The 60,948-nt window shown below is 40.4% G+C and overlaps 1 protein-coding gene and 1 long non-coding RNA gene across 2 annotated transcripts; both read left to right on the forward strand.

The window, feature by feature from the left end:
- Positions 1–14,251: 14,251 nt before the first annotated feature.
- On the forward strand, positions 14,252–16,195 carry LOC101165440 (deleted in malignant brain tumors 1 protein-like). Its single transcript, XM_023950430.1, has 5 exons — positions 14,252–14,276; positions 14,871–15,182; positions 15,329–15,640; positions 15,788–16,099; positions 16,170–16,195. Exons 1-5 carry the CDS (start codon positions 14,252–14,254, stop codon positions 16,193–16,195), a joined length of 987 nt encoding a protein of 328 aa, XP_023806198.1.
- A 488-nt stretch (positions 16,196–16,683) lies between these two features.
- On the forward strand, positions 16,684–40,393 carry LOC110017257. The gene is made up of 4 exons (XR_002872419.1): positions 16,684–17,016; positions 38,200–38,523; positions 38,985–39,113; positions 39,199–40,393. It is a non-coding gene; the product is annotated as an uncharacterized LOC110017257 (long non-coding RNA).
- The last annotated feature ends 20,555 nt before the right edge of the window (positions 40,394–60,948 follow it).

Genomic DNA, 60,948 nt, shown 5'->3' on the forward strand with positions numbered 1-60,948 from the left:
TTACAATAATTGTCAGCAAACCTTTAGCCATAGTTTACATCAGAACCTCCCTCTAAAGTACACAGTTATACTGACAACATGACTAAGTAATTTGACTGTCTTCTTCGTAGACAATGACACAAGGACTTGACATTCTGATGGCACTGACATGTTCAATGACATAAAGAGTTTTGAGAGATGAACTAAAGATTTTGAGCAAGTTACAGGCTTTTGCAAGAAATCCATAGTGTTTTGCTGTTTGTACAAATTGTTCTGAGAAATGCACACACGTATTTGCAATCTTCGATTCTGATCTGAGAATTGTACTAAAGTGACTGAGAAAACTGTAAAAAGGATGAAAACAGTTGCTAAGTTGAGTTTCTGACAAATTTTAAAGTCAAACAATATTGCAACAACACCATGGGTAAGGGTTGTGATAACCCTGGAAAGTCACTTCTAAGTATAGATGGCACCTTCAAGATTTTGGGAAGATGCGATCGAAACAGATCCTGTACCTTTTTCTTGACACTGCAACTCTGTCCCGTCACCACAACTTTGCCGCAACATTGGTTAATTCCTCTCTGGATTTAAACAAACTCCACCATCAAACGGTTTCTTCTTTTACAGTTTAGATGCTCAAGCTTACAGTTAATCACTAAACCAATCTAACATGCTTAAAAACCTCTGGTTCTTTTGCCTAACAAAAATCACTGCGAAAGATTGAGTTCAACAATACAGTTTGCCACTCGTAGGTTCAATTGTCCTGCAGTGTTAAAGGTGCATAAGATAACACATCAAAGACTTAAGTCTGGTTGGCAGTGCTGTTTTTTATTACAATCAATTAATAAATCTAGCTTGCTGAGTGGATGGATGGATGGATGGATGGATAAATGGATGGATGGATATGCCTTTATTGTTGTCTACATCAGTGTTTTTCAACCAGTGTGCCGCGGCACACTAGTGTGCCGTGGGAGATGGTCAAGTGTGCCTTGGGAAATTCCCCTCATTAACTGATTTAAAAACATTTCCCATGTCCAGGATTTCAGCTCTCTGTTCATCCAAACAGGCCCTGATAAAACACTGAGGAGTTAGGAATATAAAAGATCGTAAAATACTTTTTCTTTGCGTTTATTTTATTTTAGTAACCCTTGTGCTATCCTAGGCACTTTAACATTGGGAGTTGGGTCATCTAGACCCACTAGACAGTGCTCTGAACCTTTTTTCTTCAATGATTTGTGATCTTCACTGGTGTCCATGGATTACATGAAACCTTTCCACCTTTATCCACCTTTGTCATGGTAGGGAGAACACGTCAATGTAAGGGAGGGGTAATCTAAGATAGCACAAGGTTAAACACATTTTGATAAGAATGACTGTACCGGGATTCAGCTGCAGCTTTGGCTGTATTTTGGAAAAGTCCCACCCCTTTAACTGTCTCCACCAATCATTCTTGGGGGGCTTAATCACATGTCATCAGTCTGACCAATCAGAAGTGGTTAAAGTCTTCACTTCCTTGTCCCAATTTAGCTCGTAAAGTCGCTCAGTTCTAACAAAAATACCAGCTAAAGCTCGTCTTTAGCGGTGTAGCTTTCCACAGAATCCGGCATCAGACCGTGGAACAAGTGAACAAAACAATGAAGCTCAGAGACGCGCTCTCCGCCCGTTTTATGCACTACATCTCCCATGATGCATTGGGTTGTGAGAGTGACAGCGCACAAAGAGATCTGTTGTTAAACGTCTTGAAACCAACGTACACACATCAAACTGTTTTTAAATCTTCTAACTTAACTTTTATTGCATCTTTTAGAAAAAAACAGCTGCAGTTTCCAGCTTTTTCTGCAACAATTATCTCAAAAATGCATGTGAGATTGTGGAGGGGCTGTAGATGAATACAGACTATGAGTTTCTCCTTGTTTTTTTTTTAAATTTTTGGATGCTGGTGTGCCGCGGGATTTTTTTTAAGGTTAAAGTGTGCCGTGGCTCAGAAAAGGTTGAAAAACACTGGTCTACATGAACAATCAAGTTGGAGCTGTCACTACCTCAGTGCAAAAAAAAGAAAATATAACAAGTTAAAAAAATACAATATAGGCATGTATGTGATATAAAATAAGATGTGCAAATATATACCAGTCTGTAGAAATGTGTGAAGCGATCTATGCAATATATAAACATGTCTGTGTCCAAAAATGTATGTACAAATAAAGGCCTGTTTGAAATAGGCATGTACCATTTGACAGCAGGGAGGTAGGAAGTTTTGACATTACAAGATCTTTTTGGCTCTGCTGAGGCAGCATGAGAAAAATATGTCAGTCGGGGTGGTGTCCAATGATCTGAGCTGTCTCATCAAACTCTCTGCAGCCTTTCCCGTCTGTGGTTGTGCAGCTGCCAAACCAAACCAAACTGTCATGCTGTATGTCTGCTGGCTCTCGATGGATGAGCGGTAGAAGGTCAGCAGCCGATTGGTTTTAAAATTGTTCTTCCTGAAGACCCTCAGGAAATGTGGATGCTGCTGAGCCTTTTTGGGGATTGCTATGGTGTTTGCTGTCCAAGAGATGTGGGCAGAGATGAGGACGCAGAGAAACCTGATGGTGTTGACCCTCTCCACACGTTCGTTATTGATATGGAGGGAGGCTGTGTCATTGCAATGTTTCCTGAAGTCATTGATGATCTCCCTGGTCTTTTTTGTGTTTAGAATGAGCTTTTCATCTAAAGACCAGGTTGTCAGCTTCAGGACCTCCTCCCTGTAGGCTGACTCATCACCTTTGGAAATGAGTCCAACCACTGGAGTATCATTGTCCAACTTGAGAATGTGGTTATTGTTGTGGCCTGGACTACAGTTGCGAGTGTAGAGGTTGTACAGCAGAGACCTTAGCACACAGCCCTGTGGCGAGCTGATGCTAAGTGTGTGAGCAGAGGAGAAGTGGGGGCCAAGTATCAGTTATATTTGCATTTCATTCATTTCATTACTTATGGACTACAACAAAAGTTAAGTTGGAACAAATCAAATCAAACTTCAAATCAAATCAAAATTCAAATTAAATCAAACTTTATTTACAACTTATGCTACTCAAAGGGCTTTACACTAAAAACATAATCAAATTTAACAACAAATCAACTATTTTCTTTAAAACCAACATAATGACACCCCCCTCCCCCCACACACCACACATACACACAAAACATGATAAGAAGATTGATACAATGATGCAATGTAGAAATCTGGCTTTGTGCTGAAGTAGGGAAATGATATTTTGTGGATATGTCCACATCAGTGACCCCCCACTCAAGTTCATAGAATGCACTGCCATGGGACTCCCCAGATCTAAATTAAAATAAAGACTTTGGAGACCTCATTGCAGTTACCCCGTTCACTGAGAATGGTCAGTCACTGATGTGGAGGATCCCTCTGAGGAAAAAAAGTAAAAAAAGTAAAAGCAATAAAATAAAAATTAAAATAGATAAATACTCAAATAAGTACATAAATAAACCTTAATAAACCGATATAAAATGGTAAATGTAAATAAAAAAAATAAAAAAAACAACAAATAAATGTTTTAATAAAATAAATAAAATAAAAACAAAAATGTATAAATATATATACGTATCATAATTGGCCTCTGTCGGTCAGTGTTGACATGAATGATGTATCTTGGCTCTCGTCTTGGTGTTGGATTGTCTGGGACAGTGTCGTTGGTGGCTGTAAAGGCCAATCCGGGACAGGCATTCTTTGTCGCAGAAGTCGCAGCTGTTAGTGGTTCCCTGGCTATATTTTATCATTTCTCTTTACAAACAGAAGACCTAAACCCTTTCTACTCTTCCTCTTTTATCAATGCGGCAACTTCTTTTCCTTTCTATACATCTAATAAAATAAAAAATAATGCATTTTATCTAAAGAGCCTTTCTTGCCACTCAAGAAATTACAGTGGCAAATTACAGAAAATACAATAAGTAAAATAAAATAAGTCCAATAAATAAAATCAACACTAAAAGCACAATAAATTCAGCCAATGGATGGAAGGGCAACTCAGAGAAGAAAGGCAGATTTAAAGAGGTAAGTTATGAGTGTGGATTCAAAGATAGGCAGTCAGTCAATGATACAGAGGTCCAGGGGGAGGGAGTTCCATTGTTGAGGGGCCGAGTGGCTGAAGGCTCTGCTCCCCATGGTGATCAGTCGGATGGGGGTACAGAGAGCTGCAGGGATGAAGAAGACCGGAGAGAGCGTGGGGGGTGTATAAATATGGAGAAAATCTGATAAATAAGGTGGGGCTGATGTGGGGGTGATGTGATGAAATGGTGGAGTTCTGGAAATGATGCGAGCAGCTGAATTTTGGACCAGTTGGAGTTTTTTGAGAGTTTTTTTAGGTAAACCAAAGAGAAAAGCATTACAGTAATCAAGACAAGAAGTGACTAAACCATGAACCAAAATGGAAGCAGAGTGGATAGTAAGGGAGGGGGAAAAAAGATTTAGATTGCGCAGTTGAAAGAAGACGGACCGAGTAATGTTATCAATGTGGGGTTCAAAGGTGAGTGAAAAATCAAGAATGACACCCAGACTCTTTACCTGAGGGGAGGGGTAAACTGAAGAAGAGTCAATGGAGAGCGTGAATTTTGGAACTTTCGAAAGGGTGAATTTAGAGGCAGCAAGTATTAGTTCTGTTTTTATCACTATTAAAATTTAGAAATTTTTGAGTGAACCAGTTTTTAATTTCAAGTAAACGGGAGGTGAGGGAGGAGGGTGGGAGAGAGGAATTGGGTTTGCTGGAGAGATAGAGCTGGGTGTCATCCGCATAACAATGGAAGTTGATATTGAATTTATGGAAGATGTTACCAAGTGGAAGGAAGTAAGTGATAAATAAGAGAGGACCAAGAACAGAGCCTTGGGGAACACCGGAAGAGAGAGATGAGGAATGAGAATTGAAGGACTTTAGCTGAATGAACTGAGTGCAGCCTGAGAAATAAGAATGGAACCAATGGACAGGGGTTGAAGTGATGCCAGGAGAGGAGAATCTATGGAGGACAATTGAGTGGGATGTAGTGTCAAAGGCCGCACTCAGATCAAGGAGGAGGAGAATGGTGATAAGTCAAGAGTCAGCAGCGTGAAGAATGTCGTTGGTTATTTTCAGAAGAGCAATTTCAGTGCTGTGGGTGGGACAGAAACCAGATTGAAAGATTTAAAAAAGACGGTTTTGTTTCAGATGCTGATGGAGTTGAGAGGCTACTACTTTATTGAGTACCTTTAAAATGATTGGCAGATTGGAGATAGGTCGACACTTGCCAAGAATGGTGGGATCTGAACCAGGTTTTTTAAAAACTGGTTTCACTGCTGCAGTTTTGAGAAGTGAAGGGACAATACCAGACGTTGCTGAAGAATAAATAATGGCTGAAATAAGGGGGAGTTGTGGGAGACAGGATTTGAAAAGGAAATGTTGGAAGAGGATCAAGCTAGCAAATAGAGGGTTTGGATTCTTTGATGAGGGAAGAAATGTCGACTACGATTAGGCAACTGAAAATAAGAAAATACATGGGACACAGAGAAAGAGTCAGAAGGGATGAAGAGCGGGTCAGGGTAATGAAGGTCATCTTGTATGGTTTGAATTTTCTTGTCAAAATATGACAGAAAGGATTGGCAGGTGTTAGTGGAGTACATATGAGGGGGAAGGTTATCAGGGGCCTGAAAGATATTATTCATAATTGAAAAAACAGTTTTAAGATTCCCTTTGTTGACACAGAAGAGCTTAGAGTAATAATCTCTTTTCGTGAGTGATACCAGATCTTTGTACATTATGAGATCAGTTTTAAACATTTCCCTGTGCACAGAAAGTGCAGTTCTTCTGAAGAGCAGCTCAAGCTGGTGACTTCTAGCTTTTATTTTACAGAGTTCAGGAGTGAACCATGGGGCAGATTTGATGAAGGAAACACTGCAAGTTTTGAGAGGAGCAAGGAGGTTCAGAATATCAACAAGACTACTATTGTAAAAAGAAACAAGTGCATCAGGATCATGAGAATCTGGGAGTAAAATGTCACCTATATGGGAGGAGAGCATTTCTAGATTAATATTTTTGACATTGCGAAAAGTGACGAGGCGTTAAGGTTTAGTGACGGTTAGACAGACAGAAATACTAAATGAAACTAGAAAATGCTCAGTTACAGGGATCTCGCCTGCAGAACAGTTAATGGGAGTTATGCCGGAGCAGCATATTAAGTCCAGAGTACATCCTTTTATGTGGGTAGGAAGTTGAACTGATTGGTTAAAATTAAAACTGTCCAAGCAGGAACAGAAGTCTCTGGTGAGGGAAAGGCTGGTATTGTCAATAACAATCAAACTTTATTTATAAAGCACTTTGCATATAAAAGTATAACACAAAGTGCTTTACATTAAAACAAAACAAAACAAAACAAATAAAATAAAAACGAGCATGAAAATGAAAAAAATAAATAAATAAATAAAAATACAAAATTTAAAAATAGGGCCCCCTTCCGTGTACCTACGCACAACACCCCTCTGATGGGTGAAAAGATAATGAGAAATAGGCTGAGCACGAAAACAGGATAGTGGAAGCGCTAATAATTGGAACCTTCCTGTCTCTGACCAGCCGCACAACCAGCCAAATGCAGCATCGCAGTCGGGGACCGGCCCACCACAGCTAAGCAGTGATGCAGGTTCCCACATAGAGTAGTTGGTGCTTTTAGGGAATTTAACTGACCAACATTGATTTAATAAGAGACTTTCAGAGCATGATTTAATTGGCTACAGCCATATTTTACCAACTTAATATGAATATTAAAATCATGACATTGGGTGGGAGGGATTAAAGGTGGGTGAGCAGGGATCCAAACTGATCTATAAAGTCACTGTTGCCCTTAGGGGGCGGTAAACCACTGCTATGACAGTAGGAGTAGGTCCAGGAAGCATAAAGGCGGTGCACTCCATGCAACTGAGTGGGGGGAGCAGGACCGGAAGAACTTTCCACTGGAGTGTTTCCGTCCCTCAAAAACATTCTTATAAGTCAACTGGCAGATGATACCACATTATTCTTAAAAAACTCCTCACAGGTTCCCATGGTTCTTCAAGTTATAGATACATTTTCAAAAGCATCTGGACTTTATCTAAACCTAAACAATGTGAGTTATTTCCTCTTAAACAATGTGCTCTAACATCCATAAATAATATAGTAGTCAAATAAAATTTCACATATTTGGGATTGCAGATAACTAAAGATCAAATACAAAGAACTGAATAACTATAATTCTATGTTTGCAGATCAAAAACAAAGAACTGAATAACTATAATCCTATCTTTGCAGATCAAAAACAAAGAACTGAATAACTATAATCCTATCTTTGCAGATCAAAAACAAAGAACTGAATAACTATAATCCTATGTTTGCAGAAGCACAAAATAAGTTTAATCACTGGCTACAAAGAGATCTTGCACTAAAAGGTTGTGCCCTCTTAGCTAAAACAGAGGGAATTTCCAGACTGGTTTACAGTGCTTCCTCACTATCTCTGGACTGTTAAAATGCAAAAAGGATTGATCAGATAGTTTTTCATTTCCTTTAGAGAAATAGAATCCACTATGTCCGAAAATCAGTAGTAAATAATTCATCAAAAGACGGAGGACTTGCCTTCCTTGACTTTTCCACTCTAAATGATGTCCTCAAAATTAAATGGTTAAAAAAACTCTTAAAAAGTGAAACCTCATGTTGAAATTTCATACCAAAATATATATTTGATAAGCTTGGAGGTCTGCCATTTCTTCTATTATGTAATTTCAAAATAGGGAAAATTCCTTTAAAACTGTCTAATTTTCATAAGCAGGTTATATTGGCATGGACTTTGATGTACAAACATAATTTTTCTCCTCATCGCTACTACAATTGGAATAGTGCAGATATTTTATACAAAAACAAGAGTATTTTTCTTGAAAATTGGTTAGAAAAGAATATTTCTCTTGTGACACAGCTGATTAATCCACAAGGTAACCTGATATATGTTGAGTTTCTGTCCATGCTATAGTCTGCATGTCCCACTAGCAGAGTTTGCATTGGTTACTGGAGCCATCCCAGGTGGTGTTAGACTTCTATGTGGCAGTTTTCCTTCAAATACTCCATGTTCTCCTCCCAAATTAACGGAATTGTGGTGTGGAAAGATCTGTTTTTCAGCTGGCAGGAATAATCAAAGTATCCGTTCTCTGTGAGATTGCCACAAAACCGCATGTTATCTCATATTGGAATAGGTTTGCCTGTAGAACTTAGTGAAAAAATGTTTGGTCCCTGCCACAAACGTATTTCATCACCAATAAAATCAGAGACATTTCTTTCAAAACTCTTCATGAATTTTATTCAGTGAAACACTTCTTTACCAAGTTTAAAAAAGATCTGGACATAAACTGGTCATTTTGTCATTCCTCACCAGAAACTGTGCCTCATCTTTTTTGGTATTGCTCCTTCACTCAAGTATTTTGGAAAGATTTGATATATTTTATAAGGACTCATCTAGGTGAAGATTATAGATTATTTTATGAGCATATTATTGTTGGATATTTTACACTGTGGAGACATAATCCAGAGAAAATATATGTTGTTAATTTACTTATAATTATGGCTAAATATTTTACACACAAGTGTAAATATGCTAACAAAAAACAGTATTTTATGTTTTCCAGAAAGATATGGTACTGTATGTAAACAGTATAAAATCCTCCACTAACAAAAAAGCTCTCAGAACAGTTGAAACATGGTCTCTTTTGAAACTCTAACAGATTCCTTCGCCTTTAATATTTTTGTTTTATTTTTGCTTAACCTGTTTTACATTACAATTAACGTGAAAATTGAATTTTGCACACAGTGTGGAGTTTTGTGTTTGGTATTTTGTATGTGCAATATTTGTTAATAAAGTTAAAAGAAAAAATAAAGTATATAAAAACAGGTTCCAGCCCTCACGATAGAGCACAGCGAGACCTCCTCCGCGGCCCGAGCAACAAGTTTGTGAGATTTATTATTTTTATTTTATGAGGTTGAGAGATGTGAACAAAGCCAGGCGGAGTGGAGTTGTTAAGTTGTAAATGGTCATTTGGATGCTGCCAAGTTTCTGTCACTCTAAGAAAGTCAAGTTTACGGTCAGATATAATGTCCTGGATCAGCTGACTCTTGTTCGACAGTGAGCGGATGTTGATGAGGCTGAAATGACTGTTGTGGAGTTTTGGTACACAGCACCACCGGCAACCAAGGAAGACTGGAGAGCGCTCTGTTGTCCACAATGCGTCTGCTGTTGCGGGGAGGGCGCTGGGTGGCGGAGGAGAAGTAACGGACTGAGTTGGTTCAGTCGTCCTCGAATTGCCGCCGAGTGCTGCGGTGAACGTACCTCCTGGGTTTTAAGGTCAAGTGAGCCGACATGTGTGGAAGTGCGGTTCCTGCTAGCCGCCACTGACTTTTTGCATGCGCGTTTACATCATTGTTTACGGTACACAAGCCCAGCAAGCTGGAAAGACGATATAAAGCGCGAATATCACCCATGACACAGTTACCCCTAATCAAATAACGTGTCTTGTACTCAGAAATCAATGAGAGCTATTGCAACCCCTATATTGTCATTTGATGTACAAATGTATTCATTGAGATTGCATGTCTGTCCATTCCATGATAAACTACCAGAAATAACATGTTTTGTTTGAAATATAATCAATCAGACAGATTCTGAAAGTGACATTTAACACTGACAAGAGTGTTTTGTGTGTTATTGAGCATCTCATGGAATGGAATCAAACAGAAATGAAGATATTACACATAAAAGGGCAGATCTGGTCATGTCATGTCAAATCTTTCTAAAGTTGCTTCATTTAAGGAAGGTGACACAAAACTTTCACTGGATTATTTTTGATGATGATGTTCACTAACATCACAGCAAGTTTGAAGACAAAAACTGCAGAAAAATACAGATATTGACATTATAGTCCTCCTAAGCATCCTGCCTGTATGGTCAAAGTATTACTTATTCTTCTTTCACTTTCGGTGTGGGTACCGGATGTTCTCGGGGTCCTTCGGGGTCCTTCAAATGAGTTATACAGAGGAGACATCACGTGGTTCCTCATGGGAGGAGAGCACCGCCATCTTGGTGAGGTCAAGTTTTGAAGACCAAACCACTTTTTATAACATTTAATAAAGAGCTCTGTTTTTGCTTTCAATCACTTCATTATATGAAAAAGAAGAATGGTTTGAAATTGCTTAGTTTTGTTCAGAAATACAAACTTCACGAGTACCCCTAACTTAACTTGTATTAGACTAGTTAGATTTTTTCTATGTTCCTTTATTTTATTTTACTTATGTTTTTATTTATTTGTGTGTTATGTTCATTGTTTCTTTTTTTCCCCTCTTTTGTTTATTTTCTATGTCAATATGTTATATTTGGCAATGGTGACTGATCCTCGAGGCAATATTGATTACATCGTTATTGTTCGTTGTTAACGTTAATGTCATTGTTAATGACACCGCAATTGTCAAGCAAGTTTTTTTTTAAAACTTAGCGACGTTAACTCATTGGTCGTGGCAACTTACAGCCAATCAAATAGTCTGACGTCATCATTGGTCGAAGGACCCTGAAGGACCCCGAGAACATCCGGCAACCCGAGAACATCCGGTACCCACATCGGCTTATCCCATCAGGGGTCGCCACAGCGAACCAGCCACTTCACTGCGGAAGATCCGCATGGTAATCTTGGCAATGTTTTACGCCGGATGCCCTTCCTGACGCAACCCTCTCAAAGTGACCGGGCTTGAGACCGGCACAGAAGCAGAGAAGGGACCAAAGTATTACGTATTAACCACCCAAAATGCCACTTTATCATAAAGTGAGGTTAAACTTTCACTGGATTATTGTTGGTAATGATGTTCATGATCATCACAGCAAGCTTGAAGAAAAATGACTGGAGAAAATTACAGATATTGACATTATAATCTAATTCTGGCCTCCTCATTCATAATCAGAGTATAACATGAGTATTAACCTCCATATTATTTATATTAGTTAGGTGAATACATGGTTAGAGTATTTTCTGCAGTTATTTGTCTTCAAAATTGCTGTGATGTTAGTGAACATCATCATCAACAATAATCCAGTGAAAGTTTTGTGTCACCTTAAATGAAGTGAAATAATAATTAATTTCTGTTTGATTCATTTCCATGAGATGCTCAACAAAACACTCTTGTCAGTGTTAAATCTCACTTTTAGAATCTGTCTGATTGATTATATTTCAAGCAAAACACGTAATTTCTGGTAGTTTATTATGGAATTAACAGACATTCAATCTAAACGAATACATTTGTAGATCAAATGACAATAAAGGGCTTGCAATAGCTCTCATCGATTTCTGAGCACAATACATGTTATTTGATAATAGGTAACTGTGACAAGGTTGATATTAGCGCTTAGTTTATACCGTCTTTTCAGCTCGCTGGGCGTGTGTACCGTAAACAATAATGTAAACGCGCATGCAAAAAGTCAGTGGCGGCTAGCGAGACCGCACTTCCACAGATGTCGGCTCACCTGACCGCGAGGGCATAGCGGAAATAGAGAATGTTTGCGGAAGTAGAGCAGGGGGGGGGGTATTCCAGAAAGCAGGTTTTGCTAGTTACTACTGTAAGTTTGAGGCTAAGGAGTCAGATAACCTCAGCTTTCGGTTCCAAAAACAGAGGTATGTTTCAGGGTATGTCAAGTTGCCATAGCAACTCATGGTTGGATTCCAATCCGACCATTGATCCGATCAAGATATTTTGCACATGTAACTGCGGCTTATAGTGTCTACTTGCAGCGTGGCGGGGGCATGGCATCACGATGGCGTCTCTCCATCGGGATGTCAGTCACCCAACACGATGGACGATACCATCGTCCATCGGCACAACCCTATTTAACACCGCTAGTGCTGTGTAATTTTATAAGAACTGAAGTTAAAGTCAGAATCATGATGAATAACTGTATACAGTGATCCCTTGCTATAACGCGGTTTACTTTTCACGGTTTCGCTACTTCACGGATTTGCATCGTGGATTGTGTTCTGCATTCTGATTGGCTAAAAAGTCACTCTGCTTCTTCTCTACCTGTGCCACAATAACGTTGCAGTTTAATATGTACACGTACATAAAACAGCTCGGCAAATTTACAACATGTACGTGCAAATCATCTTGGAATTTCGAGTTTCTCTAAAACCCATAGAAAAAAGAGCGAGAACAACTGCCTATCACTATGTTCTTCTCCCGAACAAAAACACCTGCACCGCGGGCTTCAAAAGAAGAAAACACTGCAGAGCGGAGTCAGAATGCAAAGGATCAGTCTGAAGAGCAGTGAAAAACAGCTGAGTCACTATTTGTCCCACTGTACTTTGCATTTCTTTCATAATCATTTAAAATTTTCTCCCGTTTAATCCAAAACTCGGGTCGCGGTGGGCGGGGCTAATCTCCGCGATTTGAAGCCTTCTGTTCACATTGATGATTAAAATTATTATTTGACAGTACAGTACAGACGTTATTTGTTGAAAAAAAGTTTCTAAAGTACTTTTATTTGTAAAACAAATACTTGAGCCTGTAAAATGGTTTGTTCTTTCTTTTCAATGTATAATAGAGTATTTAATTGTATAGTAATTGTAAAAAAAAATAGAGGTTTCTACTTCACGGATTTTGCCTATCACGGGTTCTTTTTGGAATGTAACCCCGCGAAAAACAAGGGTTTACTGTACTTTATATTGCAAATCCACACTGTATCATTGGCGGCCTCAAACTTAGACATATGAGAGTTCAAGAAGTACAGTAAATTAAAATGGAAAAAGATTTAATTCAATTGGAGTAATATGACATTTAGTTGGATGAAGATGTAAGTTTGAGTTTTATAAACAATTATTAACGTAAGAAATTAGGTTGAATAAATTTAACTCAATTACTTGTTACCAATTGAAATAATTCATTCAAGTTGGAGAATATATATATATATATATATATATATATATATATATATATATATATATATATATATATATATATATGTATATATATATATATATATATACATACATATATATATATATGAAGAAGGAACATGAGAAACTGGAGAAATACCAGGGACTCAGAGAAGAACTGGAGAAAGCATGGAAAGTGAAGGTGACAGTGGTGCCTGTGGTAATTGGAGCACTCGGGGCAGTAACCCCCAAGCTGGAGGAGTGGCTACAACAGATACCTGGAAAGACCTCAGACCTCTCAGTCCAGAAAAGCGCAGTGCTAGGAACAGCTAAGATACTGCCCAGGACCCTCAAGCTCCCAGGCCTCTGGTAGAGGACCCGAGCTTGGAGGAAAAAAAGCCACCCGCGGAGGGTGAGAGGGGCGTTTTTTTTTTTGCATGCATGCATGCATGCATGCATACATACATACATACATACATACATACAGTACAGACCAAAAGTTTGGACACACCTTCCCATTCATTTGAATGAGAAGGTCTGTCCAAACTTTTGGTCTGTAATATATACATATATATATATATATATATATATATATATATATATATATATATATATATATATATATATATATATATATATATATATATATTTATATATATATATTTTTTTTTTTTCCCAAAAGCATTTTGCATCACAATGAAAATAGAAATCAAATCAGAAACTCATGCGTCTTTGTCCGTTATTTTTCTACAAGCAGAAACTCTTTGTCTGATGCAGCTGTATTACTTTTTTGATGGGCGTATTATCTTCATATGCCGTCATTCAAATCTCAGACTCACTCAAATCTGAGACTCGGTCTCAATGAAGTATAGCGCTCTCTTTTTTTCGCCACGTTTCCATGGTGACTCCGGAAATCGGCGATCCATTGAGAATGCCTTTATGTTCTTGCCATGCACACGCGTTAACCCAGGGATACCACGTCGAGCGTAATTGTGCCAACTCATATACAGTCTTTTGGAACCGACATACCCAGAGTTAGCAAGTTCAGGCGGACTTCAGCCAGAGTTCAGGATTAAATTCACGGTAGTTTAAAGGTGCCTTCTGGAACACCTGGAATACCCCCTCGGGCTGGCAGCAAAGTCGGAGAAGCTCTGATGCTGTGTACTGGATTAGCCCTGCTGTGGGCCGGTGAATAAGACGTAGGAGTGTCCAGGTAAAGGCTGACCAGACATTAACCTTACACGGGATCATCGCTGAGGGTTGTTCAAAGTGGCCTTAGTCCTTAACCTCAAGAGCAGAACTCAACTTTTTGTTCATTTACTAACCAAAATGGAGGAACTTCTAGCCTACAAAAGTTTGATGACATTTTTTTATGAAGGCAAAAATGCAAATGAGAAACTTCCCTTAGACCCTCCATAAGACAATCTTTGCACCCTGGTGTACAGCACACAGAAACATAGACAAGAACAAGTTGAACTTTTTTTTGAGAAAAGGCTTGAAATTCAACACGTTGTTCCATTCTATTGAATAGATCATTTTTCTGAGAAACAGAAGCTCTAAGATGTATTCTTAGAAAGAGGAACTTTTCTGTAAAGGCAGCAGGAAATATTTCTTCTCTCTCTTATGTGCTTCAGTTTCTCTTGTTTCTTCAAATTGGTCACACAGCAGATTAATCTCAGCCATGCTCAACAAAAAGCAAGGAAAGTTTCTTCTTCTGATTTTAAGTAAGTATTAGTTTTCACTACATATTATTCTGATCAACTTAAAAACTTTATTTTTAATGATCTGAATGTTAATTTTTCCTTTAACAAACATTCTATTTCTTCCAGTATCAGTGTTTTGTGTCTGGAGCTCATTTGCCTCAGGTCAGGTCTTTCTCCTATCTTTTCCTCTTCATAAATTTCTGTTAATGTAGGAAAAAACATACACTTTTGTGATGTGCTTTAAGGTCAGATCAGACTGGTTGGGTCTGGGGCAACTCGCTGCTCTGGAAGAGTTGAAGTCTACCACAATGGATCCTGGGGAACAGTGTGTGACGATGAATGGGATATAAATGATGCAATTGTGGTCTGCAGACAGTTGTCCTGTGGGACAGTTCTTCAAGCTCCTGGATCAGCTCATTTTGGTCAAGGATCAGGCCCAATCTGGTTGGATGATGTAGCATGTTCAGGAAATGAAAGCTCATTAACTCAGTGTGGTCACGGAGGTTATGGAACACATAACTGTGATCATAGCGAAGATGCTGGTGTCATCTGTTCAGGTGAGGAAATGTCTTATATTGTTATGAATTTTATGAAAATACTTTACTGTTCTTGACATGTTGCTCAGAGTTTGTGATGCTGTCATCTTCTGCTAAGTCTCTGAACCACTCCCAAGAAAACATACATTTTTGTGATGTGTTTTAAGATCAGATCAGGCTGGTTGGGTCTGGATCGACTCGCTGCTCTGGAAGAGTTGAAGTCCAACACAAAGGATCCTGGGGAACAGTCTGTGATAATGACTGGGATCTAAATGATGCAAAAGTGGTCTGCAGACAGTTGTCCTGTGGGACAGCTCTTCAAGCTCCTGGATCAGCTCATTTTGGTCAAGGATCAGACCCCATCTGGCTGGATGATGTAGCGTGTTCAGGCAGTGAAAGCTCATTAACTCAGTGTGGTCACAGAGGTTATGGAACACATAACTGTAATCACGGTGAAGATGCTGGTGTCATCTGTTCAGGTGAGGAGACTTCCTAGATTATTGTGAGTTTTATGAAAATCCTTTGCTTTTCCTGACATGCTGCTCAGAGTTTGTGATACTGTCATCTTCTACTGAGGCTTTGAACCATTTCCCAAGAAAACATACACTTTTGTGATGTGTTTTAAGGTCAGATCAGGCTGGTTGGGTCTGGATTGCCCCGCTGCTCTGGAATAGTTGAAGTTTACGACAATGGAGTCTGGGGAACAGTCTGTGATGATGACTGGGATCTAAATGATGCAATTGTGGTCTGCAGACAGTTGTCCTGTGGGACAGCTCTTCAAGCTCCTAGATCAGCTCATTTTGGTCAAGGATCAGACCCAATCTGGCTGGATGATGTAGCATGTTCAGGCAATGAAAGCTCATTAACTCAGTGTGGTCACAGAGGTTATGGAACACATAACTGTAATCACGGTGAAGATGCTGGTGTCATCTGTTCAGGTGAGGAAATATCCTACATTATTGTGAGTTTTATGAAAATCCTTTGCTTTTCCTGACATGCTGCTCAGAGTTTGTGATGCTGTCATCTTCTACTGAGGCTCTGAACCATTTCCAAGGAAAAAATACACTTTTGTGATGTGTTTTAAGATCAGATCAGGCTGGTTGGGTTTGGATCGACTCGCTGCTCTGGAAGAGTTGAAGTCTACCACAATGGAGTCTGGGGAACAGTCTGTGATAATGACTGGGATCTAAAGGATGCAAATGTAGTCTGCAGACAGTTGTCCTGTGGGACAGCTCTTCAAGCTCCTGGATCAGCTCATTTTGGTCATGGATCAGACCCAATCTGGTTGGATAATGTAGCATGTTCAGGCAATGAAAGCTCATTAACAGAATGTGGTCATAGAGGTTATGGATCACATGACTGTAATCACGGTGAAGATGCTGCTGTTATCTGTTCAGGTGAGGAGATTTCCTACATTATTGTGAGTTTTATGAAAATCCTTTGCTTTTCCTGAAATGCTATCTAGAGTTTGTGATGCAGTCATCTTCTGCTGAGTTCTGAACCATTTCCAGGGAAAACATACATTTTTGTGATGTGTTTTAAGGTCCGATCAGACTGGTTGGGTCTGGATCAACTCGCTGCTCTGGAAGAGTTGAAGTTTACCACAATGGATCCTGGGGAACAGTCTGTGATGATGACTGGGATCTAAATGATGCAAATGTGGTCTGTAGACAGTTGTCCTGTGGACCAGCTCTTCAAACTCCTGGATCATCTCATTTTGGTCAAGGATCAGACAAAATCTGGCTGGATGATGTAGCATGTTCAGGCAATGAAAGCTCATTAATACAGTGTGGTCACAGAGGTTATGGAACACATAACTGTGATCATAGAGAAGATGCTGGTGTCATCTGTTCAGGTGAGGAGATTTCCTACATTATTGTGAGTTTTATCAAATCAAACTTTATTTATAAAATAGCGCTTCTCAATAGCGCTAATGCTCAGAGTTTGTGATGCGGGACTGTAAAGATCAGGGAAGACTGAAAGATACTTATTTAAAAACAGCTGATAAATTGGTTTCTTTTTATAATGTTGGAAGACACAACTTCAGTTAATATTTTTATTTACCTCAACTTGAGCCTTGAGAAGCCCAGCATCTCCATGGATCCTGCTGAAGAGATCTGGTGTGGTTGGGAATTCAGAATCACTAGTTCCATTGCAGCTGAACTTTTGGAAAAAAGATTTATTCTCCAGAAGATGTCAGGTTCCTTCAGAGAGAAACAAATTTCTTCAAGCCGCGCTGCAACCTTCACCATCTCTAAAGTTACTTTGATCATGGTGGATCGTACCAGTCTCAATACTGGTCAAATTTTCTTTTTTTTCTTTTTTTTTTTTTTTTTTAAACTTGTCCTGTCCAACAGCTAGGCAAACAGATGAGAGCTGAGGGCCTCTTGTGTTGGACATATTTTATTTTAACAAGAGGGGTTATTCATCTTCAGACAAACCAAAGGTATGTCTGAATAAACCCCTTTTGTAATTGAGGCCAAACTTTATTAATTTCAATCATGTTTGAAAATCTTTGGTGTTGGACCGGACGGAAAAGGAAAGAGGGGAAGAAGAGAGAGGGACGTTAGAGAGAGGGGGGGGGGGGTAGGAGGGTGATAATAGGAGGGGAAGGGGGGTAAGACCATGAAGCAGCATAGAGCAGACAGGTTTACTGGTTGTTTATCAATACGGTACGGTTCAAATGTAGTACAAAAAGGGCGGGGCCTTTTCACACACACTCAAATATTATCAACACACCTGCTAGCTGCAAAAATGTCCACATGTCAACATGTACACAAAACAGATAGTGTTCACGAACGCATACCTATGCCTTTAAACCAACTAGTGTGAAATCTTTCATTCATTCAATCATGCAAACTATTAGTGCAAAGGTGAGCTAACACCAGTGCTCAAGTGAGTGTTTATGTTCTTCTAAAATGGATGGTGGAATGTGAAAAGAAGGAGGAGGAACGCCCAGCCACCCCCACACCCAGACCCCCGCCGCAGCAGCAGCGGCAGCCGGAATTCCCCCAACGCCATACGGGAACAGGCAGGGAACAACCGCCCCCCGGGCGACCAAGACCGCCACCCAGGCCAGGGCCAGTAGGACCGCCGCGAGGCCCCCAGAGCCAGAGAGCAGGGAGGCGCGGAGGGAAAGAGAGCCCCGCCCCAGCCCAGCCAGGAAAGCAGCCCCCCCGCCGCGCCGGAAGAGCCCAACGCAGGGCCCCACCGGAGAGGGACGCCCACAGCCCCAGACGAGCACCCCACCACCACCCAGGAGTTCCGGGCATCCCCCTGCCCCGACCCCAGGTACGAGCCAGGACCCCCCAAGGGAGACCCGCTCCGCACTCCAGGCAGCCATCCACCCGGCCCACGGTTGGTCCAGGTAGGAGCAAGGCAGGGGTCCGCCGCCCCTGCCCAGGAGGGGGGAACCCCGGGGAAAAAAGGGCGGCCCACAAGGGGTGTTATAAATATGGCCCGACCAGGCTCGGCCATGTTGGAAGTTTGGCGGGGCCCAGCGCCCAGGGGCAAGGACCAGGACCCACCCCCCAGGGACACGAACACCCCCGGCTCAGGTGTAAAATGAACCCCCCCACCGTGCGGAGAGAGCACCGCCGGGCCCAGGGAGCCGGCACCCAAGGGACACGGCCGCCATCGCCAAGGGGCCCGCACCCCCCACCAGGGAAGGGGTAGGGGACAGATGGACCCAGAGAAGGTCCCACCTTCCTTGTAAAATGTGTGTGCGTGTATGTGTGTTTGAGAGGGTGTTTGTGTGCATGTGTGTGTGTTTATGTTTGAATGTATATATTGAAGGGGGAGGGGTGTGTGTACCAAGGGGGGTGCAGTTAAAATTGGCGAGTAGGGCACTAAGGTGTGAGGTGCCGTGTAGGACATTATTCAGAATTAGCATTCATAAACACATATGAAATCCCTCACACACACTAGTGAAATGCTTGTATACATACAACTGAAAATATATTCATTCACATACACATGTGTAATCTCTCACATACACATGTGAAATGCTCTCACACACACTATCGAAAATGCTCTCACACTATCGAAAATGCTCTCACACACACTACTGAAAATGCTCTCAAACACACATGTGAAAATGCTCTCACACACACATGTGAAAATGCTCTCACATACACATGTGAAAATGCTCTCACACACACACATGTGAAAATGCTCTCACACACACATGTGAAAATGCTCTCACACACACAACTGAAAATGCTCTCACACACACATGTGAAAATGCTCTCACACACACTACTGAAAATGCTCTCACACACACAAGTGAAAATGCTCTCACACACACATGTGAAAATGCTCTCACACACACATGTGAAAATGCTCTCACACACACATGTGAAAATGCTCTCACACACACTACTGAAAATGCTCTCACACACACTACTGAAAATGCTCTCACACACACTACCAAAATACTCACACACATACTACTGAAATTTTCAATAGAAACGACGGAAGGCATTTCAGTAGAGACAGTTTTTTTTAAACTTTGTTAGAAACGAAGTTGGTCGACGGAAGGCATTTCAGTGGAAACGAACCTGTGTCCGAATTCCTGGCCTAATCCCTAATTACAAAAACCCTATATAGTGCAGCACTATATAGTTCTCTATATAGTTCTCTGAATTTTAAAAGCAATTTGGACACCCATGCTCACTACTTTTTTCTTTCGGGTGTTGTTCATAAGGAGCTTGACACGAAAACAAATTGGCGCATTACCGCCACCACCTGGTCTGGAGGCGAACTACTCCTATTTAACGCAGAGAATGACACCTATTTGTCAGAGTAAAAACACAATAAATATGGACATTTTACAAAGACTGCTCTGTTCTGATCATGGAAAACGTGGCTGATTTATAAATAATTAAATTACAAACACTTTGGTGTTGATTTAATGTATTTGTTCATAAATAAACCCCCAAGTTATTTATTCATGGCAATATTTATTTTTGTGCCGCTGAACGATTAACCGGCTCTTGCGAGGAGGCATTTTTCTTCTGTAGTTTTCTCACACCTTACTAAAAATGGCTTTGAATATGAATCTGTCCGTGTTCATGGCAATAATTCAACCATTTTTCGTGAGATCATTTTGTATCGTCCCCCGCCCCGCAGGAAAAAAAACAGGTATTGGTATTGATATTATTAAAGAGATTCATGTCCCTCCTCCAGCCTCATCTTTTCATGCATTCCTCCTTTGTGTAATGTGCAACTTAATTATTAGATATATTTTCACAAATCCTGTTCGGTTAAAAGTGTGCGTGTCCGCGCGCAGACAGACGGCCTGAAGCGCGCTAAACCAGCTGGTAAAGATGCAGGTCAAAGTAAAAAAAAACATTGTAATGGTTCAACAGAGCTGAAAATCTATGAATTAATTTTTTCCTGATGGAAAAATACTTTTTTTTTTAGCTTCAGCTATTTCCCGTTTTTGCTGTTCTGGCCTCAGTTGGGCATCGGCTCGCAGATCTGAACACCATGCGTGTCTCACGATGAAGCTCGTTTGAGGTTCTTTTCTGCTTTATCAATTGACATCATGTCCTTGCCAGGAAACCTGCTCCTTCCTTCCTCATCCAGCGCAGTGTTGCCAGATAGAGTCACAGCTCTTTCATCCTTCTGCTGTCCCAACTATCATGCGTGCTCTCTGTGGAATACACTGGGAGCGCGGGGAAAAATAACTCTCAGCTGCAGAGGATGAGAACAGGTGAACAGGTAGAGAGGAGAAGCAGGTAAAGAGGCGGGGGAGGGGCTTTGGCTTCAAACCCTGTCAGAGAGATGACAACGCGGGCGTCAGATTCAGACGCAGCTTTCCCTGCGGGAGTTGAAGCAGAGACTTTCCCTGGTATGATTTTATGAACTCAAACATGGAAACATGATTACCAAGTAGAACTCTTCAAGATAATAAACCTGATCTCTCCACATTCTCAGTGTCTACCATGCATTGATGCACACATCGCTCCATGCAGCGATCAGACCATAACCTCTAGCTGGTAGCTCCGCCCACACGCGACCGCGGTATCAGGCTTTAAAGAACACAATTTCTAAGAGGCGGGGCGGGGCGTTGCACACCCCTAACAACAGGTTAGATGACAGTGGCCATTAGGCGTCTCTACCTGGTGCTTTCACGGAGCTTCAGTACATAAGACTCCAAAAGCCGCACAGCCTAACGTGGTCCGCTAATATATATTCATGATTCATGATGATTCCCGCGGGGTTTTATTTCTGCCGCCCGCAGCACAATTTAAACCACCCAATCACGCAAGATTTTGGCAATCCCAATGCAGCCCTCTACATCGATCCACACTGGTTTTTTGTAGAGACTTCTGGGAATTTACTAGTGCAGGCTGCCAATACACATCACCATAGCAACGCTTTTGACTGCCGTTAAATCTCGCGATAATCAGCCAACTTCCGTTTCTACTGAAATGCCTTCCGTTTCTATCGAAATTTTCAGTAGTATGTGTGAGAGGATTTTCACATGTGTATGTGAGAGCATTTTCAGTAGTGTGTGTGAGAGGATTTTCACATGTGTATGTGAGAGCATTTTCAGTTGTGTATGTGAGAGCATTTTCAGTAGTGTGTGTGAGAGGATTTTCACATGTGTATGTGAGAGCATTTTCAGTTGTGTGTGTGAGAGCATTTTCAGTAGTGTGTGTGAGAGGATTTTCACATGTGTATGTGAGAGCATTTTCAGTTGTGTGTGTGAGAGCATTTTCAGTAGTGTGTGTGAGAGCATTTTCAGTAGTGTGTGTGAGAGCATTTTCAGTAGTGTGTGTGAGAGCATTTTCAGTTGTGTATGTGAGAGCATTTTCACATGTGTGTGTGAGAGCATTTTCAGTTGTGTGTGTGAGAGCATTTTCAGTAGTCTGTGTGAGAGCATTTTCAGTAGTGTGTGTGAGAGCATTTTCAGTAGTGTGTGTGAGAGCATTTTCAGTAGTGTGTGTGAGAGCATTTTCAGTAGTCTGTGTGAGAGCATTTTCAGTAGTGTGTGTGAGAGCATTTTCAGTTGTGTATGTGAGAGCATTTTCACATGTGTGTGTGAGAGCATTTTCACATGTGTGTGTGAGAGCATTTTCACATGTGTATGTGAGAGATTTCACATGTGAATGAATATATTTTCAGTTGTATGTATACAAGCATTTCACTAGTGTGTGTGAGAGATTTCATATGTGTTTATGAATGCTAATTCTGAGTAATGTCCTACACGGCACCTCATACTAAGGGGACATCTCCTGATTACTCACAGTGATGTCCCCTCACCCTCCACACCAAGGGGCCCTAAATGTCTAAGGTGCGGTTAAAATTGGCGGGTAGGGTGCCAGGAGGACATCTGCTGCTTGCTTACAGTGATGTCCAAGCACCCCCCCTACCAAGGACCCTACATGTCTAAGGTGCAAATAAAACCGAAAGAGGGGGGGCCCACTCCATACGGCAACCATAGGAGGGGGGCCACTCCCAAGTAGCCCCCCCCCCCAAGGCGCATCGCAGGCTTGACCCCCCACCCCCTCACCCTAATATGAGGTTACATGAGGAAGGGGGTAAGTTGGGGACAGCTGGTAGACTGTCCCCCGGTGGTCAAACAGCCGTCCCCCAGCCCACCCCCAGCAAAGGGGCCAGGGCCACCCAGCCCAGGGGCCCCACCCCCGGAGGCGCCGACACCCCAGGCCCGGCACCACCCACCCCACACAGAGAGAGAGGAGCCAGAAAGCGTCGCCCCCCCCGGAGCAAGCCCAGGACCCCAACCCCAGACGCCGGCCCTAGAGGAGCTCTGGTCAGGCCTCGACGGGACTGAGGAGGCCAACCGGCCGAGGCAACCACTGATTGCCTCAGCGGAGACCCCGACCCGCTAGCCCCCCCGACCCGTACCAATAATGCCCCCCCCTCCCCCCCAGAACGCCCCCCCACAGGACAGGGCCGACAAGCCCCCCACCCCACCCCAGACCCCGCAGCCGAAGCGGGTGACACCCAGAGCGACCGGGGGCCCCGAGAGGGTTGTCCCGTCCCGTCCCAGAGCCAGGGAAGGGCCGATCCCAGCCCCAGGTGCAGATGGGCAGCCCATCTGGCGCCGCTGGGCCCCGCCCCCCCGAGCAGGGCCCCCCGCCAACCCCCCCCCAGCACAGGCAAAGGGACCACCCCCCCAAGCCAAGCCAACCACCACCCCACCCCCCCACCACGCACCCCCACACCCAAGCCCAGAGGACCACGCAGCGCCCCAGCCCGCCCCACCCAGGCACCGGAAGCCCCGACCCCCACCCCAAACCACGGCAGAAGGGCAAAGAGCAGCGACGACCAATCCCCCCACCCCCTAAGTCATGGAGTCAACCACAGGAGACCAGAGAGACTGAATTCTTTCAAAGTTACTTGAGCTTTGGGCTGACATTTTTTCCAAGCTGATATGATCAAACAGCAGATTTCGGTGTTGACTTATGTTTATATTTTTCTTGTTTTTCCAATTTATTAAAATAGTTTTTTTGGCAATACAAAGAGTTATGAAAATGATAGATGCTAATCCTTCTTCTATATCGATGGCACTCATGTCACCAAGCACACAAAGTGACGGTGAGGCAGTGATTGAAACCTTAAGCCAGACTGATAAATCGGCACATACCTGCTGCCAGAGAGCCTGGACAGGAGTGCAGAACCACAGTGCGTGCATGTAGCTGTCGGGTAGATTATTATCACAGTGCTCGCAAATGTCTGAGTTACTGAGACCCATCTTGAACAGCCTCTGTCCAGTGTAGTAAATTCTGTGAAGAGTTTTGAGATGGATTAGCTGCAGATTTGGACTTTTTGTCAGTTTAAAGGTATTTAGACAGAGTTCTGACCAGAAGCTTTCATCTGTGCTGATGCTCAAATCTGCATCCCATTTTTTTGTTGGAAGGGCAATATTGTTATCTAAATTACATAAAAGTTTGTATATTTTGGAGAGAGTTCTATTCATTGAAAAATTAATCAGAGTGGTAACTACATCTGGTAGCTTTAAATCGTCGTCTTTAATTTTATACTTTTTAGTAATACTTGATTTAAGTTGCTGATATTCCAAGAAGTTATTTATTCCATGTTTGTCTTGAAGTTCCTGGGGAGTTATGAATCTTCTATCAATAATTACGTGCTCTAGTTGTTTTATGCCCCCTGCTTGCCAAGCTGGGAAGTGAATCATTTTTTTGTTAATAAGGATGTCCGGGTTGTTCCAGATGGGTGTCATTTTGCACGGTTGAATTGATGATTTTGATATTTTGAGAAATTCCCACCAGGCTGTTAAAGTGGCATTTATATTAATGCTTTTGAAACAATCCTGTTTTTTAACTGTTTGGCTAATAAATGGTAGCTGTGACAGGTTGATCTTTCCACATAACGCCTGTTCCAAGTCTAACCATGAGTTGGTTTCTGGATTATTTTTTAACCATTTTAAGATATATTGTAATCTATTTGCAAGAAAGTATTTGTGGAAGTTAGGTAATTCTAATCCTCCACAGCTTTTTGCAGATTTTAAAGTTTTTAGACTAATTCTTGCAGGTTTGTTGTTCCATAGAAAGCTTGATATGGATGAGTCTAATGTTTTGAACCATTTTAATGGCGGTTGTGTGGGAATCATTGAGAAGAGATAATTAACCTTGGGTAAGATTTTCATTTTAACCGTGGCTACCTTGCCCATAAGGGACAGAGGCAGGTTGGTCCAGCGTGTTAGATCGTCCTGTATGCTTTTCAGTAATGGGGTGTGGTTTAGCTGCACCAGTTCTGATAGTTTAGGGGAAAAGTAGATACCCAGATATTTGATATTTCCTGTTTTAACTGGAATTGTGAGTCTTTGTTCCATATTCCTGTTGAGTGGTAATAAAACAGACTTATTCCAATTAATGGAATAGTCTGATATGGAGGAGAATTCATTTATGATCATTGCTGTTTCATTTACAGAATGTAAATTCCTTAAAAACAGTAATATGTCATCCGCATAAAGACTAATTTTATGATGGCTGTGTTTGGTTTTTATTCCTATAATGCTCTCATTCTGTCTTATTGCTGCAGCTAAAGGCTCAATGAATATAGCAAAAAGAGAAGGAGAGAGTGGGCAGCCCTGTCTGGTTCCTCTTCCAAGAAAAAACCTGTTTGAAGTCTGTTTATTAGTTCTAACTGATGCATTGGGGTTGTGATATAATATTTTGATCCAATTGATGAATGCTTCTCCAAAACCAAACTTATGGAGGGCAGCAATAAGGAACTTCCAATTTACTCTGTCAAAGGCTTTTTCAGCATCCAGCGATAGTACCGTCATTTCCTGGTTTTCAATGGTGGTAAAGTCTATTATATTAACTAGTCTACGGACATTATCATCCGAGTGTCTGCCTTTGATGAATCCAGTCTGGTCGAAGTAAATTATGTGAGGAGTGATTATTTCTATTCTCTGTGCTAGTGCTTTGCAGATAATTTTTACATCCGCATTAATTAAAGAAATGGGGCGATAGCTTAAAGGACTAGTGGGATCTTTGTCTGGTTTTAGAAGAAGAATTATGTTGGCTGAGTTCATGTTAGGTGGCATTGATTGGCTCTCATTAATAGATGTGACCGTTTTATAAAATGTTGGTGCCAGTTGTTCCCAGAATTCTTTATAAAACTCAGCAGGAAAGCCGTCAGGCCCTGATGCTTTACCATTAGGCATAAGTAACAGAGCTTCATGAAGTTCAGACAGCGAGAGCGGAGAATCTAAGTTTGTGATTTGATCCTCATTTAGCCTGGGTAGGTTTACATTATTAAGAAATGAGTCAATACTTTGCTCTGACGGATTGATCTGCGGTGTGTACAGGTTTTTATAAAATTTTTCAAATGCGTTATTAATTTTGACCGGGTCATGAGTGACATTTCCTGTTTGGTCCATAATAGAGGTGATTGATGATTTTTCTCTATTAATTTTAAGCTGATTAGCCAGAAATTTGCCAGATTTATTAGAGTTTTCAAATCTTTCAAGTCGTAGCCTTTGTATTTGAAATTGTGTTCGTTTATTAATGATGTCATTTAACTGCAGCTTTAAATTTTTCAGATCTCCCAGAATGCGTTCCTGTGCTGAAGCAGCATTAGCAGTCTCCAGGGTTTTGATTTTATTTTCTAATTCTAATAAATCTGCTTCCTCTTTGCGTTTTTTGTGCGTTGAATAAGAAATGATTTTCCCTCTCATGACTGCCTTTGCTGTTTCCCAAAGAACGCACGGTGGGATGTCTGGAGTATTGTTGAAGTCTAAGAAGGTTGCCCACTCTTTTTTAAAGAATTCAAGAAATTCCTGGTCCTTTAACAGAGACGTATTAAACCTCCAAGTTGTACCAGAGGGTGTGGATTTTTCCCTAGAAATGTTTACAGAGACTGGTGCATGATCACTGATAATAATTGGATGGATATTGGAGCTTTGAATATTTTTTAAAAGAGAGTTACTGATTAATAAATAGTCCAAACGGGAGTGTGAATGGTGGACTGGAGAAAAAAAGGTGAACCCTTTAGTGCTTGGGTGACATGAGCGCCACGCGTCGCAGAGACCCAAATCATTCATGTACTGCTTTAGAATACTTGCAGACCGCCATGTACGCTGATTTGCTGCTGTGCTGAGTCTGTCAAGTTCAGGGTCCAAAACAAGGTTGAAGTCTCCTCCTATAATGATTGTGGAGTCAGAGTGAACTGAGAGTGAAGTGAAGAATCTGTGAAAGAAGGAAGAGTCGTCAACATTAGGGCCATAAACACTCGCTATACAAAAGTCCTTATTCTGAATGGATATATTAATGATTACAAATCTGCCTTCTGGGTCAGTAACTCCATCCTTATGAGTAAAATTAAGATTTTTATTAATTAAAACAGCAACTCCTCGTTGTTTGGAGTTGTAACTGGCAGAGTATATAACTGGAAATTGTAAGCAGCACATAAGGTGATTCAAAGAATTCGATAAATGGGTCTCCTGCAGTAGAGCTATATCTGCTTTTAGACCATCCAGGTGCTTTAACACTTTCAGTCTCTTTGGCTCAGAGCCAAGTCCACGCACATTCCAGCTAACGATGTTAAGACTGTTCATAACTGCTCTGACTGAAAAGGTGTAAAGCTAAGTAGTGCTTGTGTACCAGTCCGTGTGCGCGTGCCCGCATTGAGAAGCGTTGTGCGCGTGAACGTTTTCTGGCTATGTGAGCTGCTTGTCGTGTGCGTCCTATGAGAGCCTGTGTGAGGTGATTGCAGTATGTCGGCGTGTGTGTGCGGGATCGCATGTGCACGCCCCTGTGTGCGCTTGTGTGCGCGTGCGCCCGTTCCGTGCATAAATAAATACTTACTGAGGATGAGTTGCTTCCAGGTGATTTACATATAATGAGGGGGGAGAGGGGGGGGGGAGAGTAAAGGAAAGAAAAAAAGAGATAGAAGGGAAAACGAAAACAACAACAAAACAACAATAGAAACATCAGTGGGACTGAGGTGACGAAGAAAAAAAAAAGACTGTTTTCCTGCGATCGAGGTGTGGATTATTGATGATCCGGTTTTCCATTCATTGAAGTAAGTTTAGCGGGTTTCTTCTGGGCAGCGCAGATGTTCTCAGCGCGGATTTGAAAGCCTTCAGCACAGCCAGGGAGTGATCTCCGGGTCCCGGAACAGCCGGCCGTCCACGTAAAGTTTGTCAACGGCCACAATCGCTCTCGAACCAGCAGCAAGATGCTTCCTCCTCAGCGGGAACAGGATCTTTCTTCTACGGAGGATTTCTGCCGGGAACTGGTCATTAACGCTGTAATGCGTGCCTCTCAGTTCCCGTCCGCGGCCCTTCACCAGCTCCTTCTGTTTGAAATGTTCGAATTTAGCCACAATAGGACGCGGGCGCTGGTGGTCGGACCTTCTTCCTCCGAGGCGGTGAACCCTGTGGAAGGAGATCTTCTGCACCTCCTCCTTGGGGAGCTTCAGGTGGACCTCTAAAAAGGATCTCACGGTGGCCTCGGGGTCTTCTCCTGCCTCCTCTGGAACCCCCGCGACCACTAGATTGTCCCTCATGCTCCTCGACTGAAGATCCAGGAGGGTTTCCTTGATGGATCGGTTCTCCTCGGAGAGACGAGTGGTGTCACTGTTCAGGATCTTGATGGTCTCTCTGAGGGCCTGGTTCTCCGCTGCGAGCTCCCGCACCTGCTGCTGGCTGAATTCCAGAGACTCCCGCAGACCTTGAAATTCTCTATGGAGGATCTCCAGCAAATTGAGGCGGCAATCAAAGCTGGAGAGCTTTTTATCAATCGAATCCAGGATATCGCTCATTCCGCTGCCTGGAGAGGACACAGCCCCAGGAGAGTCCTCAGGCCGTTCACGCTTGGCGGAGGGGGTGGTGGTGGCGGTTTTGGGCTTCACCATGTTGCAGGTATTAAAACACTCGTCAATGAAATTCTCCAGGTCCTCCAGGCTGACAGAAGCTTAATACTCTTAACAGGTTATGTTAGTTAGCAGGAAATATTTTAATATGGCGGAAAAATGAAACAAGATCGAAAATGTTTGTTCAAATGCTTACGCGCCGCCAAGTCTACTCACCACACTCGTCTCGCTGGGTCTCGCGATACTACAGCATCACCGGTCAAATTTTCACCTCACCTTTAAGTTCCCCTCTGAATTTGAGAGTTACGGAAGAGAATAGCATTATTTTACTTTTTGGAGAATATAAATTATTGCAAAGCAAAAAGACAAATTTTGATAAAGTCAAACCAACAGACCTATATTTTTATATATATATATATATATATATATATATATATATATATATATATATATATATATGAAGAGAGAGAGTGATACACCTATTTGCCTTTGCCTGTCTAGATTAGCTTTTACTGCAGTTTTACAGTTTTTTTTCTTTTTACTTGAATTTTAAGTAAATGTTGGGTCTTTAGCAAGTTAAAGTTCCTTCTCTGTAGTTTATGAATCGTCAAAAGGTAGAAATCTGTTTTTGAGCCTCAGCACAACTCACTGAGTATAACCTCTAACTGTTCAACAAGTGTCAAACACGAGTCTCTGTAGCTTATTACAAACAATTTTTTTTAATTGCTTAGCAATACTTATTCTACTGTCTAGGTCAGTGGCGGTTCTACCCTGAATTACTGCCCGGGCGAGACGCCCCCCCGTTTAGAGTCCCTGTGTCAATGTCAACTGGCATGTTTTATTGTGATTGAAACTAAGAAATTGATAACAAAAAAAAAAAAAAAACGTTCATCAGAATTCTGCACTGCATTAGAACAGTTATCAGGACATAAAAATAAAGGAACATAAGCATGGCAAAAATACAGTTAGGTAGGAAAATATTAACCTTTGTGCTATCTTAGATGACCCCACCCTTACATTGACGTGTTATTCCTACCATGACAAAGGTGGATAAAGGTGGAAAGATTTCATGTAATCCATGGACACCAGTGAAGATCACAAATTATCGAAGAAAAAAGGTTCAGCGCACTGTCTAGTGGGTCTATATGACCCAACTCCCAATGTTAAAGCGCCTAGGATAGAACAAGGATTAAATCAAACACAATATTGAATACATAATATAAAATAAATATTATAAAGCACAAATCTAGTGGCCAATCTGCAGTTATTTGCCCCATTAGCATTTTATGGCATCAGCAGGAGCAGCAGCTTGCTACCATCACAGCTCATTTATCATTAATGAACTAAGTATACAACAGCAAAACACAACAAAACCTTTGTGTTACAGCAGAGCAGACAGACACACGAATCATAACTAATGTTACAAGTTAAGGCAGAGCAAAAATTTAAAATAAAATCTCAAAAATGACATTTGCAACATTTGGGCCTACTTCAGTTTTAGTCAGACAAAAAAAAGTTTTTATCGCCAACGTTGTTGTTGCAGGGCAGATAGCAATAGTCAGTCGACTAAACCAACTGTCACCTTAGACAACGTTGTTTTGTGTTCTGTACTGAGTGAGTGTGAGTTCACCCATAGAAAATGACTTTCTGCCCACTCCAACAGAATAAAGTTAGCCTGTCCCATTTTTTTCATGATGCACATGTCACCATGTTGGAGTCAGACGTCATCAGTAAGCAGTGATTGGTCCGAGTCTATCAAGTCAACATTTCTATGGCAACATTTTTGCCAATGAGGAGTGAGCTTGTTGGAAATACACACCCCTGCCTCTTGAAAGCAGGTTTGGGAGAATCTATCATACTTTTGAATGTTCAACATGCGACCACAAACAGTGCCTTGTGAAAGTATTTGCCCCCCTTGTACTTTTCAACCTTTTGCCACATTTCAGGCTGCAAACATCAACACATAAAACTGTAAATTCTTGTAAAGAATCAACAACTACAGGGACACAATCATCTGTGATTGCAGCTTTAAATCGCTTGAGGTATGTTTCTATCAGTTTTGCACATCGAGAGACTGAAATATTTGCCCATTCCTCCTTGCAAAAAAGCTGGAGCTCAGTGAGATTAGATGGAGAGCGTCTGTGAACAGCAGTTTTCAGATCTTTCCACAGATTCTTGATTGGATTCAGGTTTGGACTTTGACTTTGCCATTCTAACACCTGGATATGTTTATTTGTGAACCATTACATTATAGATTTTCCTTTATGTTTTGGATCATTGTCTTGTTGGAAGACAAATATCCATCCCAGCCTCATGTCTTTTGCAGACTCTGTCAGGTTTTCTTCCAGAAATGTCCTGTATTTGGCTCCATCCATCTTCCCATCAATTCTAACCATCCTCCCTGTCCCTTCTGAAAAAATGCCGGCCTAAACCATAATGCTGCCACCACCATGTTTGACAGTTTGTTCAGGTTGAGCTGTGTTGCTTTTACGCCAAACCTAATGTTTTGCGCTGTTGCCAAAAAGTTCGATTTTGGTTTCATCTGACCAGAGCACCTCCTTTCACATGTTTGGTATGTCTCCCAGGTGGCTTATGTCAAACTTTAAACAACACTTTTTATAGAAATCTTTAAGAAATGGCTTTCATCTTGCCACTATTCCATAAAGGTTAGATTTATGCAGATTTATGTAGATCTCTGCAGTTCATCCAGAGTGATCATGGGCCTCTTGGCTGCATCTCTGATCAGTCTTCTCCTTGTTTGAGCTGAAAGTTCAGACGGACACCAGGGTCTTTGTAGATTTCACAGAGCAGGTGCTTTTCTACAGAGACTTGAATGCATACAAGTGGATTCTGTTTTTCATCATTAATCATTTAGGTCAACATTGGATCATTTGGAGATCCTCACTGAACATCTGGAGAGACTTTGCTACACTGAAAGTAAAGGGGCAAAATAATTTTGCACGCCCGATATTACGTTATGTTTTTTTTTAGTTTAAAAAAAGTTTGAAAGATCCAATAAATTTTGTTCCACTTCATTATTGTGCCCCACTTGTTTTTAAATGTTCACAAAAATTACAGTTTTATTTCTTTATGTGTGAAGCCTGGTTAACGACTGCCATGTTCAACGACAGGGTGCCGGTGGAAATTGGACTTCTGTTGTTCAAAAAAGGAAAGATGGAAGGTGGATTCATAGGCAGAGAGGATAGACTGTAGCTGATGTTAGAGTAGAGGATGCTGAAGTCAGGGTTATATGGAGGAACCCTATTTGCTGTGGCAACCACTGAAGGGAAAAGCCATATACTTCTATGTCTCAATAGAAGTCCCTGGGATTATGGCTTCCTGGAACCAGCGGGTACTTCTTGACTGGAATGCCAAGAGGGAGGGTCACTCAGTCCAGTTCTCATATACTTGAACACACTCTCTTTTAATAGCAATAGGTGAATGTCTGATGAAACACTGCTGCTCTGCAGAAACTGTGTCCTAGAAAACAACACAGGTTTTTGATGTTGGCTAAAAATGCCACAATCACAATGAAAAGACCACTGGGAACGCTTTTAGGATACATCAAGATATGATCAGTGATATGTGATTATGAATACTGAATAGGACAAAGATAGATGTTGATGAACATTTAAACCAACTGAACTTTAGCTGGAATGTGGAAAATATTTCTAAACATATTTTCTTTTGACCTACTAGGTAAACTTTTCTGCATTTTCTCATTTGCATTTTTGCTTATATAAGAAAACGGTAACGCTTTCTTTTACAGTACAGTACTTACAGTGTACTTAAGTGGTATTTACATGGTACATATTATGTAACTACTGGGTACTTTCAGGGTACTTACATGGTACTTTTGATGGAATTTACTGGGTACTTACAGTGTGTTTACATGGTACTTTCTATGGGACTTTACTGGGTACTTACATGGTACTATTTGGTTCTTACCTATGTGGTACATACTAGGTATTTAAAATACACTTACTGGGTATTTACATGTTGTGCAAAGGTGTCTTTTGTGGTACTTACCACATGTATGAACAAGGTAAGTACAAATCAAATACCTTGAATTTAAGTCTGCACTCGCATGTTTCATGGTATTTACCACAAATTTACCACAGAAACTACCCCTTAAGTACAATGAAACTGGACTGTAAAAGAAAGTCAGCCCTATTTTCACTCAACTACATGGTAATTTCAGTGCTAAGTACTGGGTATGTTCACTTGAATATTACTTGGTACTTACCCCTTAAGTACACTGAAACTGGGCTGTAAAAGAAAGTTAGCCCTATTTCCACTCAACTACATGGTACTTTCAGTAGTAAATGCTGGGTATCTTCACGTATTACCTTCCCGTACAGTGTACATACACACTTGGTCTTCTGACTTCACCAAACGAGACAATGCTAACTTGTTGTTAAGGGTAAAGTAACTGCATTGTAAAAACATATTCTGGCCTGATTACTTCTTGTAACATGAGGCAAATGTAAAGAGAAACAAGACAGCAGTGAAAACAACAATCTTTAATGATACACTTCCTCAGCATACAAAGTGTCATCACAATAACATTTGTTTTAAGTTCTCAACAGCATTCCAAAAAACACATTATTGGCCTGAAGGTTGTGCTTTTTGTCCGTCAAAATTCTTTCAGCAGAATTCGTTTGGTAACGGTGCAGGACTTTTTTAGGGTTGGTAACTGCAAGAAAAATCCCAATACAAGCTCAAATGAACATAAAAAGCATAAAGACTTTTATAAAGTACAAAGTATATTTTACTTATTTAATCATTTCTGTAATGAGTCTGATAAATCTCTGTAAATTCTTCATTGCTTTGACTGTAATGCTTGAAATTAATCAATTATCCTCATTTATAACATGATGGATTATTCACAACTTTATATTTTAGTTACATAAACAAAAACAACAAAAAACAAAATAAAGAAGAAAAAAATCAAAATTGCCATAAAAAATCTAATTTGTTTAGACAAAGAATGACTAAAGTAATGTTTTAATAGGCTATTACTGTGTGTATTTCTTCTTTATAAATATTATTCGCACCTACAATTTGCATTAGCATGAAAAACATGGCAGTGTAAAAGAAAAGGAAAAAAAGAAAAAAATACGCAATTTCAAATTCAACACAGTTAATCACAAAAATATGTTTTAAATTGCATTTCGCTGTTGGGTGGTATTGTTGTCTCTATCACATTTAAAAAAAATAATAAATAAAAACGGAGAAAGAAAAGAAAATGGGGAAAATGCAGTTAAACTCTTCATTAATGTAAATAATATGTCCACTTGGTGGATTTAGCTTACTTTAGCTTACTCTCCTGTGGCTTCACGGATTCATCTGGGATGTCTTCTTCACCATAGCTGATCTAAAGCGGTAAAAAGACGGAAGTACGTCATCATTATTTTAAATAAACAAACGCCTTTCTTTGATTTTCCCAGAAAGACGTACGTTCAAACGAGCACGGAACCACAGACTTAATTATGGAGGGTAAATTTTCATTACAAACTTTGAAAAGTTATACATTTTGAAATAACTGAAATTATTGCAGTAAGGCAACAGACATACTCTTACGTCACGTTTCAAACACAGAGAGAGAGTAGCTGAAATCACGAGGTTAGCTTCTTTATAAAGTTGGATCAGTTTAAATATTTACATATACGGTAATTTATCCAATATTTAAAAAAAACAAAAACACAGGCTTACCTGCCAAATGAAGACAAACTAAAACTTTGCGCGCGCCTCGTCGAGGCTCTCTAGATTAAAGCACGTTCACCTTGGGGTAGTTATGCTGCATTCAAGTGCCCTGGGAATTTGCAACTTTGCTCGCCCCGACCTACTTAACAAAAACACACACTCGGGGTGTTTTTAGTATTAAAAGTAAATATTTAGCCTTGTTGTTTTACATATTTTCCTGACATTATATATTAAAACAAGTTCATGTTTAGAACAATATTTTAAAAAAAGTTAAGTTTTGAAAAGTTTATTATCATATTTATAAATGAGGATAATTGATTAGTTTCAAGCATTACAGTCAAAGCAATAAAGAATTCACAGACAGTGTTGCCAGATAGAGTCACAGTTTTCCAGCCCAAAAGTCATCTGAAAACCGCCAGACTCAGCCAAAAACCGCCCTACGGTGGTGGGGGGGAGGGGTCACGTGACAAGTTTGTGTTTTTGTGTTTATCATATATATATATATATATATATAAAATGAATAATAGTCCGTTATTACATAGTCATGAGGGGAAAATCCCGCCAGACCCTAAAACCGCCCAAATTATGCATAACCGCCCAAAGCCATTTTTACCCGCAAATTTAGAACCAAAACCGCCCAATCTGGCAACACTGTTTACAGAGATTTATCAAACTCATTACAGAAATGATTAAATAAGTAAAATATACTTTGTACTTTATAAAAGTCTTTATGCTTTTTATGTTCATTTGAGCTTGTATTGGGATTTTTCTTGCAGTTACCAACCCTGAAGAAGTCCTGCACCGTTACCAAACTCTGCTGAAAGAATTTTGACGGACAAAAACACAACCCTCAGGCCAATAATGTGTTTTTTGGAATGCTGTTGAGAACTTAAAACAAATGTTATTGTGAAGACACTTTGTATGCTGCGGAAGTGTATCATTAAAGATTGTTGTTTTCACTGCTGTCTTGTTTCTCTTTACATTTGCCTCATGTTACAAGAAGTAATCAGGCCAGAATATGTTTTTACAATGCAGTTACTTTACCCTTAACAACAAGTTAGCATTGTCTCGTTTGGTGAAGTCAGAAGACCAAGTGTGTATGTACACTGTACGGGAAGGTAATACGTGAAGATACCCAGCATTTACTACTGAAAGTACCATGTAGTTGAGTGGAAATAGGGCTGACTTTCTTTTACAGCCCAGTTTCAGTGTACTTAAGGGGTAAGTACCAAGTAATATTCAAGTGAACATACCCAGTATTTAGTAATAGGCCTGCACAATATACCGCAAATTTATCTTTATCGCGATATTAAGTTGTGCAATATGCATATCGCAAAAGACGGCAAAAATCGCAATAAACGATTACCTTAAATGTGCTAAAACAAACTCATGGCAGCTTGAAATATTGAACAAATGAAATTTATATCGTTATCGCAACATTAATTACCAATATCGCATATCGCGAGTTTTCTTCATATCGTGCAGCCCTATTTAGTAATGAAAGTACCATGTAATAGAGTGGAAATAGGGCTGACTTTCTTTTACAGTCCAGTTTCAGTGTACTTAAGGGGTAGTTTCTGTGGTAAATTCATCGTAAATACTATGAAACATACGAGTGCAGACTTGAATTCAAGGTTCTTTATTTGTACTTACCGTGCACATACATGTGGTAAGTACCATAAAAGACACCTTTGCACAACATGTAAATACCCAGTAAGAATATTATAACACCCAGTATATACCACATAGGTATGAACCAAATAGTACCACATAAATACACATTAAGTACCATGTAAGTACAGAGTAGACACAAAAAAGTACCTTGTAAGTACCCAGTAAATTCCATAAAAAGTACCATGTAAGTAACCTGAAAGTACCCAGTAGTTACACAATAAGTACCATGTAAATACCACTTAAGTACACTGTAAGTACTGTACTGTAAAAGAAAGCGTTACCAAGAAAGGTCAACTAAAAGTTCCTCCTTTTTGGTTCCTGCTGCAAATGAATAAAAAGTTGAGTTCTGCTTTTCAGATTCAGCACTTAAGTCATTTTGAGGTTTGTGTGTAAACTGGGTGCATCCTGTTACTGCTTAACTTGTGTGAAATATGATGCTCTGCAGCTCGTCACTAACATGTTGAACTTTAATGGCTTAGCAACACTTTCTTTTATGATAGTACAGTGAAAATGTATTTACTTTAAACAGTAACATTGACTATATATCTTATTTACAATGACAAGATGACAAGGATGAGGTTGAGAGATCAGGTTTATTTATTCTGAAGAGTTCTAAAGTATCAGTAAGAACGTTGTAGCTCTTCTCATGACAACACGGGTCAGTTATTGACACAGACACTTATGTGCACATCTTTATGTCATCACACTTCTCGTTGGTTACAATGCATGCCTTCGCTCTAATCACACTGTGAAAATTATAAAAGAAACATAACAAAGCATTTGAGAAAATTATAACAATACAAAGAAACACAAAAACAAGCATAACAAATACCTCAATCAAGTGGACACAATTAATAATAATAATCCCTTTTTGTCATGTGCGGGGGTGGCTTGAGAGCCGGTAGGACCCAGAATGGAGAGGCGGAGGCACACGGTTCAAGGGCAAGGGGTTTAATGCGAACAAACAAAAGGCGCTGCAGAGCAGGATGACAAAAACAAACCAAAACTCACTGTGGCGTGGGGAGGGACAAGAAACGAGGAACATGGCATGACATGAACACCAGACAGGGATAATGGACCAACACAGGAGGAAGGCAGAGACAAGACTTATATACAGACAGGGCAGACAAGACACAGGTGAACACGATCAGGACAGATGGGGACCAAAGGAAGTAAAACTCAAGACATGACAAGACAGGAAACCTTTCAAAATAAAACAGGAAACAGAACCAAACAAGACAGGACAACAACTAAAGCGAAACACAAGACACAACAAACTGAAACCATGACACTTTTATTTAAAAGTGCCTTTCACACTGTACACAACAAAAGGTAAAAAATATCAATTAAAAGCACAATAAATTGAAATTGACAGAAAATTAAAAGTGAATCAAAATGAGATGAGTTTTGATTTGAACGTTTGTAAAGAGTCTATGTCACGGAGATCACGGGGGAGGGAATTCCAGTTTGGGAGCCGAGCAGCTGAAGGCTCTGCTTCCCATGGTAACGAGTCGGGCTGGAGGAACAGAGAGCTGAACAGAGGAGGACCGAAGAGAAGCAGAGGGGTTTTTATTTGGAGTAGGTCAGAAAGATATGGAGAAGATATTGTGGAGGTTCTTAAAGGTAAATAGGAAGAGTTTGAATTTGATTCTGGAGGTAATGGGAAGCCAGTGCAGCTGGTGGAGAACCAGGGTGACATGATTGAAGGAAGAGGATCTGGAGATGATGCGGGCAGCTGAGTTCTGGACCAGTTGAAGCTCACAGATGATTTCTGAACCAGGATAGAAGCAGAGCGGATGGTGAGGGAGGGGCTTAGGCGATTAATGTTATGTAAATGGTAATGGGCAGACTAAGCATAATTATTGATATGAGACTGAAAAGATATTGAACTATCCAGGATGACACCCAGACTCTTTTACTGCTGAGATGGGGAGACAGAAGAGTCAATAAAAAGACTAAAACCTGTAGCTTTTTGAGATGGTGGATTTGGAACCAACGAGAAGTAGCTTGGTTTTATAACTGTTTTGTTTTAGACAGTTTAAGGTTTACCAGTGTTTGATTTTAGATAAACAAGAATGGCGGGAGGAGGGTGGAAGAGAGAAGTAAGGTTTGCTAGATTAACAGAGCTGGGTGTCATCCGCAAAACAATGAAATTGTATATTAGATTTATGGAAGACATCGCTAAGGGGTAGAAGATCAGTACTGAAAAGAAGAGGACCTAGGACAGAACCTTGGGGTACACCAGAAGAGACAGAGAAAGGCAGAGATTTAAATGATTTAATTTGAATGAAATTGTTGTAGGTTTCATGTGCTAATCATGTCCTGTTTGTTGTTGTAGCGGAACTGCAGAGGCCTAATATCTCACTCACGTCTCCTGGAGTGGGGTTAATCTGGGGTCCTGGAGAAGCGGAGGTTACCAGGGGTCACAGCTTTAACTTAACCTGCTTCATTCCTGATGAAGTTTTTCAGGGTCATTTCCTCCTCATGTTTTCTGGTTCCAACAAGACAAACAGACTCCCAGCTGCCAACAATTCAGCCTCCTTTACCTTTCCTGAGGCAGAGTTTGAACACCAAGGTAGCTACAGCTGTGTGTACCAGGTTATCTTGCCTACATCCACGTTCACCTCTGCTGCATCAGCACCCATCACTGTTGTATTTAAACGTAAGTAAAGTTTAATTCCATTTTTTTAGCAGTGTTATGAAAAAGTGTTTACTTTAATAGTAAAACTGTAGGTTAAAAAAGCAATCAGGATGTGGAATCATCATCATGAGTCGGCTAATCAGGAGAAAGCTGGTTTGGCCACACAAGCTTTGACTTTATAACCAGGTTACTTATAGCTGTCAATAAATGGTGGACCGTCTAACATGGATCTTCTATGGTCATTTGTGGATGAACAATGTAAGGAGAACAATACACGTGTACTAAGCATGTGCTTTCTGTAGTTTAGTATTTACACAAGAATGTATGAGATCATGTGCTATGCTGTTTATCAAGATCTGAATGTGTGTGTTATGTTCAGGCAACAATTTTTAGTTATAAATAGAATATTTTTGTAAAATAATCAAAAAAACCTGTGCTGGAAATGAACTAGACTTGTTTTGTGGATCAATTGTGTCTTCCAGAGTCCCTGTTGTTGATCTTGTTGATATCAAGTGGAATCTTTCTTCTGCTGCTGTTCATCTTGATCCTGATCTGTCTGGTTCGAAGGAGAAGAAAACTCAGCAATTCATCGATTCTTTACCAGACTCAAAGTCTGTCTTCTTCAAGATACAATATATTTAAAGTACAGGAGTTTGTTCAAAGAGTCCCTTAACTCTGGCTCTTAATGTTTTTCAGGGGCTCTTCAAGAGTGCACTGGAGACAGTGAGGAAGATTATGAAAATCCTGACGGAGAACACATTCCATCAAGACTCACAAAGGAATCAGAAGACGAAGACAGTAATGATTATGTGAATGCAATATATGATGAGAACATTGATTATTCAGAAGCTGATTCACGATCCAGAAGAAAGTGTTTGAATACGGAGAATAACAGGCAGGATGAGGAAACGGATGAAGAGGATGAAGGAACCAGTGATGATGATAATGACTATGAGAATGTAACTGCACATTTCCATCAGCCTGTTGATGATACTTATGTAGATCCAGTCTTTGACAAGAGTATTGATTATCCAGAACTTGGTTTACAATCCCAAAAGGAGGAAATGGATGAAGACACCAATGATGATGATAATGACTATGAGAATGTAACTGCACAAGTCCATTAACCTGTTGAAGATACTTATGTAGATTCAATCTTAGATAAGAGTATTGATTATCCAGAACTCGATTTACAATTCCAAGAGGAGGAAATGGATGAAGATACCAGTGATGAGGATAATGAATACATAAATGTTTCCAAATTCCAAATCCAATCTGGCAGATTATCAGGATCAGGTGAGATACAGGTCACCGATGACTACCAGACGGATGTCTTATGTCTTTCAGGAGCTTTTGTCAAGTTTTTCTTTTTCTTGATGCTTTGTAGATTTGCAGTCTTTTAAGGCTTAATGCTGTACAGAAATGTAAGATGACAAATTTATGACCTATTCAGCCATTATGTAAGTCAAAATATCACACTTATTTTGTTGCCGTATTTGGTTTTGTTCATTCTTTTTGTTCTGTTTTGTACTTTTTATTTCTATCAGAGTGGGACTTTGTTGTTTTTGTGCATCTTTGTATGTTTGTCTAATTATTTTCATGTTTTGTGCTGGAAAGAGTGTGGCTTCCATTTGGACCCCAGCTGATGGAGGCAGCCTTTAAAAGCACCATGTAGACTTCCAACCTGTAAGAAGGGAGATTTTCTGCAACCTGTCTTCACTGCAGCTCGGCACTCTTATCCATTTGTTTTGTAGTTCTCCACCTGTTTTAGTTTGAGTTTCACTTTGGAATTTTGTGGGTTTGTGACCTGGGGCCTGTTTCAGAAAGGAGGTTAAGTGTAAACTCTGAGTGCGTTAACCCTGAAATCAGGGAAACCCTGGGTTTGGGAGGTTTGTTAAACCAGAGAAAGCAGAGTAAGTCAAACCCGTTTCTGAAAGAGAGGTAACTTATACTCGGAGTCAGTGTCCATGGTTACTTACGCTGTGAACCTAACCTGGTCGGGAGCAGGTTTTATTCTCTAAACTCAAGGTTTCTGCCGGTCCCCTCCCCTTTTTAAAGACGAAGCGGTATTTGTCGCTTTAACCTTCATTGCCCACATTTCCGTCACACAGAGGGTCTAAGTGACAAGAATGGCTTGTCCTTTTTTGGAGGACCCAATAGACGAGGATGCTGCATTAATTCGTAGAGAATTACATTTACGTCGTGCGAGGATTTTGAGACCTAGACTCGTTTTTTTGTCATTTCCCCATACGTTTTTGTTTGAGCGTTACCATTTTTCGTTGCAGTCAATTACATATATACAATGAAAACAACATTAGATATGTATTGCTATGTAGATGTTTCATATGTCAAATATTGTCAACAAAGCCTACATCCATGACATGCTCAAATTATACCTGATTGAATTATGTTTTTATACTTCATTTTTAGCTGCTGCCATGTTCTTTTAATTCCTGCAGGATTGCATCTACATGAAAATGAAATCAGGGACATTGGATTAGATTAATGTAACAATTAGTTTTTGGAAACACAATTTGCTAGTACTGCTTACTTTCTTAATCCCATATAAACCTATACCACTTGATCAATACAAGGGTAGACATAAGCTCACTTTTAAAAACACAATTGAATGTATTAATATTAAACTGACCAACGTTTGCAAGAGGGGAAGGTTAACAAAAAAGTCCTCTAAACATTAGCGACGTTAAATGCATTTTTCCCCCAGATTGGTTCTGTACACTATGCAGCATTTCATGCATTTACCAGGAATGACACTTCAAAAGTAGACCTAAATATCGCCATTTTTTATTTCACACCTTACGCTATTTAAAAAGTTATTACAGCCAATATTTCATAACAATGATTTAAATGCAAACTTGCGCATTAACTTGAGCAGCTATGTTTTCCCACGCTAACTGTCTCTGTTTTGCAGATGCAGCGGTGTTGCTTGTCTTCCGGAATATGTGCTCATATTCACTGTAACTCTGCAGCAGCACGTCAAGTTCAGCTGGCGAAAAATACGCAGACCTCTTTTTTTCCACGGTTGCCATGGTGACTCGTCATATCTGCGCTCCATTGATAATGGCTTCTTATAGTCGCGGTGCGGACGCTTACCTCCGAATCAGTCCACTCAGAATTGATTGACCTAACTCCGATCAGCTTCTCTGAAACAGAAAACTCAGAGTTGTTAATCTCTCAATTGACCAACTCAGAGTTCAAGTTTAACCTCAGAGTTGGTTGAACGTCCTTTCTGAAACAGGCCCCAGACCCACTCTGTGTTGTCTTTTGTTTAGTGTAGTTTTGTTTAAGTGAAGCTGCAAGGGTGAACTACCATTTTATTTATTACTTGTTTTCTCCTGTTTTTGTTAGCCTAGGTTGGTTAGTGTTTTGTCATTGATTTCCCTTTTCTTTAATTGACAGGTAAGATTACATATTCCAGTTAGGTGGGGTTTTGTTTGTTATTTTGGCCTTGGTTCACCCTGAAGCCTTTTTGCTTCTCTTTTAAGTTATTGTTGTTTGTTATTTCTTAATTGTAAAAACATATGGTATATTTTGGATGGAGACAACCTTTGGTACTTTTGTTACAGTAAAGGCAAATTTTTACTTTTATGTTATGCTCCTGGGTACCCCTAGACATCAAATGGGCCGTAACAGGAACCATATGACTGAAGTTGAAGAAGCAAACTTTTCACATGTTGAACATACATGCACAATGTGTTCTCAGAAGAAATCACTCTGCGATTCACCTTGCGGCACAGCAAGGAGTATCACGATCTTTGGATAGACAACTTAAAAAGGATGAAAACATTTGCTAAGTTGAGTTTCTGACAAATTTTAAGGTGAAACAATATTACAACAACATCATGGGTGAGGGTTGTGATAACCCTGGAAAGTCACTTCTAAGGATAGATGGCACCTTCAAGATTTTGCGAAGATGCGATCGAAACAGATCCTGTACCTTTTTCTTGACACTGCAACTCTGTCCCGTCACCACAACTTTGTCGCAACTTTGATTAATTCCTCTCTGTATTCAAACAAGCTCCACCATCAAACGGTTTCTTCCATTACAGTTTAGATGCTCAGGCTTACAGTTAATTCAGTAAACCAACCAAACATGCTTAAAAACCTCTGGTTCTTTTGCCTAACAAAAATCACTGCGTAAGATTGAGTTCAACAATACAGATGGCCACTCGTAGGTTCAATTGTCAGGCACTGTTAAAGGTGCATAAAATAACAAATATCAAAGACTTAAGTCTGGTTAGCAGTGCTGTTTTTTATTACAAGCAATTGATAAATCTAGCTTGATGGATGGATGGATGGATGGATGGATGGATGGATGGATGGATGGATGGATGGATGGATGGATGGATGGATGGATGGATGGATGGATGGATGGATGGATGGATGTTGTCTACATGAACAATCAAGTTGGAGCTGTCACTACCTCAGTGCATAGAAAGAAAATATAACAAATTAAAAAAATACAATATAAGCATGTATGTAATGTAAAATAAGATGTGCAAATATATACCTGTCTGTAAAAATGTGCAAAGCGATATATGCAATACATAAACATATCTGTGTCTAAAAAATGTATGTACAACTCTAGGCATGTTTGTTATGGGCATGTACCATTTGACAGCAGAGAGGTAGGAAGTTTTGACATGACACAGAATGAATGCTTAAATAAACAGATATGCATGTCCCATATACATACATATGCACATATATAAAACATGTGCATTGGCATGTGCTATTACAGATTTTTAATCTGGACATCTTGCAGTTTAGCATGGTTATTCCCTTAGGAAGAAGCTGTTTTGAGTTTGTTTGTCTTGGTTGTTGAAACAAATCAGAGCCAGGGAGTGAGCAGTCCTTGAGGATCTTTTTGGCTCTGCTGAGGCGGCAGGAGGAAAAGATGTCAGTCGGGGTGGTGTCCAATGATTTCCTGAGGTGTCTCTACAACTGTCTGCAGCCTTTCCCGTCTGTGGTTGTGCAGCTGCCAAACCAAACTGTCATGCTGTATGTCTGCTGGTTCTCGATGGATGAGCGGTAGAAGGTCAACAACCGATTGGTGTTAAGATTGTTCTTCCTGAAGACCATCAGGAAGTGTAGACGCTGCTGAGCCTTTTTGGGGATTGCTATGGTGTTTGCTGTCCAAGAGATGTAGGCAGAGATGAGGACGCAGAGAAACCTGATGGTGTTGACCCTCTCCACACGCTCGTTATTGATATGGAGGGGGACTGTGTCATTGCAATGCTTCCTGAAGTCATTGAGGATCTCCCTGGTCTTTTTGGTGTTTAGTATGAGATTGTCATCTAAAGACCAGGTTGTCAGCTTCAGGACCTCCTCCCTGTAAGCTGACTCATCCCTTTTGGAGATGAGTCCAACCACTGTGGTATCATTGTCCAACTTGAGAATGCGGTTATTGTTGTGGCCTGGACTGCAGTTGCGAGTGAGGTTGTACAACAGGGGGCTTAGCACACAGCCCTGTGGCGAGCTGATGCTAAGTGTGTGGGCAAAGGAGAGGTGGGGGCCAAGTATCACAGTCCTCAATTGTAGAAGAGGTTACTTATCCAGTAACATGTGCATTTTATTTCATCACTCATGGACTACATTAAAAGCAAACATTGAATAACTGATGATAGTGATGGTAAACAGTTTTGTTCTTTTTCAAGCATTGTGTTAGAGCACAGCCAAATGTCGACTATAGATGTGAACATTTCAAGTGTTAAACTTACTCAAAGAGTAAAGTTGTGTGCAAAAATGTGGTCATGATCCTGGGCCACTCCACCTTGGCAGCTCATCTGAGCAGTGCAATCAGCTGATTTACTCCACCTGTGTGCCTTCCCTGCTGCAGAAATTCAGTCATAATAAAGTCATCTCAGCCTCCGCTTTGTTGCCAAGCCCTGATAGTCACATGCTTCTGAGCTCTCTTCCTTTTTCCCTTTCCCCTTCTAAGTTTGCTTTCCACTGGTTTCCTGTTGCCTCTCTAAGGAGTGTTTGGAGTTGTGAATCTATTTTGTTCCCCATGGGTTTTCAAGAGAAGAGACTTGCTGACGTCGAGCAAAACCCCAACAAGTTAATCCTTTTAGTCTGTGGTCTGGCCTCATGCAGTTTTTTATTTTTTCTCGACTTGGACTTTTGTTGCAATGAGCATCACTCGCACAAAGAAGTAGGCCCCCTGTCATGATCCACCATTGTTGTTGGACATGATACAACTTTCTCATCTTGTGCAGAGACTGATGCTCCACCTCCTGGCCTATGGCCGTATTGCTCCCAGAGGCTACTTTTTCCTGTCATCCCTGAGTCCCCAAATAAATGTTTTTGTGCTTTAGCCTTTTGATTTTCTAGCAGTGCACATCCAAAACCCTGACATTCTTTGACTTAATAACAAGTTCGTTTAATGTAATAAAAAAAAGACTTTTTTTCCCCACCAAGTCAACTTAAGAAAACACCTAATGATATGTTTGCAAGTTTAGAAGTTATATAAGTATAATTATTAAATGTACATACTGCATACAAAAAAAAAAGATACTAGTGTTTCGTCTATTTAAAATTTATAACTGAAACACCTGTTTTAAAAAATGTCAAAGTTGAATGGTGAACTTAATTTTAGGCTTCTTGCACTTTCGATAAACTTGGAAGTATCCATTTAACCCTTGTGCTATCTTAGATGATCACACCCTTGCATTGACGTGTTCTCCCTACCATGACAAAGGTGGATAAATCAAATCAAATCAAATCAAACTTTATTTATAAAGCACTTTTCATATAAAAATATAACACAAAGTCCTTTACATTAAAACACAACAAAATATAAAAACAAGCATTGACGATTTAAAAATGAACAGCAGCCGACCCAGAGGGAGAGGTTCCAGCTGAGGAAGCACTGGAAATAAAAATGAATAAAAATGAGAGTAAAAAAGTAAACAAAAAAAACAATAAAACATTAAAATAAGGTTAATTAAAATAACACGTTAAAAATCAGGTTCAAGTTCATAAAACAAGATAAAATGGATACATAAATAAATAAAATAAAAATTACGTATAAATAAATAACTGAATGAATAAATAAATAAAAGTAGTAAAAAATTAGCTAAAAGCCAGGTTAAAAAGATAGGTCTTAAGCCTTTTCTTAAAAGCATCAATGCTCTCTGCAGCTCTCAGGTCCTCTGGCTGTAACGGAGTGGCCAGGGAAGAAACCCAGAAGCAGGAAGGACATGACACAAATCCTCAGTTAGAGCAGGATTTAATACAGGACCAAACTAGAGAAGGTACGAAGACGCTCAGGCACCAAACACAGAACAAGCCACACCTTAAATACAGGCATAATCACTAACTCAGTGCAGCTGTGACTCACACAGGAGGACTCAGGAAGGGGGAGGACATTCAGGAGAAAATCAGACTGCCAGACAAAACAACAAACAGACATTTTCATGACACTGGCAGACTGTTTCATAAACGGGGGCCATAGTGCTGAAACGCAGTTACTCTAGGTTTTAGTTTTTACAGTTGGAAATGGTTAACAGACCAGTGCCAGAGGATCTCAGGTTCCGCGAGGGTTCATATCTTATTAAAAGATCTGATAAATAAGAAGGCGCAAGACCGTTAAGACATTTAAAAACGGTTAAAAGTATCTCAAAGGTAAAGGTGGAAAGATTTGAAATTTCTGAAATTTCATGTAATCCATGGACACCAGTGAAGGTCACAAATTATTGAAGAAAAAAGGTTCAGCGCACTGTCTAGTGCAGGGGTGTCACACTCATTTTGGTTCGGGGGCCGCATTCAAAGCATCTGATCCCAAGTGGGCCGGACCAGTAACATAAAAGCAAAAAAAAGTGTTTATATATGTTTTTTTTTTTAATCAGTTGGAAAAAATGCCTCAGCCAACATGGTAGCCTAATCACTTATTATTACACATTCATTCACTGAGGCCAATGGATGGAAAATAAAATGCATTTCACTTTCTAAAATTGTTTTATTAAATCTTATTCAGACTGAATATTTTACATCTGACACTGAATCAAGCCTTTTAACAAACTCAAGAGGGGCTACGGAAAAAAAATGTAACACCTGCCTAAAATGTAAATGTGCAAATCAATGAATAATTAAACTAAATTAAACTTGCAAACATTTGTGAACATAACAAGAATTTGGAGTTAACCTCCTTTCTCTCCTCAAACTTCAGCCAGCCATCAATTTCAGATTCAGATCCTTTGCAGAAACACATTTACTGTAATTTAAGGGGGTAAAACACAATGAAATGTCTAAGAATCTTTTCCTGGTTTCTGCCTGAATTTTGTGGCAACACCTGCCTTCTTCCTGACCTTTAATGGGCGCCATCAGTGACCAGACTGACATCACGTGACCAGTTCACTCCAACATAGTCCAGCACTGTAACAAGAGAGCTGACTATGTCATCAGCTGTTGTTGTGTCCATCAACTCAAGAAACTCCGCTGTGACGGTCTCTTTAACACCTCTAATAAATATGCACCGTTGTCCAATATCTGTGCTTTCATTAATAGTGACCGAAAATACAATAAATGACTCGATTCCTTAAAATGGCGCCCAAGTCTCCCCAGAGATGTTGTATCTGCAATCATAATCCTTGACAGACTGCTTTTTGGGAACAAGACTTCTACAGGCTTCAGCATTTTTCCATAAGTTCAGCATCTGAAAATGGTTTGGATGTTTGCTCCAACTTTTCTGCAATCAGGTGTCTGTCACTGCTCCATCACTGACGTCATGCTGCAGTAAATGCAGACGGTTGTTTTTAAGTCCAGCTTTTAGTTGGTAAATCCTCTCTATTCTTAACTGCAAATGGTGAAACTTTCCTCATTGTCTCATAGTGGTGCTGAATGTAATATTCTTTGAGCACTGCCACCTGTTGATGACATAACAAGCACGCAGGTTTTGCATTCAACTCCTTAAACAAATAAAACTTTGTCCATTTTTCCTGGAAAGCTCAGTACTTCACTTCAACCCTTTTTTTCTTTTTGACAACATTTTGGTCATTAGTGTGTCACTACTGATCATTCTTATAACAATGTAACAGCAGTGGGGCTTGCGGGGAACCAAACTACATCTTATTCAAACACAGAGCTGTTAGGTTTCACTTTTGGCAGGTGCAAAGATATGCATTTTCACCCGTTTTGCTTAGCCTTTGCTCCCCCTAGTGGCGGAATTGCGCATTTCGGTTATTTCTTTAAAAATTTATAACTCGCCACAGGAATGGACTAGAAACGTGCTTGTTTTTTTAAACATTCTTATAATTTTTACTCTTCATGACTGGGCTGGATTGAACCATCTGGCGGGCCGGATATGGCCCGCGGGCCGAATGTTTGACACCCCTGTTCTAGTGGGTCTAGATGACCCAACTCCCAATGTTAACGTGCCTAGGATAGCACACGGGTTAATAGTACTGGGAAAGAGTTTGACAGAATCAGCACATTCATATAATGTATTAAAACACATTTTCACAATAGTTATTCATTTTGTACATATTTTTATATAATTGTTGATAATAAATTGAATAAAGCAACAGAACAACCTAAAGAGCCGTTTGGGAGCTGAAAGAGGCGACTCTTTTTAGTTAGCCAATCCAAAAGACCCTAATCTCTAAAAACAGAGATTATGGGAACCATTTAGTAGTTTCCGATGATGCACCATAATACTACATTACCCAGAAGCAATCAGTGTTCCTTGTCATGGTTTCCCACTTAAATCTAAAGTGCAGTGATCATATATCAATGGCGGCGATGGAGAATTACAAACCATGGCGGGTTTGACAACAGAAAAAATTACTTCCAGCAAAGAGTCAGTAAGAAATACTCTTCTGTTAAATTCAGAGAGCTGAAAGTAAGATGGAATAAATAAATGTTGGGTGCGATGGTGATGCAACTTCATATGCATCTTATAATTAAAAAATGACATTGTAATTTGCGTACAAATTAAAACCCAACCCATTTTGAATAATTTAAGATTTTTACATTATGACAACAAAAAAGACAGAAATATAAGGGAACAGTACAGTTGCGGGAGTCTGATTACACAGTGGGATGGGACAAGATTACTTCCTGTTGGAGCGGGACAGGAGTAAAAATCCACTACCATGTCATCCTCTATGTCACACTCACTATGAACAGTTCTCATATACAGTCAATGGAAATAAAGTGAAGAGTGACACATCAGTGACAGTTTTCATTAATAGAAAATAAAGTGGTAAACAGAAGAATTGCAATATTTGGTACTTGGTTAGGTTCAAATCCAGGAAACAAAAGGGTTTGGCACTGCCAAATACCAGACCAGACTTTTGCAGAACAAAAAGATTTTATTCCAGGTCGTGCACACAGCCTAACTTTTTCTCTCAACTATAAACAAATGTTGTTGTGTATTTTCTTACAGAGTAATTTACACACAACCAGTTAACGCCATTGGCAGAGTTCTGTTCTGTGGCAAATGTGTGGCATTTAGCAAATCGATAAGATGAGTTATGAAGAGGAGCCGGTGCCTTGCTGACTCTCCATTCTTCTCAATAACAAAAGAGGAAGTGCATTAAAAACTATCATTGATGGGTTGTTGGGAGTTGCAGTCAATGAGCTCCCAGAGTTAAAAATGAAAAGGCTCTTTGGGGGGAAATTGTTTCTCTAGTCATCCGTTATGTCTTGAAAAGTCTTTTTCATATCGATTAATTAGAAATTAAAAGGGTAGAGGGAGGAGAGGAGGACGGTTAGAAATCCAGATGCTATAAAATCCTGGTGTACTTATCCTGCCCAGTTGTGAGTCAATGACACCAGCTCTTGACTTGACTAAGTGTTATTGCTGCAGTCCATAATTTCGTCTGGAAAATAGGCAAGGGAGTGGATCTTCCTTATAGTAATTGAGTATTGATTCGAAAATAAACAGCAGCAGGACTCCCACCCAACTGACAGACCCATCTTTCGAATGGAATGCACAATAAATGGGCCCCTAGTTGGGGGGGAAAGTTATGGATCAGGATGAAATAGTCAAGCACGCCTTTCCCCCCTGCAATCTCTCTTCCAATATATATTGGATTTTAGATAACCCATTTACGAGCTCTGTCATCTAAAACCTATAGTTAGGGGCTGGCGGATGATAAGTAAAGGTCTGCACATCTCTGTGACACACACTATTGATGCATATGTGTGTCATCTAGAAAGGTTTTAGCAAAAAAAAGAAGGACAAAAAAAGATTGAAATTACATTTTGGTGCAATATTAAGCAAATGTTTGAAATAAAGTTTAATATACTTTCTCATAAATGCCTGGCTTTATCACAGTAATGGGTCAACAGCTCAGTAAATCGGCACAATCTGAGGGGTCCAACACTTATGTCAGACTGCCCATTAACCTCGGCGTAATCACTGCTGAACCACGTGTCCAACAGCCCGCTGCCTCCTGAGAGCGCACTCAATGCTAACGACGTACAAATGTCCGATTTGTTTTCATTAGTGGCCACTCCACTTATGATTCAGCAGAGGCGGTAGGCATACGTGGGAGGCGAGCAGATGTTGAGGAGAAGCACGCTGATCTGGCAAATGACCTCTAGGTTGCTATCAGGCTTCAGAACAGATCATCAGCGTGATACGAAGCTCGGATGATTCCACCGGATGCTCGCGGAGAGCAAGGAGGTGAAGTCCAGGCATGTTTATGCTGCGTTGTCATTCCCACCCACCTAATGACTCCTGATTATTATTCACACGCCAACACTTCATTTGTTATCAGTGTGACCCTCATCAGGAGCATTATCTGTATTTCTCTTGTCAATTATTGATTGCCTTTTCCCTCCACGTGTCATTATTAATTTGACATGCTGTGTCAAGCTCACTGTTAATCATATTTAAACAGATATGGGGAGATAAAAATCAATTTTCCATTATCCTTGAGAGTTTTTTTCCCCCCTTCATATTCATTTGCACTGTGGAAGGGACTTCACAGACTGGTGAGGCATGACTGAGCAGATCCATGCAGAGCAGATAACCATCTTATATGAGCTTAATAAGAAATTTTGCAAGGCTTTTTTTGTTTTTTTTGGGGGGGGGGGGGTTCATCCCATGGTGTCAAGATTTCACAACAGCTGCTTTTCTGTAAATGTCACGGATACTTTGGGATGAAAAACTCCTCTCATCTCTTGCGCAGACACTTATTCTACAAGGTTTCAAATGCAACTATTACATCTTATCCTAGGGCAAAGCAACCAAAGAAGTTTAGCCATTTTCTCAGGATAGGAAGTCTGAGGAGCTATTAGCCATCAGAAGGTAATGGTGCGCGGCCCAGCAGGGCACAAATGGCAAAGGAAGGACACTTTAACCAGATAATGGGGTTGAAGGATTCTAGCAGGGTAAGATTCATGATCTGACAAGTCTCCTTTGATGCAGCCAAATTTTGGAGAGCTCATAAAAGCTGTTATATAAAACACAGAGATGTTACTTGGAGCTAATAGAATCTCTACTTTTTTGCAGGCAAATTTAGCATAGAAAGACTAGCTCTAATCAGACACACTTACTTTGCTTCTATAAATGAACACACAGAGATCCATCAAGGCAGACAGGGAGTGAAGGGGGAGACCATCAGCAGTCCAAGCTAGCACCAAAAAGCTGGAATTGTTAATCTAGATGGCACTAGGTTTTAACCCATGATTACTGGAGCTCTAGCTTCAGCATAGACACTCTTTGGACTCCTATAACTCTTCAACCATTTAGACGCCCAAGGACTGGCCTGATCCGCCACCGCCCGAGACTGTAATCATTGCTTTTTTCTCCCCTTTCTTTAGTAACCTTGCCCCCCGTCTCTAACATCCCACTCTCTACTTCTCTCCTTTTCATCTGTTCCATCTACACAAATGTAGCTTTGACCATGGCAAAAATTGACTTTAAGTTTACAAATTAGCCTTTGAGGAGACTAGGGGGCTTCATTAATCTCTTTCTCACTAAATGTTGATCTAAGCTTTACTCAAAATTGCTTCCAACGGAAAACTAAGTTGCCACCAGCAGCACATCAGGTCTGTAAAGAGTGTGGCCAGCACCATGAAAGAAAAGAAACCCACCTTTATGACTATCTGCATGAAGTTGCTGCAATGTTAATATGCACTGGACATCAGAATCAGCTGATTCACGTTGATCGCATAAACGATAAACAAAGAGTTTCAATATGTCAAAGACAGTGTGTTATTTAGGGATTATTGGTGACATTTTCAGTGTTAACGGGTTAGAGTCCTTCAAGCTGTTATATACTTTAGAATTTACTGAAATCCTGGTAATTATGTAGATGGTCAAAGTGTTATGTTAGCTGTAGAGCATGTGTTCTTTTGTGTCGCAGTGGCAGGTGCAGTATCAAAGGGTTAAGTAGCGGCATTCAAGTGTTGCAACTGTTAGATAAGCAACAAAAGTTTTAGCGTTTTTCCTTTCTATTCACATCAATCATTGTGACTTGTTTTTATTAATTTCCACTTTTTATTTTCCATTTCCAAAACAATTTAAGGATTTTTAACAACTCCAGAGACATTGTTAACAGGGATTTTGTATAATTACGATAAAGTCCAGTCAGTTCAGAAATGTCATCATAAATGTGTGATCCTCCATCACTGCATAGCCAGACCATAAGCATTCTGTCCTTTTGCCTTGTAAGATTTCTCCACTTTCTCTAAATATTATTGTAGTGTGGCGCACAGCAGATGGTGCAATTTGCAAAAAAACGTGAAACAATATTTTAAAGAACTGTTTTTCTTATGCCGTCTTCGTTGATTGTGGATCCTTTTGAGTGTCTCCCCCTCTCTCAGAGCTAATCATGTTCCAGACCTGATATCAATTAACCTAATCATGTGGCGGGTGTTCTCCCAGCTAAGTCTTTTTTTAAAATTTAGTCTATCTTGACACCTGTAGGAGGCATCGGCTTTAAAATCAGATTGTTTGGCAAATAATTGAGTAAAACCTTTCTGTTTAAACATTTCTTTTGTTATCTTTGTTTTGCTGCAAATAAATTATTGACTCATGTGATTTAAACGTTTTTTTTAATTTTCATGGTATTCAAAAAGGCCCTTTTAGAACTCTAAAACTGTAATTTCCCTTCAGGGATTAACTGAATAACTTTGAATTTTAATTGAATGATTTCCTCCCCACTCTGCAGCTGAGGTTAGATCCTTCCTGTCTGGATGGAGCCAGACGCTGTTTAGCATTTATGTCAGAAATGTTCCTCAGATGGACTAATCTTTGGCTGGCTGACAGCTGTGTCCTCTTTCCAAAATGAACATGAGTTCTGTCAGTGCAGCCTCTCCTGGAGTGCAGATCAATACCACTCTGATAAGCCAGGACACCTTCCAGCAGCTGCAGGGCATGAGGCAGAGCCCTGTCATATCATGGTCTGGGCTTTGATAACATGCAACATGCAGCCAGTTGCAGTGCATGTGTAAATATGGCAGAGGGTGTGTGAACATGTTGGAGACGTGCAGCCAAAGTGTGACTAATTAAAGCCCACAAGCCTCTTTCAGACACACCACTTAGTCTGACAGACGCTGCCAGTTCAATCAGCAAATCAACATTTTGTTATTGTTTTGTGAATATTATTTGTGTTTGTACCATGACCCGGGTGAATACTCAATTCTGATTTGTTGCAGTGCATCCAATAAGAAGTGATACTCAGAGGTTCCGGTCACATTGTCTGCTCACGTGTTCTATATTATTGCGTGGGCCTAAACACCAGTTGGTAACCAGACTATAGCAGAAACTTGGACGATAGGTGAACATATGTTATTCCACAATTTATCACAACAGCAAGACTGTCTTTCAAATTGCTCTGTGATGGACATGACAGGATCTCTATTACATTTTTACCATCAATGGCAGATTGCCTTTAATTTGAAATAGTTTGCCTGTTTCTTTCCTGCTCAATGCCAACTGGTAAAAATGTTTCCTTTGATTAATGAAAGAAATTAAGAAATCGAGTGAAAAGGTTGAAATTTTTTCCAATAAAAGTGAGTAAGAACCCAACATGTAGAATTTGTTTCTTTGAAACAAACCTTTGCTTGATCATCTGGACAAAAAAATTAAAAGTGAAGTTTGAAATGATGCTTATTGTCACTTAAAATGACTATGTATAATATATATATATTAGAACAAATTTCATTTCTGGATTTTATTGTCTTATGCAATTATGCGTCCTGCCTTGAGTCAGTTTGTTTACCTTGGAATTTACCAACACCAACTGTCTATGTTTACTTGCTATAATTTTTAATTAATATACATATAAGTAAACAAACAAAAATGGTTCTATAATGGGGAAGAATCCATGTTAGTATGAACAGTTTAAATTAGGCAACAGACTCGAGATGTAACTGCATATAACTGTTTAACATTACATGCTTGATGGCTGGCAGAAAAAATAAAGACCTAATTTAAAATACAAATTTTGTCGTATTAATGATTAATTTCTGAGGACACCCATTCAATAAACAGTGATTTTATTCTCTGATAACAATACTCAAGCCGGATCAGTGTTGCTAACAATGTGTGTTTAAAGAGATAGTGAGAGTTTCATGCTGTCCTTTCCAGCCTGATCATGTCCTTTACAGCAGACGCACATTTAATTTCTTATCTCGGTGGCACGCTCCAGGCTTCTGGCTCAATGTGGCAGAATGGGAAATAAATGACAGAGGGGGATGAGTGCATCATTCTGTCAGCCCACAGACCTTCACATAAATAGCTTTTAACACAGGGATCCATTATGTTAAGTTGCGATTAAATAGATTGTTATATTCAAAATTAGTCACCAGAGGCTCACGTGTTTTCGCTGTATTGCCAAGAAAATGGTTGTTATGGTTTGTTGGGTTTTAAAGGAAAGTTTGTTGGAGCAAGCTTTTCACCTGTATAACTGGTGAATTTAAATCAATATAACTGGAGTGAAAAAAAAATCTCAACTCTAAACTGAGTTTCACTGGCAATATGGAGACATTTGCTCTGGCAGAACAGTAACAGGATGGACGGGCATCCATTTGGTCCAGTTGGGTTCAGCCTGAACAAGCCACTTGGGATTCTTTCAGAGGCATCACCGCCTGCCAGTGGGACAGTTGGTTTAAGCTACTTTGTGGATTGAGTTGTGAAGGTTTTTGGAATTGTTGAAACTGGTGGAACAGATGTTAGGAGCATGGGACTTATCGACAGATCAATGCAGATTTTGTATCATCCCTGTGCTAAAAAGGGAGTTAACATGAAAGGTAAAACTAATTGTTCCTCATTTATGGCTATAAACTGTTGGATGTAAACAAATACGGCAAATATAATCGACAAAGGTGACTTAAAAGTAATTCTGAGGTGCTTGAACTTACAATTTCCTTCCATGACATGATGGTTTGGACACATGGCAGGAATGCCACACGAATTCCACTGTGGGTTGGGCCTTAAAAGGAAACCAGAAAATAGTCTAGTGGAAGATCTTGCTGGAAAGTTCATGTCCAAACTAGCAAAGGAAGATCTATAAATTACAAAAGTAACCGCAGCCAAGCCATTTTAACCAGACGTTGTTGTTGTTCACCTTTCGGCATATCCCCTCAGGAATCGCCACAGCAAATCAGCTTTCATTGATCTCATGATTTGGCAAAGATATTTATGCTGAATGCCCTTCCTGGAAAGGGTTGTTCATGCCTTCATCTTTTCTAGACGGGACTACTGTAATTCCCGTTATTCTGGGATGAAGCAGTCTCTCCTACGCCGTCTTCAGCTGGTCCAAAATTCAGCTACCAGACGGCGTGATCACATTATCCCAATACTACGCTCTCTACACTGGTTGCCGGTATCTTTCAGAATTGATTTTAAAATGTTACTGTTGACTTTTAAGTGTTTACATGGTTTAGCACCTCTTTATCTCACTGAGCTCCTGCAGCACCATCACCCTAGTAGAGCTTTGCGATCTGCAGATCAGATGCTCCTAGTGGTTCCCAGAGCTGGACTTGTGACTAAGGGTAACAGAGCCTTTTCAGTGGCTGCCCCTAAACTCTAGGACTGTCTCCCTTTGTCTGTGAGATCTGCCAGGTCTTTATATGATTTTCAATCTTTGCTAAAAACTCATCTTTCTTTCATTGGCTTTTAACACCAGAGTAGATGACAATTAGGCCAGCTCTATTAGTGTTTTTAGTAACGTTTATTTTACTGTTACTGTTATATTTTATTATTTTTACTTGTAATTGTATTTTATCCTACCTTTGCAGCACGTTGGATCTCTAGTGGATGCTAAAGTGCTTTACAAATAAAGTTTTGATTGATTCCCTCCTGACCCAACCTTGTATTTTTTCTGGCCTGAGGAATAGCACAGAGGGACTCAGACTTGGGCCCGCCATTGTGGGTACATATTAGGCAGTAGCACCAAGGGCTTGCCCAAGGACCCACACTGGATGAAGCTCATCATGCTCCTTGGAAATCAAACCCTAATTTCCCATGTGGCAGTCCGGCACAACTGAGCCATCCAGCCACGATGTCATTTCACCCAGATAACCAGTCTCTCATAATGCTAAATTCAAACTGTTTAACTTTGCATAAGCATGATTTCAGTCTGGTTCCTAAAGACCAGTGGTTAAAGCCTTATTCCCATGCACCCATAGGGGAGTTTATCCATATTGGGTGGATATCCATATGGCCCTCGAGTGACCTCATGAAAAAGGAAAGTACCATTGCAGTGTGTGCATAAGTGTATTTTGAAGTATCTGTAAGGCAAATGTTAGTTGCACACACTTATGATGTACAGGTGATGCTATCGGACGCTACACCACAATCTAGTTGTTTGTACAGTGAGAATACTGGTCCCTATGCTGCGTTTGTACTGTATGGCGTAGGGCGTGTATGACAAGTTTAAGAACACGCTATACGGAGCGTATTAAGCCGGTGGTGTTCAAACTGGACAACCGCTTCTCCTCCACATCAAAAGGAGCCAGTTATGGTGGCTTTGGCATCTACTCCGGATGCCTATTGGCCACCTCCCTGGGGAGGTGTTTTGGGCTAGACCATTGAGTTGAAAACACTCATCGGATCAACCCAAATCGGGGTATAATTGGAAGTTAGTGGATCGAACGTTTACTTATGATCTGTTTATTCTTTAGGACTGACTTTATAGATGTTTTTTTTTTTCCTTTTGATGTTTCTTTCAATTTCTGACTTATATACAAACATGTTTAAGAAGTCTTCTTTATTTTAAAACAAAGACCAAATTTGTTTTCCAAGGCTTATCCAGCTCAGCCTATTTTTCCATGAAAATACGACCCCGAGCCCCTTTCTTTGGTGTGCATGTAATCATGCATGTGTGTGTAAAAAAAAAAAAGGAAGGACGAAAAGCTTATATCCCCAGCTTTTGCCAAATTCATTTGACATCACACAGAAGTTAATTTATTAAATCTTTAATTGGACCTTTTATGATGCTGGCCTATAAAGATCATAACAGAGATGTGAGTTAATGGAATTCTCCATTCTTACAAGGCTTGTAAATTTCCATAACTTTGCTGTTTCAAAAAAACACTGTTCAGGTTTGGTCTGATGTTTTATTCACAGGGAAAATGTTTATGTAGTTTAATTAACTAAATATGATTTTCTTTGTGGGCTAACCTTCCAACATTCTCATTAGAAAGATACAGTGGTGTTCACTGGGGTAGTAATTGATAAAAATTAATTACAGCTATTTTGGAACGTTAAGAATGTGAACAATTTTAAAATGTCAGGGAGTAAAGTTTTCTTAAGAAAAAACCAAAATCTGTCCCCCTGTGGTGCAAGTGAGGAGAGGTTTGGCATGACGGGAAGTTTTCATGGAGGAAAGTCTGTGTACTGATAAGGGGCAGATAGAGGTTTTACACTTGGCCGGAGCGTATCGGTAATAGCTCCAACAGGAGCAGCGCTGGATACAGCTGAGAAGATGAAGCAGAGAAAAAGAGGACGTTTTCTTGTGCCTAAAGATGCCTCGTTCTGAAGGAATCTAGGTTTAGGAGGAGGAGCAGATGGAAAAGTCACAGAGGCTGGGGGTAGAATCTCACCTCCTGTTTTTGTTAAGCAGACTAGCAGATTTGTAAGTAGCATTGACCTAAATGCAATTTGCAAAAGAAGGACCAACACACATGAAAGTAGTTGTTAATCGTATTGACCCTTACCATTATAAAATTCATTTCAAATTAAAATAAGTCGATTGGAATATAGCATTTGAATTGACACACAGTAAGTTTTACTACAACTTTACTAAGTTAAAATTCAAGTGCATCACAGCATATATCACACATGTGATGCAGCAAAATATGATCAGTCCATATTACAGTTCAATGTGTGGAAAGCCTTTGAATTTTGCCAAGTCATGTGACCATACAGTGTGGTAGAATGTTCTAATAAGGTTCCCTTTGGATTATTTTGATGTGGAAAAACAACATTGGGCTGGACTTTATGAAACCAAAATGCGAATAGGTTTGCCATTGACAATTGATTCTTGCTTACTTGTTTGTACACACTTTAATCTTACAGTTGATTATCTTTCAAGAAATACGAGGAATCTGGAAAACTTCACCTGCGCTGTTCAAAACCCTGGTATTTATGTTTGATATATATATATATATATATATAGTCACACTGAATGCATCAAAGTTATGAATTAACACATGTGGTATTCTATACATAACAAAAAACTGGGAAACAACTGAAAATGTCCCGCTCACCCCAAACCATCTCAATTCAATTTAAATCAAATCAAAGATACTTTATTAATCCCTCAAGGGGAAATTTAGTTCCAGTACATCTCGAACAAGATTAAATCAAACAACAAATACACATACATTTCGAGAAGTTGCCTGAGGTCATGGTCCTGTGACCCAGGCCGTGATGCCCAAGCCCAGCGCAACTTTGTCCTATGTGCAGATGGTGCACAATGGGGGGGGGGATTCATGAGGGATTGGCCCCCATGAATCTGTCCTTCAGGTGCAGCTCCGTGAGCCAGGCACATTCCTCCAGACAGTACACGGAGGAGGGAGGGGGGTAGTAGGAGAGCCAAGGTCAAGTAGGAGGTGAGTTGCAGTTATCAGCCCTGTGAACAGCTGCTGTAGTCCACTCCATAAAAGCAGATTTGTTTTGGTAGAGCCAAGGACGGTTGTCCACAGCTCTTTCGGGTAGTCCGATTAGATTAAATGCTTTTGGGTTGCCAGGAGGTTGTTTTTTTCTGCTGGCTGAGTCCTTTTGAGGCAGATTTAATTAGAATAAAAGTGGGTGAATTTAGCCCAGTCTTCCTTCTATCCAGGCAGAAACCCGCTCCAAGGTGGCTTCCATCCTCCGCACAAGTTCAGGAGTCTCAAGCAATCTGCTTAAGTGGGCAAGACAAGCACAGAGCTTTTGATCCGCTGGTGAAAGTTTCTCGTTCTGAGTCTCTCCTCCCCAAAGAATCCTTCCCAAGAGCCTTGACAGATCGCCGCTCTCCGTCCTCTTCTCCCAGACCGCCTGATAAACCAGAAATCCTCCCATCCCAATTAGGAGGAATCCAATTATCATAAATCCAAATATGAACATGTCCTTGACGTCTTCAACAGACAGCTGGGCCAGGCACACCAGCCTCTGCTTGCCCCATGGATCGATGGTGTATCTCGCCGCATGGGTGCCGTCTGGGCAGGAAGGGTCCGCTTTCCCGTTCCTTAGTGTAGAAAAAACGTTGTCGAACAAATTTAAAGACGAGCTGATCAGATCCATTTTCAGAGTGCAAAAAGCAGTAGTTGCACAAGGTTGAAAAAAAAAAGCAGTTCTGGGGCAGACAGGACAAAAAGCCTTGGGAAGGGCTGACACAGGAAGAGCGAGAGGAAAACACGTCTGTCCTCGGCGATAGTCAGAAAGCAAAGATTGGGTTCAGGTCTGGTGACTGTGGAGGCCAGGTCATTTGGCTGCCAATGCTGAATGTTGAATAAATCCCCAACAGTTTCACCAGCAAAGCGCCCCCACACCATCACACCTCCTCCTCCATACTTCATGGTGGGAACTAGGCATGTAGAGTTCATCTGTTCACCTTTTCTGCGTCGCACAAAGACACGGTGGTTGGAGCCAAAAATCTAAAATTTGGACTCATTGGACCAAAGCACAGATTTCCACTTGTCTAATATCCATTCTTTGTGTTCTGTAGCCCAAACAAGTCTCTTCTGCTTGTTGCCGTTCTTTAGCAGTGGTTTCCTAGCAGATATTCTACCATGAAGGCCTGATTCACACAGTCACCTGTGAAGTGCAAAGCAGTAATCAAATCAAAATGTGGCTATTATGAAGAACCTACAATATGACATATTTTCTGTTGTTTCACACTTTTGTGTTATGTATATAATTCCACATGTGTTAATTCATAGTTTTGATGCCTTCAGTGTGACTCTACAACTTTCATAGTCATAGTCATGTGTGTGTGTATATATATGTATATATGTATATGTGTGTGACGGAAATGGACTAGATGTGAGAACAAGGTTTTGTTAGAATGCTACTAATGGACGCTTCGAAACCCACAATCAAGGCTAACTTCCAAACAACTGGTAGCCCAATGCTCCAACATCCACAAACGGCAACTCCTATCACAACTTGAGATTGAAACGGTACAATACAGTTGTAACACCACAGGAGAGCCAGAACAGCAGGTCAGATAGAAGGCTATACCACACTCTCACCCTGAGCCTGGGTACACAACCCCAACAACCACTGCCTGCTGAGGAAGGCAGCAACTGACCTGAAAGACAAGATCATGTCTAGAATGAACACTAGGCAACCCCGACACCAGCTACAACGGTTAACCCTTGTGCTATGTTTGATGACCCCACCCTTACTTTGACGTGTTCTCCCTACCATGACAAAGGTGGAAAGATTTCATGTAATCCATGGACACCAATGATGTTCACAAATCATTGAAGATAAAAGGTTCAGCGCACTGTCTAGTGGGTCTTGATGACCCAACTCCCAATGTTAAAGTGCCTAGGATAGCACAAGGGTTACGGGATGTGCCGCCTGAAAGTCTCCTAGAAACTGTGAATGAAGCATTCAGGGCAATTCCTACCACAACTATCACAGAAACCAATGAACTGGTTTGCACTTCAGCAGCAGTGATCCTTGAGATGCTTGGCTATAAGAGCAACCTTGGGAGAATACAATACCCACCATGAAAGCAAAGGTTAGAGGCCAAAATCAAGGCAACCCGGAGGGATGTGAGTAAGCTGACAGAGGCTCAAAGAGGTACAATGAGAAAGCAAGTACCTAGGAGATACAGCCAGACGCCCATACCTAAAGCACTGGAAACTGCCAAACAAAGGCTTCTAGCCATCAGCAGCCGACTAAAGAGGTACACAAGAGATAATGAGAGCAGCCGCCTAAAAAGGAACACAAGACATAATGAAGCCAGATGGATAAACAGGCTGTTCGCAACTCAACCTGCGAAAGTGTACGCTCAGTGGCAGTGTCAA

Source organism: Oryzias latipes, chromosome 20 (assembly GCF_002234675.1).
Source record: "Oryzias latipes chromosome 20, ASM223467v1".
In the NCBI taxonomy this organism is placed as follows: domain Eukaryota; kingdom Metazoa; phylum Chordata; class Actinopteri; order Beloniformes; family Adrianichthyidae; genus Oryzias; species Oryzias latipes.

Coding starts and splice junctions, on each gene's coding strand:
- LOC101165440 (XM_023950430.1), top strand. CDS start 14,252: ATGGAGGAACTTCTAGCCTACAAAA. Junction 15,641..15,787: donor TGCTGGTGTCATCTGTTCAG/GTGAGGAGACTT, acceptor ATGTGTTTTAAG/GTCAGATCAGGCTGGTTGGG. Junction 16,100..16,169: donor TGCTGGTGTCATCTGTTCAG/GTGAGGAAATAT, acceptor TGCTGCTCAGAG/TTTGTGATGCTGTCATCTTC.